General features: G+C 40.4%; 5 protein-coding genes, 1 long non-coding RNA gene and 4 other non-coding genes across 10 annotated transcripts; 2 read left to right on the top strand and 8 right to left on the bottom strand.

The window, feature by feature from the left end:
* The first annotated feature begins 10,866 nt into the window (after nt 1–10,866).
* Nucleotides 10,867–11,848, top strand: STPG3 (sperm-tail PG-rich repeat containing 3). The gene is made up of 4 exons (XM_053456952.1): nt 10,867–10,997; nt 11,115–11,164; nt 11,241–11,327; nt 11,581–11,848. Exons 1-4 carry the CDS (start codon nt 10,879–10,881, stop codon nt 11,712–11,714), a joined length of 390 nt encoding a protein of 129 aa, XP_053312927.1. The 5' UTR covers nt 10,867–10,878; the 3' UTR covers nt 11,715–11,848.
* Nucleotides 11,849–13,800: 1,952 nt separating this feature from the next.
* Nucleotides 13,801–23,924, bottom strand: TTC5 (tetratricopeptide repeat domain 5). Its single transcript, XM_053468505.1, has 10 exons — nt 23,858–23,924; nt 22,564–22,696; nt 22,260–22,471; nt 21,908–22,058; nt 21,602–21,693; nt 21,422–21,478; nt 16,078–16,224; nt 15,554–15,741; nt 15,075–15,219; nt 13,801–14,435 (listed from the first exon to the last, which is right to left on the bottom strand). Exons 1-10 carry the CDS (start codon nt 23,906–23,908, stop codon nt 14,316–14,318), a joined length of 1,296 nt encoding a protein of 431 aa, XP_053324480.1. The 5' UTR covers nt 23,909–23,924; the 3' UTR covers nt 13,801–14,315.
* A 1,609-nt stretch (nt 23,925–25,533) lies between these two features.
* On the top strand, nt 25,534–30,949 carry CCNB1IP1 (cyclin B1 interacting protein 1). The gene is made up of 3 exons (XM_053456942.1): nt 25,534–25,851; nt 26,493–26,832; nt 30,664–30,949. The coding sequence occupies exons 1-3, from the start codon at nt 25,555–25,557 to the stop codon at nt 30,843–30,845; spliced, it is 819 nt and encodes a 272-aa protein (XP_053312917.1). The 5' UTR covers nt 25,534–25,554; the 3' UTR covers nt 30,846–30,949.
* A 673-nt stretch (nt 30,950–31,622) lies between these two features.
* LOC128474574 (uncharacterized) lies at nt 31,623–33,872 on the bottom strand. Its single transcript, XR_008346366.1, has 6 exons — nt 33,850–33,872; nt 33,139–33,177; nt 32,937–33,013; nt 32,706–32,746; nt 32,293–32,364; nt 31,623–31,783 (listed from the first exon to the last, which is right to left on the bottom strand). It is a non-coding gene; the product is annotated as an uncharacterized LOC128474574 (long non-coding RNA).
* Nucleotides 32,435–32,582, bottom strand: LOC128468581 (small nucleolar RNA SNORA79). Its single transcript, XR_008345872.1, has one exon. It is a non-coding gene; the product is annotated as a small nucleolar RNA SNORA79 (small nucleolar RNA).
* Nucleotides 33,873–36,584: 2,712 nt separating the features above from the next.
* Nucleotides 36,585–36,656, bottom strand: TRNAP-UGG (transfer RNA proline (anticodon UGG)). The gene has a single exon. It is a non-coding gene; the product is annotated as a tRNA-Pro (tRNA).
* A 272-nt stretch (nt 36,657–36,928) lies between these two features.
* On the bottom strand, nt 36,929–37,000 carry TRNAP-UGG (transfer RNA proline (anticodon UGG)). The gene has a single exon. It is a non-coding gene; the product is annotated as a tRNA-Pro (tRNA).
* A 499-nt stretch (nt 37,001–37,499) lies between these two features.
* TRNAP-AGG (transfer RNA proline (anticodon AGG)) lies at nt 37,500–37,571 on the bottom strand. Its single transcript has one exon. It is a non-coding gene; the product is annotated as a tRNA-Pro (tRNA).
* A 511-nt stretch (nt 37,572–38,082) lies between these two features.
* On the bottom strand, nt 38,083–42,463 carry LOC128474566 (dnaJ homolog subfamily A member 4-like). Its single transcript, XM_053456922.1, has 8 exons — nt 42,432–42,463; nt 41,566–41,702; nt 41,136–41,316; nt 40,808–40,912; nt 40,469–40,696; nt 39,957–40,187; nt 38,770–38,870; nt 38,083–38,533 (listed from the first exon to the last, which is right to left on the bottom strand). Exons 2-8 carry the CDS (start codon nt 41,695–41,697, stop codon nt 38,321–38,323), a joined length of 1,191 nt encoding a protein of 396 aa, XP_053312897.1. The 5' UTR covers nt 41,698–41,702; nt 42,432–42,463; the 3' UTR covers nt 38,083–38,320.
* Nucleotides 42,464–58,249: 15,786 nt separating this feature from the next.
* On the bottom strand, nt 58,250–59,200 carry LOC128462949 (olfactory receptor 5V1-like). Its single transcript, XM_053447987.1, has one exon. It carries the CDS (start codon nt 59,198–59,200, stop codon nt 58,250–58,252), a length of 951 nt encoding a protein of 316 aa, XP_053303962.1.
* Between the last annotated feature and the right edge of the window lie 242 nt (nt 59,201–59,442).

Here is a 59,442-nt window from a genome sequence, read left to right as displayed (position 1 = left end):
CAAGCCTATTGAAGCCACATCTACACAGGCTGTTGTGCACTAATATAACCAGAAATAGTTACAGAATCCACTGTAAAAAAATATATACACACAATGGCCGTTTACAGGCACTTTGTATGATCAACATTGGTGACAGACCCGGTTTGGCCATCTGACGCACTAGGCAAAGCTCCGCTACATGAGCAGGGAAACGTAGCATGCGGCTGCACATATGCAGCTACCGGCTGCACTTGTGTCATCGAAAAGCTGCTAGCCTTAAGGTGCCAGGGTCGCCTAGTCATCTCCAGTCTGACCCTGATGGGTGGCGTTGAGGAATTATATAGGTAGTGTGTAATGTTGTACAATGTAGTGTACCATAATGCTGTGACCAGACCCAGACTGGCCATCTGGCAAACGCCTGGTAGACCAGAGGATGTCCCTTCAGTGTGCCCTTGCTCTCTGGATACACACACATGCATGAGGACATAGCATGCAGCCGCACGTACCCAGCAGGCAGCCATACTTACATTTTTCATCCTCTAGTGCACAATGAAGTAGTGATTATTAGATAATAAATAATAATTTAGTTCTAGCCTTCTGTGCTAAACACTGCAGAGCTACTTGGCCTCTCAACCTTCCATGAACTGGTATGCTAGTCCAACAGATTAGATTGCCTGTAGCATTGACTGGTTTCAGCTGGATTCAGTCCGATAGAAAAGTCTCAAATGAGTTAAGTGACATACGTTTTATTGTAGAAGGAGACTTAAAATGCTAAAAAAGCTCCAGGGGATAGATACCATCATGTGAAGTCACATTGGCTTGGCAAGTATTTGTACCTGGAAGCCTTTATCAATGAAGCATTCAGTCTAGCTACAGGCTCACTAACTGTCCTCAAACTGTTCTCTACAGTGTCATGTAGCATTTAAAAAAAGGTCCCAGACAATGTATCAAATTGCGAAGTTTTCTACATTCAAATTAAAGAAACGTAACTTATTTGGATTTCAAGACATTTTTAGGTAACCTTGGACACCACACTCCTTTTGGACAATTTAACAGTGACTTTTAACTAAATTTCAGAGTTAAATAATGGGAGACAAGCTCATGAAAACTCGACACAACTCAAGTTTCGCTATTTTTTATTCCCAGTGGGTACTTCCCAGGAACCCTAATTGGAGAAGCTATCCAGAATCAAAAAGGACTCTTAGTAACAAGAGACATGGCAACAGATTGAAGCGTAGAAATGCTACATGTATCTCCAAGTCAGACCCCTTCAAGTGTTCTGCAAAGCTGCCCCTAATCAATATGGTGATAACGTCATGCCACTATTATATTTTATCTCATTCTATGTATCATAGCAAAGGTTGGACATTTTTTAACGGCTATCAGAGATCTTCTTCAAGTTCAGGATGAATCTAGATAAAATTTAGACACTTAATATTGGCAACAAACTTTTTTATTGTATAATAAACTTGTTTAAACTTGTTTATTGTAAAATGTAATTAATTAACAGTGGTACAAAAAGGATGCTCCCCAGGTATAAGGAGATAAAATGGTAAAAAAAAATAATATGTTACAATGCCTTGATTTCAAGCTTAAGCATATTTCACAGCACCATAAAAATAATGGCAATATGGTGGATTATTTGGATATCCAGTTATTCCATTTAATTACTGTTATTCAGAAAAAGCATATATGATATCACCAGTGAGCCTAGCCTCATTGACACCAGCGTGCAGCATTTTTTGGGGTATTTACCGGTATATCTACATGTCACACACTTTACTGCTTTCTAAGCCCTTCATATCCAAGGGTTTTTCATATCCTAATGACCAGAACTTAGACGCCCCTAATCAATACGATAATAATGACATGCCATAGGTATTTGCATATTTTATGTGATTCCATGTACCATAGTAAAAGTGGACGATTTTGGGAGGCTATCAGAGATCTTCCTCAAGTTCAGGATGAATATAGATATAATTATACATACAGTTAGTCACATAATATTGACAACAAACGTGTTTATTGTAACATTTTTAATTAACGGTGGTACAAAAAGTATGCTTCTGAAGCATAAAAAAATAAAACGATAAAAAATGTACTATTATGAATGTTTAAATCCCTTGATTTCAAGCTTTAGTGTATTTCGCAGCACCATCAAAATAAAAAAAAATGTCTACACAGTGGATTATTTGTAAATTCAGTGTACCACATAATTCCATTATGTGTACAGAAAAAATTGAATGTGGCTCTATGCCATTTGCCAAATGATTTCTGTTCCCAGCCTCTGGCATCAGTCACACCTCCGAGCCAGCTGAGGTCAAATTTGTTTAGTGCCAATATTTACAATGCACCTGTTATCATACAAATGTCCACCATAACCTGGAAGAGCTCTCCAGTCCTGCTCGTTTTAGGAGGTAGGAACGGGGTTGGCTGTTATATGGGGCAAGGTTAGCCTTGGTAAGAACTTTGAAGGTGTAGGAGGAACTCGGAAAGGGATTGGGCATGAAGGCTGCCATTGTTGTGAGTCATGTGATATTTTGGTGGACTTTCCGTGCTTAAGCACCACGCTAAGCCAGTTCTTTAAGGCAATGCTAAACCAAAACATGCTTGTACAATGAAATCCTTTCATTATTCAGACTGGGTGAAAAGGATGTGTTATACAAAAATTTGAGCTGTTGCAAGCATGCGTGCTCGTGCCCACAAGCCTCTGTGCAGAAACATAGTGAGTCAGGGCCAAATGACTAAATCTTGTGAATAACACATGGTTTGGGTTCAGTGAACTTTCTACAATGAAATTCTCAGGTGTATGATCTATTCTACGACCACTAAAAAGTTTACAATTAAAGCTAATGGAAACATCTGCACTCGTTTGTGTTTTTCTAAGGATCAATCTACAGCGTTGTATCATGTTAGCCATAGAAAGAAAAAGTGAATTTAGTAAAGAGGATACCTTTATTGGCAAACTGAAGTATGATGAATTAGAGGGTTTAGATACTATCTAGGTCTCTTCGTCGGGCATATTATATATGTATTATCTGCCCGAAGAGACCTAGATGGTCCTAGATAGCCTCAAAAGCTCCCAATCCATCATACTTTAGTTAGCCAACAAAGGTACAATCTTTACTAAATCTACATACCAAAGTGGTCTGTAGAAATGAATTAAATTGGTCAGAGGTTCTATACAATAAAAAATCCTGTTGTGAAACATATATAGACCTGTCTTAACTAATTTAATATGTTACAAAGTGCAACTAACACCCTGCACGATGTTTTGATATTAAAGTATCCATAAGGTCATGTGAGGTTGTGAAATGGATTAAAAAAAAACAAAAAAACATTTTTTTCTGCACCTTTTTGCAAGAAACTTTTAAGCAAAGTTAGTAATAACTTCAAAGGAAGCCCACATCACAATTATTTCTAAGGAGATGTTTGCACTAGGCATTTAGCTGAAGACTATAAAAAGGATGGCGCATGAATAGCACCAGTAACATATAAACCTCTCAGCGAATTAATTATTGTTCAGACAAGTAGGAGCGTCATTTAAAGTGATATTAATACATACCACCCAAAATTAATTATTGTAGAGGGCCACAATCATTGCATACTAGCCTTTATCCGCATCCTCCGTTAAGTACTACCCTTTTTGTATGGGGGTACATTTTTCTTTCTTTTAAATATTTGATTTTTTGTATTGAATCCTAACATGGGGATTTCTCTTATTATCTTGGGACCCCAATGATGTCATAACGACACAGCTTGAACTCTACACTGGCACAAAAAACACAGGATATACTATTACAACCCAAATTATTCTGATGGATGGAGTAATATGTCCATAGGAGCCCTGAAGGTGTTATCTAATCTCTAATGGTTTTTTCATGTTAACCCACGTGAATGTGTTTACCTCCTAACATAGGACAATGGGATTATTCTGGGCAGCCTAGTGTTGGTTTGAGCCTCTGTCAGCACAGCTGTGTATGTCCACTAATCTTGTGCTGAATGCTCATAAGACATTATATCTTGGTGCTCAGTATTAGAAGGTGTCAGGAAGCGTTAGAGAGGAGGAGTATACAAGCATTCTTGCCAAGGGACAGTTTGAGGTAGAGCTTTGATTTTGCCAACTGACCCATGGAAGAGGAAAACTGTCCCCTGGCCTGCTCTACTCTGACCATTCTGGGTCACTACCAAAAGCTTTTTTGTGTTCTACTTGAAATTTCTTATGTATGTCTTACATAACCTGCATTTTAATTGTTTCCTTTCTGTACTCCTGATCAATGCCCAACCTTCTGAGGTGAAGCATTGGATGAGATACTGTGCACAGGAGACACACAGCACATAGAAAAGAAGGTACAGCCGGAGGTTTGCTGTGTGTTTCTGTGGATATTGTTTGTCCTCTTGTTCCAAATTTCTAACATATTTCTCCCAAAAGGTTGGATGATATTGGAATAAAAAAAACAAACGTAACTACCTAAAGTCATATTAGTTGTCACCAAGTTTACATGTTGGGCATCACTTGGAACCCGAGTGAAAATGTGTCTTTAGAGTAGGTTCTTCAGTAAAAATAAAAGGATAATCATCCTGCCGCAAGGAAGCCACAATGCTGAAGAACTTGGCACTGACTGGAACTTGACAAAATGCACAGGTAACTGTTTTTCACAGGTGATGTGTATAATGCCGTTGTCACTTTTTTGATCATATGCACACTGAGGCAGATTCGGGGAGCTTCTCTGAATTATGCAGTCAGTCAGTTTAAAGGATTCCTTGCTTATTACAACCGTAGAAGCTTGAAACCCATTGCACAACTCCCTAACACGTTTACCATTGGAATCATGGATGAACGTGTTGTGTCTTCTACATGTGTTTTGCGTTTTGAGGTTCCTTTGTTTTATAATGACATTACAACTGATATTTGCATCATCTTTTACAATGTGCTTTTCCATAAAGAAATTGTAGTTTTGACACCGGGACACAATGGAGAAGCTGAAGAGGAGCCCAAAGAACAGGATAAAACATGAAGCTGAAGACATCTTGGTTGACACAATCTGAAAAGAGAAATAAACATTGACTAGGTTAAATGGACTCAGTTGTGTGAAATATGTTTTGTCTCAAAGCAGTAATATACCTACTAATCCAATTAATAATCCAATTAATTAAATTTAGTAAATCCATGTTGTCTCTCTCTCCTTACAAATACATGTGGCCTCTTTAAGCAGGCATGCCAACCCAAATGAACCAGAAATAATCACTGGAGTGAATTCATCACAAGTAATTGAATAGCAATCCTCTCAGAAATTATTAGTAGTGAAGTAAGGGAGCTGAAACCGTAGAATAGATATGGTCATTATAGTCCAAGAGAAAGCATAGTCTATAACCTTTGATACCTTTCATTGGGCCAATGTAGAAAAATATGCAGAATAACCATTTGGGACTCTAATGAAGAGACATCTGACATCTGGAAGCTTATGTGACTTTATTCTTCCACAGTTCAGCGGTAACCAAATGGAACAATATTTGTTGCCGAATATTCAGGAACCCTCTTAAATAATAACTGTACAGAATTCATACAGCTAAAAATGTTGGCTAAAATGTTTTCTATATATCTGCCATCCCTGTGTCCTAAAGAATCTGAAAATGTCCGCCTGTTTCCAAAAATAGCCAAATATTTGTCAGGCTGTAACATAAACCTCTCATTCACACTAGCTGGGTCACATTGAAGGGTCACAGAGAAGACTGGTGGACCAGGAACCACAGTTTGAAAAAACAAATCATGCTTTCAATAATCAAACATTATGCCTTTCGCTTTTATAATGAAACATGACCACTTTTCCATAAACAATGCATATATTGTATTCAATCACAAACCTCAGGTATAAAATGCAAATATATTACTGTTACAGAAATTAGGACTTAAATATATGAGATCTATGTTATTCTTAACCATAGTGGAGAGTAAGGAAGACAAAAATGAATAATATTTTGGAAAGAAAATTATCCGGACCAACATATTGTTATTTATAGATCAACCCATAGCTCGGGATTTATTTTTGTTTCGCATTTACAATGGCAGGACATGATTCCCAGGTTGTAAATTCCATAAACATATTATTGTATCTATACCATCAAGTCTAAATTGCAGGAAGGAATTTTATTAAAAATTCATATAGCCGTATGTCAGACGAGTCCCATATCTGGAGCTTTGTTCTTGCAATCTGATTCATATTGGTAAAATCAACAGGAAATACAAACGGAGACTTGGAAAATGTGAAATATATATAGATATATATCTATATATATAGATTATATATATATATATATATATATAGTTCAAAAGAACAATTTCAAAGCATTGAGAAACAACTTATTTGTTCTTACATTAAGCTGACTTTTTTCCTGCGGCAAGTGTAAATTAGCAAGGGGCCACATGCATTAATTTAGGCCCTATGGGAGCCATGTTTGTGATTACCCCCCCCCATCGAACTACTATACCAAACCGCTCTGCTCTTTTTTTCCCTATTTAGAGGAACAGTTAGGCAGGTGGATAGGTAGATAATATACTGATTTAAGAATGTGTTTTCATAGCGATAATTAACTCATTATTGGGATTCACATTTTGGCAGTAGTAATGTGATTACTAATAATATAATTTTATAACCATGAACTAAAACATATAATTTACCAATATGCCTTGAACGGGATATATTTGATTTTTTTATTTATTTTTTCTTTTTGTGGCTGCTATTATTGCTATCTGTTAATTATATTATTATATATTATCTTAGAAGAAGAAAAAAGCTCAATAAACATACACTGTAGTACCAAGAATTAAAAGAAAGTTCTCTACGGCAGCAGTCACACAAAATTAACAGCATATTTTCTAGTTTGATAATATGATCTTATATGACTATACCTAAACAATATATGCTTCTTGTATTTTCTTGGTCTTCTTTGTCGTACCTATCCTTTGAGGTTGTTGTTCCACTTCCCCCACCGAATGTAAAACTTTCCTAACTAAATGCAGCATTTTTTGCTTTTTTTATTATTTTTTAGGTAATAGTCGCATGTCTTTTTTACGAATCAGTAAATAGTTTTGTGTTTTTTAGAAGAAGAGTCCATATAACTCAAAAATCAACCCTAGCGAGACTTGATGAACCGGTTTTCCTTTTTCTGTTTCGGGGCGTATAAAATCAGTGCTTGAATACCCAAACACTCCCCACAGATAATTATTTAATCATATAAGTTTTTGTCTCATTCGCAATTTATGCTGGGAACACTTAATAGTCATGTGACACGCACGCTTCTTAAACGTTTCTGTGTTGTTTATGCAATTAAGCATTCGGAGGAGAGGACAACATGACGGACCGGCTAAAGTTTGTGTTTGCAGCTAATGAGTATTTGGTAGGCGTGCTCAGAGCTCTTAACTCACTTGAAGGTTTCCTTTTCAGCTTCAATGGATCTCTGGTAATCCCTCTGTCAAAAGCAGCAGAACTCTGTAGATTTTGTAGATGGGGCAAGGCTTATCTAAATGGGGCTTTTCGTGGCACACTGTAAATCACCAAACATGGCTGCTAGGAAGTCTTTCCTCCGTATGGCTTTCGTGTTGAAGTCTTCCCAGAATCCTAAGCTATATATATAAGAGTACGCCGGAAAACCCTTCCCCTATACTCAGATCTCATTTTCCCTCTTGTGGCCGCCATGAGTAAGTGCTTATGAAAGTCAACGAAATAGTCAAAAGCATGCAGTATTTTTTAAACATTTCCCACTAAGGACCAGTAGCAACAACTTTCCCAATCAGGTAACCATGATATCTCATCCTGCAGGCCTGTAGCCGCTTGGACCTTGACAACGGACTGTTCGCCTTATCGTCCCCCGTATAGAGGTTGCCTAAGTCTGAATGACAAATTTGTATCTTTATATTGATACAAACATACCGCTTAAACACAGCTCTTTAGGCAGGACAGTCTCACCTTTGGGACCCCTGATCCCTCTGCCTCTTATTCATCTGGTTTTATGTCATGCTTCTGGGAACTCGTTAGGTACATAAATAGCTATCAATAGGTCATTTGCCCCTTAGCCAGCCTTAAAACCACATCAAACCAATACAAATATGCCTCTCAATGGCATAACTGGGTAACATAATAATTAAGGTTGAAAAAGCATAGAGAAACATGAAAAAAACCTAAAATCACGTGTGATGTGTTAAGGTAAATAAATAATGAAAGTGAAAACAAGTGGTAAGAATAAAACGAATATTATTTCCCAAATAGGACCGCAGCTACCCAAAAAAGAAACACTTTTCCTAAAAGTGTAGAAATACAAACCAACCAAAAAAGTATGGGGCGCAGATACATATAAGGGAAAAACAACTAAGTAAAATATAGTAATATCTTTAATAATCGATGTGTGAATATAAAGAAACAAACTAAAAAAGTGCAATATTTGGGTAAAGAGTCAATTTAACCAGTAAAATGCACTCACATTTAGTCCATGCACCCAAAGTGCATAATGCGTGTGTATGGAAAAAACCACCGATTGTGGAATATAAACAAATTCAAATAAAACTTTCCAGATCCTTTTGGAAACGCGTTTGGAAGGATGTGGAAGGATTTATTTGAATTTGTTTATATTCCACAATTGCACTTTGGGTGTCCTGCCCCCTCAAAAGAGGCAGAGTTCTGGGTAGCCTACCCTGGAACGTTCCCAGGTATGGATGTAACATAGTGATGTCTTTTTATCTGTACCAATATAGCAAAACTGAGCAGGATCCCTTTCTCCTGCTGTATTAGTTTGTCATAATGTGTGTTAAGTCAATTAATAATCTTCATGATTATTCCTCCCCATCGAGTGATCTCTCCCCTGCTGTTCCTGATTGTCGCTGATTCGGTAATTGATAGAGGACACGGAGCGTGAAGGCAGCAGGATAAGGCATGCCTCCTATGGCAGATAACATGCCTGAGATAAATACCCCGTTAACATTGATATTTGATGGCGGATTATTGTATTGGGATTATCAGCAGATAACGACCAAGTGGAGTCTCAAACCAGACTAAGATACATAAAATGAATATTACAGTTACCCCCTCTATCAATGCACACCCAACCTCTAAAAGGAAGGCATAGTTGCCCCACTCCCACAATACCAATGCACAGTTGACCCAAACCTGATATCATTGTGCAGCTACCACCCTGGTGGTGAAGTGTCACCTACACGTCCTGCTGGATGGTTACAAACATTTAACAGATGAAAACTTGCCGAGTCCGTCCATTAATCCTCTTCACATCCAATATAATGGATATTTACAATAAACCCGTAAATAGTTAACTAATTAACTGCCATGTCATACATTGATTTTGCACTTTAATAACAATGCCTATCCGTCTCTATGTATGTCAAAAACTACCCCCAAGAGTTAGTTGCCCCAGCAGATGAAATTAGTTCAAATAAAGGAATCATAGAAACCCAGAACCCGACGGCAGGTCGTTCCCATTTGGTCCCCATCTAGTCGCCTGTTTCTTCTTTTGTAAAGACTCAAACCTTAACCAGGCGTTGGTCTTGTCTTAGATTCAGGAGCCATATGCCTATCCCATGCATGTTTAGTATGTATTACCCTCTAGCACCTCTGCTGGGAGCCAGTTCCACTTATCTACCACCCTCTCCCAAAATGGACTCTACCAATAAACTGATGTTCAGGTTTAATCCATATCTAACACATAATTACAAACAAATATATAACAGAGGGCTGCTTTATCACATTTATCCCTGGGTCTTTGGGCAGGGAAGTCGTGTTTGGTCACGCCCATTCCCCGCCCTCTCCCTGCCTATTCCCCTCCTACATCCCACCCACTAACTGCTGTCTGAGGCCAACCCCACCCCTAAAAGTGACTGACACTGACAAAAGGCTGGTTGTAGAACCTGGAAAAGGTTAAAATACCAGCATCTGAAATACCCTGGGGTGTCTAGTTTTCAAAAATATACGGTTTGATAAATTGCATTGGCCATCCTAAGAGATAGAGCGAAAAAGTGCTTTTTTTCAATTTTGTTATACTATTAGATGATGCAATCAAAATATTGGTATATAAAGAAAGCCTTTCTTGTTCTGAAAAAAATATATAATTTGTGTGGGTTCAACTAATGACAGAAGAAAATTACAGCTAAACATGAGCAGCACAGAAACAGCCTCGGTCACGGAGGGTACAAAAAGAAAAAAACAGCCCAGTCTTTAAGGGGTTAATGATAAAGCGGAACGACTTTGGACCTGCGTGATCACTCAAGGATCGGACACAGTTTGTTGGGTGATGAGGCAGACGAGGGGAGCATCAGGGAGCATATGATCATCTTCCATTTAACCCTTTAGACAGGTGACATACCCCCGGGGGGGGCAACTGGAAATAACAGAACATTATTCCAGTTGGGGGCAGTTGAGGACAACACAATAACTCACAGCATCTAAAATATCTCACGGAGCTTTTCAACGTGAATCCTGATAGCTAATGCCTGCTAAATATAATATTTTTATTATTATTATTATAGAACCCAACTCCCATTATTATTATTAATGAAACCATCACTTCCCTTATTATTATTATTATTACTACCCTCACTTCCCTTATTATTATTAATAATAATAATGATGATCATAAAAAAAAATTGAAAAGGTTTGCATTCTGGGTAAGGTTACAAATTTATTTTTTAGTGTCATATGTGAAGAGGAGCAGCTTTCAGCTTCATTATATGACTTTATTAAACTCAGACTTTGCATTTTCAGTGTAACTCTTTCAGACACGCTGTGTGTCGCACATGGAGGGAGCTTGTGATGTAACAGACTGTGATTTTGACATCAAACAGGCAGGTAAACATTCTGTGACTCTGCGCTCTGTAAGGCATTTGGTGTTGTCATCATGGAGGTTAAAGGACAAAGTCGTTTCCCGAGAATACTGCATCGGCCACGTATGGAAAAGCCGCTCCTGCACGTGGCTCAGCAAAACATTAAGTTTGAAGAATGTATCAGGCTGGAGAGGTGGGTGGCCAGTTTCAGGTTTTTTTTTATTGTTTCGGCATCTTCATTGCTGATTGGCCAGAAGTTGTTGGCCTCTAAATAAATGTCATCTAATCCAGAATATTTGTTCCCTTTCAGGACACATCGGGTCCAGCTCCCGCCTGTCAAGGGTCCGCACATGGTCTATGGTAAGTACCTACTCTGTCACCCCTCTATAGGGTAACATTACAAACCCTGGTGTTTTACATCTGATGTGTTTTCCAGACTGTACAGATCCTACGGGGCCTCTCTACCATGCCAAGAAGACCCAGGCTAAGGGCCAGGCTTCAAGGACATCTTGGATGAAGATAGGTAATTGTCTGTTTTTTTTCCCTCACCATTTTTCAATTTATGATACGTACGTTTGCCTTGTGCGATGTCACAGAGTGAATGCACAGGGGAGAACATCCTGCGAGGTCTCTGCGGCTTGCAAAATAACAGTTTAACTGCCTATCGGATAAAAAAATGCTGTCAGCTGATTGGTAGGCCTTGTCTGTAAATGTAAATGGGAGGAGCTATCTATAACCTCTATAACCACTGCTAAATGTATTATCTTCTCTTATAGTCAATACCCCCGGACCCGGCCTGTACAACATTGAGCGGGGCTTCAAGCACACCGTTTCACGTGCCCCAATGTTCCCAATCATTGGGGTAAGAAGACCAAAGAGGCACGACCTGGGACCCTTTACCACCCTTTAGGGTGTTATCCTGTGTGGGGAGTCTCATCGCAGCCATGGCTGTAAACTGGTCTTCCCAGCAACTCCCAGTTCAGTTTGTTGCCGTTCCGATTCTGACTTCTGTATCGACCCTCAGGACCGAGAGTGTAAATCTACATATAAATAAATAAATTTTAAAAAAAAACCACCCTGATCTTTCATCAATTGTATTTATTCCATCCAACGAGTTAATTAAAGAATTAAAAGCAGTAATTATATATTGAATGATAATTGATGCAAAATAAAGTGTAGGAGACATAACTGGGGCCGCTGTCACCTGGGGGGTACAACCATCAACTGTCCTTGGGGGCCTGGGTGTTGTGGGGGACACACTAGGAGACAAAGTCTCACGATGCAGCAGATCCATTAATTACAGCGGCTGGAGGAGGGGCCCTCAGCAGTGGACACCTCGTGGGGGCACTAGATGGCGTTGGCCCGCTGGGACCGGATCTGGGGACGTGAAGAACAGTAGGGACAAAGCAACCATGTGCATTACGTTTAACTGCTTTTTCTTGGGGCTTTAACATCCAACTGCTTAGGAACACCAGACATCTCAAGTTTTAGGAGCTAGTCACTAGATTGAGGCATCTGCCACCGGTCCTAATTTGCCCCCAGATGCGCCCCCTGACATGATTAGTTCTTAGATCTTTGAAGCTGGCCGATTCAATTTTCCCCGTCTAATCATATATTTTTGAAAAATATACACCCCTGGGAATTTCAAATGCTGGTATTTTAACTTTCTCCATGCCCTAATGTGTGTTCAGCAACATCTCCTGAGCACAGTGATACCACCCATGCATGGGTTATTTGGGAGGTAAAAGGCCACCTTTGTGAGGGTTGCATTTCTCAAACACACACACACACAAACATTTGGAGTTTATTTGGTGACATCAGTAGGTAATTATTTTTAGTTAATTTTTTTTATTTTACATTTTACAAATTATTGTGATTAGTGAGCTGGACTCTATTGACTTGCATGGTTGAATAAAGTACCTGTTTTCCACTTGCAGGGGACTGGATAGACCCTCTGATTGGTGTGTCAGTTGGCCCCGCCATCTTGTGAGTGGTAGCAATGTCACTCACTGATGGCGCTTGTGGTTGCTCCTTTAGAGGGGCCCTCATAATGTTTTTGCAAGGAACTTTGTATGGAAGTAAAACAAGGTTAGACGGCAAGCTCTTGGGCAGGGTCCTCTACTCCTGTTTTGTCTGTACGTGTAAATTTGTTAACCACTCAATCTCTAAATTGTACAGTGCTGATGTTTCTTCTCTGCAGGAGGATTTATAGCACAGGAAGCAAGGCAGGAGAGTGGCAAAGGAGATTCAATACTGAAAAATGTAAAGCTAGGCATTAGGGAAAAATTAAAAACAATGCAACATACTGTACGCTTTAAATTGTATACCCCTGGGAAAAACTACTAAGGGGAGGATTCAGGAATAGGCAGCAGACTTACCAATAGTATGCAAAGCCAGTCAGCAGCTGCAAAGGCCACTAAGAAATTGGCACGTATAAAATAGGGTATTGATTCATGGAACGGTAAGACCTCACCTTGAATATGCGATGCAAATCTGGGTGCATTATAGGACTAGAAAAAGTTCAAAGGACGGCTACAAAATGAATAAGGGGATTGAAAGATCTTAGTTATATAGAGAGACTAAAAAAGTTGCACACTAGAAAAATGGCATCTTAAAAGGGATATTAGAACACTGTATAAATATGCATTTAAAGAGCTCTCAAGTGGCTTGTTCATTAACAGAAATGTACAAAGAACAAGAGACCATCTTTAGAGATCGCAAGAGTGAAGATTTCATACTCAACAAAGGAAGGGATTCTTTACAGTAAGAGCAATAATGGGGTGGAATCCACTGCCAAGAGGGAGCGGTGCTATTAAATACAATAGACGTCTTCAAAAAGGGTCTGGGTGTGTTTTTGTAAACACATAACATACAGGGCTATAAATAATATAATAAACATGAATATTAACTTTAGTTACTATGACTAACCCTATGCCAACTAATTTTCTGTTCGGTCATGTCTGGTTACCCTTAAATGAATGAAATTACAATTACACTTAACTAGCAAACAAATGTAATTTTATTCTTTACAAAAGAGTTACAATCTTCCTCTTAACATGAGGGGAACAAAAAACAGATACGGCTGAAAATAAATTATTATAATAATCTTAAATTTGCGTTATAAATACAGCTACAGCATGGTCTTAAAACAACAAAACATAGTACAAGTAGCCAGGACAGAGAAGGCTGAAGATGAGACACACAGATGAAGCTGCCAAGTATGCGGATAGTGACAGGTGATAACTAACCCCTACGGTGTAATGTAGGTTTGCAGCAGACTAGTTTTTAGTTTTCTAAAAACAAATAATAAAAAAAAAAAAGATAACAGCAGTGAATAATGTAAGTAATAATATATAAATCAGAGAGAGTTAAGTGCTATTTTACCAGGCAATTGTGGTGTATAATTCTCTCTTTTTTTACATATCCTTCAAGGCTGCAATATTCAGAGCAGACATGAGATGCTGCCTTAACATTCACATTATTCACAGTAGAGCCCCTGCTGTCCTGTAAATCACTCGCTCTGGGGTCTGTATGCAACTGTTGCGCTTGCCTGGGTACTGGGTCCTTGAGGCTTGCCATTCACCAACAACCGGACAGGAGAATCAACTCGTATGCTTTGGAATACAAATGTCTGTTCAAAGAAACAAAAAGTATTATCTATTCCCATGTACCAATTTATGCATAGACAGACCGACAGGGATCATTATTATTAATATTAAGAATCAATTCAGTAAGTAGTATAGTTATAACACCCACATATAACTGCAACAGTCTATTCATGACAATATAAAAGTCTGCAACAGGTTAGGCATTCCTGGTGGAATAAGCCGAATGGCTAATGATTGAAGTCAATTACCAGAATGGTCAATAGTGTGGCAGCTGCTTAATGTTAATGATAATAAAGGCAAAATAACGCATCTGTGACATAAAAATCAAATTGCAAAATATAGCACTGAGTGCACTGTTCTGCCAACAACCACAGAATAGGGGGATTAAGGAGTACGTACGTCTGAGGAATTAAAAGGACGGATTGCACATGACAGTCGACACAGACATAACATCCCTTAAATGGCCAGCTGACTGTACAACTAAAACTCGCAACTGCCTTCATGGTGTTGAAAACAGGCAAAGGGTGATGGAAACCTCTAAATTGCTCATATTTCAAAAATTTACAGAAGCAAGGGTTTGGAGAGCAACAAAATACCAAAATAAAGAGCTATTAAGCATTACCTACTGTGTCCAGGTCCCATACACAATCACCACATCTTACCTGTCCCTTGTGCTGTATATTGTGCTGCTTCATGTGTGGCTCAGGAATGGTCACAGAGTCTCCAATAAGAACGCCCCAGCTGTCTACCATATTATAAACCATTATGGCATAGCAGGAACCCTCTGTATCTACAAGACCAAATGTACTGTTGGGAAAAAGTGAATAAATAATACATAGTGGTTAACACCTAAACATATTGAGTATTTTCAAAAGTAACCCCTTTTTATCCCACTACACACGAAGTTCCGCTTGTAGGCAATTCTCTCTCTGTCTTTGTACTTATACACTTGTGCACCTACCAACATACCAAAAGCAAAATTGCTGATTCAAGTATTTTTTTTTTTTTAATTAAGTCAATCAAAGCATATCAGCATCCTGCAAAAGCACATAATAAGTACATAGTTTTAGGAAATTGTTTTATACTGTATGATCTATTACATGCTACGGATTATTACAATATATACTATTAGCTCACTCACAAGGGCACTCGTTCTTCCGGCATCAAACTAAACACCACTCTCCCCAGCACGACACAGCCAGGGTTTCTTCCAGGCTGCAAAGAGCTGAGAGGCTTCAGCTGGGGCCCCCCAGAGCCTCCATAGTGACCAAGGAGCACAGGACTCAGGCTACTGAGCATGTTTTGAAGACGTTTGCCCCGTACCTTTCCCTGTAGAGACATTTAAACATATGACAGGGGAAAAAAACAGGTAGCCTTCTAGCTGAGAATAATGGGAGTCGTACTTCAGCCGAATATCTGTTGATTATCTGTTGAGAACCAAATAACACTTTTAATTCTATTTCTAGACTAGCGTTGCTTTGGCTGCTTGGAACAGTCTTCCAACAGAGATGGTAAATATGTGGAAGCCATTGGATATTTAAAATAGGAAATTACATTTTATCAAGCTAATGTTTCTATTTTGCATTGTGGCATTTCAGAAAAAAATACAAAAGTTATAGGAAAAGTATAAAATGTTTATATTCATGAAGTACATGGAGGACGTACCTTGTTGCTTAGAAGATCACAAAGTCTGCCAAGGTAGTCAAGCAGCTGCTGCTCCCTCATTACAGGCTCTGACCACGACGGTTCAAGAGCAGCCGCTCGAGAAAAGCCATCCAGAGCGCCTTGATACTTCTCTTCGTACTTACAGAGCTGGGCAAAAGAACAACAGATCCACTATGAAAATACATACTAAAATACCCCAATTTTCTTAAGTCCTATGTAATCATTGCTGTGGGTACACTAAACATTTAAAAGGGGGGGGGATCAAGGCTGGAAAAACAGTAATTTTACTCACCGTAAATTCTCTTTTCCCAAGTATAGTGGCAGTACCGTTGAGTTTGCTCTCTTCCCCGGGACAAACACTAAAAAAGATAGAAGGGGTTAAGCTCCACCCCCCCCTTACCCTATAACTGCACATACCGGCGACCAGCAGTCAGTTAATAACAAGAGGACCAAAGGATGGAAAAACATTATCTTATAACGAAATTAGGGAGGGAAACCTGTACTGCCACTATACTTGGGAAAAGAGAATTTACGGTGAGTAAAATTACTGTTTTTCCCGGCGTATAGTGGCAGTACCGTTGGGATATAGCAAGATCCCCCCCAAAAAGGGAGGGAGTTAGATCTGAACAGCGTGCAGGACTTGACGTCCAAACTCAGCTGCCGAAGCAGAGGAAATGTCCAGTCTGTAATGTTTAATGAAAGTGTTCCATGAGGATCACGCTGCTGCTTCACAAATCTTCTCCGGAGAGACTGAAGACCTGGAGGCCCAAGAGACAGAGAAGGATCGTGTGGAGTGAGCCTTAATCGGAGGAGGAATAGTCGCACCACAGGAGTCATATGCCAGCCGGATGGCATGGAAGCCATCTGGCCAGGGTAGATTTAGATACAGCTTGACCTGAAGATCTTACATGGAACTAAAGGAACAGATGGGCAGATGAGCGAAATGGAAGCGGTACGCCCCAAGTATATGGTAAGAGCTCTCTTAACATCTAGACAGTGCCAGTCACTTTCTTCTGGTGTCATAGGGTTTGGAGAAAACGTTGGCAGGACTATAGGTTGGCTAATAGTAGCTTGAGATAAGACTTTAGGCAGGAATGACGGCCTAGGATACATAAGTACGTTGTCCTGATGAAAGATGAGAAAAAACCTTTTGAGGCTGAGAGAGCCTGGAGTTCCTCAATCCGTCGTACCGATGTGACAGCTACTAAAAATGCTGTCTTCAGGGAGAGGAATATAAGTGAAACCTCTTGGAGAAGCTCAAACGGAGTCGAGCATAGAGCCTTGAGTAGAACGGTAAGATCTCACGGTGGAAAAAGCGATGTAACAGGAGGTCTCTAATCGTGATGGCCTTAAAAAAAAAATCTCCGAATGAAATGATCCGACGCCAGATTGAGTAGCAGAAAATGACGAACAGCAGACATCTGCCCTTTTAAATGTTGCAACCTTGAGGCCCGCTTTAAATCCCACATGTAAAACACGCAGAATGACCGGAATGGGTGGAGGAGAAGACTGCAGGCCTTGAGACTGACACCATTCAAGAAATTTCCTCCAGGTTCTTAGATAAAATCTTGATGTAGAGAGATTTACTGACCCCAAGAGGAGAGTAGTCATAACTGGGTCTATACCTTGATATTTCATGATCAGCCTTGCAGCAACCAAGCCGTCAATCTGAACATTTGAAGGATGTGGAGTGGAATTCCCTTTGTCTCCAAAACGTCTGCGGACAACGGAAGGTCCCCATATGTTACCGAAAGCTGGCAAAGGTGGGAAAACCAGCTCCGGTTTGGCCAGAACGGGATAACTGCCAGTACTCTTTCCTTGTCCATCTTGACTTTGAGCAAGACTCGAGGAATCATAGACACCGGAGGAAAGATGTATGCCAGGTTGAATCGCCACTTGATCTCCAGACCATCCAAAAAAAGGAGGGAAAACCATTCTGTATAGAGAGGCAAAAAGAGGGACTTTCCGATTCAGTCTTGTCGCCATGAGATCCACTTCCGGCAGGTCTACTATTGCCACCAACCCTTGAAAAATAGGCGGATGAAGGGACCAATCTGCTTGAGAACATCTGTTTCTGCCAGTACATTGTTCTGACTTCTGATGTGGACCGCCGAGATAGCTTCTAGATTTTCATGTGCCCATAGCATGATTTTTGTGCATAAACTTTGGAGACTGGTTACTCTCATACCTCCTTGTCTGTTAATATAGGCTAGCGTTGTGGCGTTGTCGGATTGAATCTTCACTGGGATGCTCAATATCCACGGTTTGAAGAGTACTTAAGCCTTGAAGACGGCATTTAGTTCCCTGAAGTTTGTCGATTGACTCGCTTCCTGCACTGACCACTTCCCTTGTGCTGTGTGAAATTGGAAATGAGCTCCCCAACCAGTCTGGGATGCGTCCATGGTAACTATCAGCCACTGCTTGGGCTGGAAGGACAGTCCGCTTGTCAAATTTCTTTTGACCTTCCACCACTCTAGTCGTTGAAGTACAACCTGAGATATCAGAATGTACTTGTCTAGATCCTCGTCGGTCCCGGACCAGTGTGACAGAACGTGCCATAGCAGAGGCCTCATTCTTGCCTGTGCCCAGGCTATCGCCGGCATGGTGGAAGTCATAACTCCCAAGCTGCTCATTACCCTTCTGATAGAGCAGAGAGGATACGCTTGTAGCTCGGCGACACTTAGCCGAATGCGTATGGCCTTGACTATTGGAAGATAGAGGCGTAGAGATCTTGAGTTTACCTGAAACCCCAGAAACTTGATCTCTGTGGTCGGGTTAAGCGTGAATTGGCTACATTCAGAAGCCAGCCGTGTTCATTGAGAAGAGTGATCATCACTTGAAGAGCTGTTAAAAGTTGTGCAGCGGATGAAGCTTTTATCAGCCAGTCGTCCAGATATGGAACCACAGCCATTCCCCTCAATCTCAGTTCTGTCGCCAACGGAGTGAGAATCTTGGTGAAGACTCTTGGAGCAATTGATAGGCCGAAGGGTAGCGCCTTGAACCGAAAATGATGGAAACCTTTGCTTGTCTTCACTGCAAATCTCAGAAATCTCCTTGACTCTACTGCTATTGGAACCTGCAGGTAAGCGTCCTGTAGGTCTATGGAAGCCACATAATCTTCTCTCTGAATCATTTGAGTAACCGAAGAGATGGTTTCCACACGGAAGTGTTGACATGGAATATATTTGTTGATGGACTTCAGATCCGGTACAGGATGAAGAGTGCCCCGGCTATGGGACCAGGAACCTGTATCTTTGAAACGTTTTCTATAACTCCCTGCTCGAGGAGTGTAGATGCTGCTATAATAAACGCTGCATACTTGTTCAACGCTGGGTAAGAGGATACTAGGAAACAATTGCATGGAGACCTGCAAAATTTTATGGTGTAGCCTTCTGATATAATCTGACGGATCCATGGGTTGCTGGTAGTCTGAAGGCGACCTCCCACTTTGACAGAACCGTCTTGCCCTATCTTGTCTAGCTGTTAAGGGTAAAATCTGGAATCGTTATGTTTCTGAAAGAAAGATCTATCCTACGGTGAGGATCACGCTGCCGTGGAATATCTCTGCCTATAATAGGGATACCTGCGGTTCCATGTAGGCTAGACATCAAGAATTCATTACAAAGCTTCAAATTCTCCAAAAGTTGTGAAAAAGATCCTTATCTGCATCCTCCAGAATGTGGCTTCCAATTTCTGGAGCCATAAGCCTTGAGCTCTCGCTACTGCTACTCCAGCTGATGTTGCTTTGCTTTGATGACCTTAGAAGATTCTGCTATTAGCGGTCTCTGCTCCTATGTCCATGGTATCTTTTAGGCCGGAAACCTCTCCGATCGGCAACGTAGTTTTCTTAGACAACTGAGCAATCTGGACATCACCCTTAGGAAGCTCTCCCCACATGATGTCATCTTAAAGCTTGAAAATATGTTTAAAAGTGTCTAGAAACAAACACACATCACTTGGATGTTTCCACTCACGCTGTGCAAATTCCATTAGGTGAGGCAAAATTGGAAAACCCTTTTTCTTAGCTTCTGGATTCAACCATATCTGGTTTACTCCTGTAACAAATTTCCCCAGTTTTTGCGAAGGAAAACCGGATTCCGACTCTGAACCTTCAGAACTGGACACAACTATAAATGAACGCGAACATTCCCCAGACGACAACTCTGATGTGGATGAACTTCGCTTGTCGTGCACCCTTGGTTTGGCAGCCTCCTAAATGCTTGAAATGTTTGAGACAAATTATCCTGGAACCAGGATAGAAAGGACAGCATATCCTTCTGTTTCTCTTTTGCCCGGATATCTGCTAAACACTGCCGGCACATCTCCTCCTGTAGCCGTTTGGGAGAGGAGGTACATTCAAGGCAAGCCAACTGTTTAGACATGCATGAAGCCTTTCAGGGAGGAGCCGAAGGCATTTAATCCTTCTCTGGAGATGAAGGTTAACATATTTTTTGGCGTATCAAAAAGATCACCAAAAACCGTGTGGGGGGTTCAGACAACACGGAAACCTGTCCTGACACACACTCTTGTGGTCAGACAGGTTTGCACAGCATAAAATAGGCAGCCAATTTTGAATTTGGCGCCAAAATCGGATGATCCGAGCCGCGCATGCGCTGTAGCACGGCCGGATCATCAGTGGAACGCATAGCCACCCGGGCGTGCGTTCCACCGTACTGCGCATGCTCCTCCCCTGCTTGAAACAAATCACCGCTACAGATTCACTCTGTAACGCGGTGCTGCAAAGATAAGCCGAGCTCCCACCCGGGGAGCGAACGGACTTGCAGGAACCCCCTTTCGCCGGACACAACCCGTGTGCCGGCCGATCCGGATCCAAGCTGCTGAGGCAGAAGAATGGAGCAGAATCCCCAGTGCTCGTCCCTGCGGGACAAAAAAGAACTGACTGCTGGTCGCCGGTATGTGCAGTTATAGGGTAAGGGGGGGGGGTGGAGCTTAACCCCTTCTATCTTTTTTAGTGTTTGTCCCGGGGAAGAGAGCAAACCCAACGGTACTGCCACTATACGCCGGGAAAAGATATGGCAAAAAGCTCCTGTCACTTAGGGAAGTAAAACACTTGGTTACAATATCACTGAGTTAGAAAGTTTCAAACATCTGCTTAATGTTAACACCTTTGTTGTATCTATATCAAACTTGTGTAGATTTTAAACAGCAGTGTCTACACGTCTTCCTATGACAGCTTAACCTATACAATAGTATTTTCCTTATCCTTCAATCCCATACTCACATGCATCCAACCTGCTTTATTGCTGATTATTTACTTTCTACACAACATCAAAGTGCGCTAGAAATACCCAAGAGTACAGAATACTGTAAGTAAAACGCTTACAGTTGCTCTGTTCAGATGCAGATCTGGATTACTGGAGGCAGTCTTGTCAACTCTTTCCTAAAACAGAAAAAGCTCGTCAGAATAAGAAGGTGTTTTAGAAAGGATGGAGGATGATGATGATGATGATGATGATGATGGCTAATCATACCAACGTGGCACCGGAACGTTTGTGACACTCACTGCTTGCACGTATGCATTTAGAGCCTGCTGAGATATTTTGGGATTCTGTCCAGTGCAGAAGAACAGCGAGAGATACGCATTGCCGAGGATGTCTACGGAAGGGAGGTGCAAATTAGTACACTGTATATAATGGCAGAGGGAAAGACTAAGACAAGAAAATGAGGCACATTGCAAAAATGGCATTATAGTTCATAATGCACTAATATAACTGATTTGCATCTGATAGGCCCAGTAAAAAAGGTATAATTAACTCTTTATACACGTAACTCAAATATATTCTCATGACTGATACACTGTCTTACTCACACCAAGAGGTCCCATCACGAGGGTCCATGTTTACAGCTTGTTTGGCTTGTTTCACGCTATCCATGATGTTCCTAGAATTTTCATCCACATCTTGAGAGCGCTGCTGCCTCATCACCATAGACAGATTGCGCAATGAGACCTTGTTCTTGCACTGCAAGATGCAAACAAACAAGATTAATTAATTGCTTTAATATCTCACCTTCTTCAGTCCTATATAGCAGAATACATACATGCCATACAAGGACACTTCTGTAACACTGCTATGTCACAGACTGAGAGGGTACAGTATTTATGTCACCATAAGTCATGCAACTTTATTCTCAATGTTGCTTAGACGTCCTCTGTCCCTTACGTGGTTCAGCGCGCCTAAGAAGCATGTCTTGGCAGATGTAACATCCATTTTCTTCCAATACACTTCTCCTAGCTGGTTCCAACCTTCAACTAGACTTGGATCCAGTTTGACAGCCTTAGAGAGGACCTCCTCAGCCTCCTGGTTGTAATTTGGTGTTACGTTCAAAACCTTTCCTTTTAGCATTAGGAAGAAAGCCCTGTTCTTCCAGCCATCTTAAAAAAATAAATAAAAAACAAACATTATTCTAATTGCTAATATGTACCCAACCCTACTGACAAGAAAACACCCTGAGGTATTCAGTTACCATCCATCTCCTCTATCTGATAAATGGTTTTCTCCATTTCTTGCTCCACATCATATTGCTTCCGTGCTGCATCTTCCACACTGTGCGTTTCAAAGTAGTGGTCCCGAAAATGATAGAGTTTGTCAACCAGCTCCTAAAAACCCAAGAAAACATAAAAAAAAATGTTTCATAGAAGCTATGTGTTCGCTTTAAAACAAGAAAGAAAACGGGAAGTGATCTGCAAAAACCGGCAACAGTAGAAACCCATTTTATTACATAGCTCTCGTCAACCTACATAATAGATGTATGCACACATGATATGCTTCAAACGTATATAACAGACTCCTAGATTTCCTCCTTTATTTTACGTGTAGTATATCACATGGTCATTTTTATTTATTTTTCTTACATTCCACAAAATACTAAATAGGAAGTTGGAGCCTGTTGTATTACCACTGTTGGTAACATAGGGAATAAATATATTGCTATATAACCAACATACAGAACAAAATGCCTTCCATAGCGTATTTATTGTAAATCCACAAATGTTAGCAAAAAAAAAAAAAAAAAACACACACACACAATAGAAAAATACTATTCTCAAATTTCTCCCTAGTTATAAGTTAATATAGCGGCATCATATTCTGCAGTGCTGTACAATGCGTAAATGGAACATTAATAGTGAATTACATAACCTGGATTTTTGGAAACAAAAGGTGAAGAAATATATATGTTTTACAGAATGCTTGCTATTCCTACTTTAGCTCAAAATACACTTGCCATGCATGGATTATAAGTGAAATTAAAGCATAATATTCGTTATACCTCCATACCAAAACCGTGTGACAATCACATCAAAGCTGCATCTTGTATTTGTTGTTATGGCAACAGAAACAACAAGTGTGACAGTAACTATGATAAAATCAAGTCAAACCCTGTGGACAGCTGACCCACCAATACAATATTCTGTATATTACAAACAAACGTGTGCGTGTATGCAAATATAATAAGAAAATCTGAATATCGGTGTAATTGCTTTATGCTCGTTTTGACAGATATACAATTACAATAAGCACATGCTTTACGTTATTTTTCACACACCGTTGTGTTTTGTGTAAAGCACACAATATCAATAATAAAGCGCGGAAATGTTACTTGGAGTTTGACACCATGGTCGCGGACGGTACAGTAAATACGGATAAACACGTGTACGTATCAAAGCGCAATTAGGACACCTGCTATCTGAAAGGGTATCCGGCAGACGTCCACCCCATCTAATATCAAATATAACGACATTAAAACATGCACCTTGTACCTGCAATCTATTCTTGATCTCAGCCTCTGCATCTGCTCCCCCTTCAGCCATATCTGCAGCAGCTCCGCTCCTCCCTCTTAGTGAGTGTGTTAAAGGACCTGGCGCCTGATAAAGCGGGAGCGCTATCACAGCGACTCCTAGTGGCACGGTGGAGTTACAACAGGCAATACATACTGTTAGTGAATTCCCCCATTCACTCAATATTGCTGCAGTAGTAGCAGCTCGAATATATATATATATATATATATATATATATATATATATATATATATATATATATATATATATATATATATATATATAGGATATAATATCCTAGGTTGTTTATGTAGTTGATAGTCATAACTGAGTTTGTAAACATGCCCCCCTTTCATGACAGGACGTCAGTCAAAATAGTGTTACTATGATCTATGATGTTACTGTGGTAACAAGAAGCTTTCCTGCCTAACTAGGAAGTGAAACCACGTTCAGGACAATAGTAAATTCCGACTGTTGACTGTTAGCTGTCTGCCTAGTGAAAAGCAAACGGGGTGGGTTAAGGGGTAACCTCTTGAACATTAGGGGGGTTAAGAAGGGCCGAGTGGTCACGTGACTCTGGCAGTCGCTCCTTGTTGCTCGGCAACGCTCAGATCCAGTCACATCTTTCTGCCAAGGCTTCATGGTAACTGACACCAAGAGTTGAATGTAAGGCAAAGGGGACCAGAAAGAGGGGAAGGTGTCAAAAAAAGATAGTCTATGTTATGCCCAGTTAAGTCCAGGTGTGAGGAACCTGTGCTATTTCAACACATAATGAATTGAATAGTAATGTTACACTGTACACACCACAGCACAGATAATTAGCACTGGCCCTTACCCTCTCTCACACATTATATAGGAGAAAACAGCAAATTGCAAATGTGTATAGCTAAGAAGCACCAAATGCATGCAGGAATAAAAACACATTTCAACAGGTTAGCCTTTGGTTTGCTACAGTCACCGAGTTTTGTAAAAAAGTATACCAGCAATCCATTCGTTGGCTCCCAAAATGAATTACACACAAGGCCCTGTGTCACTAAACTGATATTTTATTGACGTGTGTGAAAAATGTCTGCTGTGGTCCAATATATTTTTCCTGACAGATGTCCCTGGTGGGCTTTCATACAGAGCCCTTTGCTGCACATGAGATAGCAAATGTGTCCTCTGGGCTTCCGTGATTTCAAAATGATGGGCCAGTAGCAGAAGTGTGTGTGTTTTTCTTTTAAAATGTATTATTATTGTCTGTTTAGTTACAGTTCCAATTTAAACCCTGACTGGACCCTTTCCTCTTATTTGTATGCCGTCCCCATGTGCTTGTGTTATGCAGGAAAATGTTTTCTCATCCAAATCAGTTTTTGTCCATCCAGCTTGGCTTGCTCGATAGTCTAAAGGTTGTCTACACTGCCTGTACACAAGAGCTAGACCATATGTCAGACAGCATTTCTCAAATACCAACATTGAACAACAGCTCCTCCCTTCAACATGCATTCCTTGCGCTGCCTTCATTTGTAGTTTGTAGATTTCGGTTAATACTCTACATATTGAGCCTGCTTTAGATTTTTACCGTACTGCCAGAAAAACATGGGTTAAGTGATAAAGCATTTTTTTTACATACCATAAAATGTAAAGTTTCAGAATCATGTTATGTCTTACAATGTCTTTCAGTGTTTTACCTGTCAGCTATGTCAGTGTGTGAGGATCTATTACTGTGTAATTACCGCAAATGCCGGGTAAAGCTGTCTGGCTACGCATGGGTTACAGCCTGTTCACACATATTTTGTGACCAGCATGGAAGTGGTGAGTTCAGTCGGTCCCCTGCTGTCTGTCCAGCATGTAACAGCACCCTTTCTGGTAAGCTGGATATTGTCCGTACAGAGCTCAGTCCCTCAGAAGAATATAAGGCCATGATGATGGCTGGATTGCGGCCTGAACTAGTTCTTGACATCTGTTCCCGAGCATTAACTTTCTGGACCTACCAGGTTAGTGGAAATTGTTACAGTTTTCTGCGGTGACTCGGTGTCGTTAGATTAACCGTCAATATTTTAAAGACATAAATAGAAGTGGGTAGTTTTCCTAATTATAAGACCCAGGTTATTCTATTAGGCGATCAGACTCCCTGGTTCATTGCTGCTCAAAGCACCAGTTGTAGAGTATCTTCCACTTGAAGTAGGTGCTCTTCTAAGAGCCAGAACATCATTTCCCAGTGCTCTGCACAAGGAGTACACACCCAGCATAGGGAACAGATGCCCTGAAAAGTAGGTCCAGGATGAGGACAGCTGGGGTTACTGCGTACATCACTGAAATCAAATTTCTAGCCTTAGATCTCTATTAAGTTGATTTTCATGGAAATAGATTTTTATTAATTAATTTAAATATAAAAAGACCCTGCTAATTTTGATGAGGATAGCTGTATAATGAACTTTGCTCTAGATCTTAGGGAGTAGAGACTTCTTAATTACTAAATTCCAGCACTGCAGTCATCAGTTGCTGATCTTTAAACATTTAAACATTTGATCTCTTAGTGTGCGCTTCTTCAGTACAGGTATATTGTGTATTTGTTACTGTCTCTGATGTGACTACATTTTTATCTTCTGTCTGTTACATATTGTTCCCTCCACAGGTATACCAGGAGCGCCTGTATCAAGAGTATACCTACAGTAAAGCAGAAGGGCACCTGAAGCAGATGGAGAAACTTTATGCTCATCAAATGCAAAGCAAAGACTCAGAGCTGACAGCCATGAAGGGGGAGATGAATTCACTAAAGAAAATGCTGGAGGAATACAAAAGGAAGTACAGCGAGCTCTCAGAAAAACTGATGGATCGCAACAGGCAATATCAGAAGCTGCAGGGGATGTATGATGCACTGAGGCTTCGCAATATTGCTGTGGCTAATCGGGAGTCATCAGCAAGTGGAGATAGAATTCAACACGATCCAATCAGTGGCTTTGGATTCCCTTTCGGTAATAGTAGAAGAATGCTTAAATCTAAAGTAAACTACCTACTTTAATGTTAATTATATAGAAAATAGGAATTCTTACCTGGGAATTCTGTTTCCTATTGCATCCGTTGGCAGCATTAACAGGAGAGACTCCGCCCCCAAAGGTAGGACAGGTAAAAAGACAAAACCTTTAAAAGGACACCTTCCCCTTTGGTACATTGTATAATTAAAGAGAAGTACCACAAAAAATGCATAAAAGTCTTTATTGGGTCAGAAAATAGTACTGCCAAGGATGTGCTAGGAAAAGGAATTTCCTAGGCATCTAAGCAGTACTAACAAGAGATATAGCAGAGATAAATGAGCGGTTAAACAACAACTTGCAAAACTAGTTTATCAAAAGTAGCATCCTTAGTAAAGGATAGATCCAACCGGTAGTTATTAGCAAAAGTATTGGTAGATTTCCAGGTATTCGCTTTGCAAATCTGTGCAGGAGAAATTCCTGCCCAAAATGTCACCATGGCTCTGGTGGAATGAGCTTTGATACCTCGTGGAGTTTCCTTACCAGCCACTAGCTTCCTTCATGGCGAAAACTATCCCTCTAGACACCGTGAATCTCTGTTCCAGTTATCCCTTCTCCGCCAAACTGTACAATTGGCACAACGCAGTTTTCCTGGCATCCTCCAAACCCAGACTCACCCATCAGACTGTCAAACAGAAAAGCGTGATTCGGCACTCCGCAGAACATGTTAACAGTGCTCCAGAGTCCAGTGGTAGCGTGCTTTACATCACTTGATCCGTCTCTTGGCATTGTACTTGATGATATGAAGCTTGCATGCAGCAGCTCGGCCATGGAAACCCATTTCATGAAGCTCCTACCGCATAGTTTCTGTCAGTGGGAGTTTGAAACTCTTCAGCTATTGACTGAGTTGCTGCTGTTCCTAAATGCTTTCACTTTCCAATAATACCGCTTACAGTTCACCTTGAAATATCTTGCAGGGATGAAATTTCACAAACTGACTTATTGCAAAAGTTGCATCATATCACGCATAGTATCACACTTGCATTCACTGAGCTCTTCAGTATGCCCCATTTTTCCCATGTTTGTAAATGCAGAATAGGTGTTTAATTTAATACACCTGTGGCAATGGGTCTGATTGAAACATCTGAATTCAATAATTAAAAGGTGTGTCCCAGTACTTTTATCCATATAGTGTATCAGGATGTGTAGAAGTTCTTGGAAGGTGATGGACAGAAGACCAGATTTACAATATCTTGCTTATGAAACGCAGAACACACCTTGGAATGAATCCCAGAGGTAAATATACATTTTTCTTATCTGGGTGGAATCGCAGAAAATGGTTGAGGAAAGACAATAATTCCCCCACTCTCCTTGCTGAGGAAAACGGTCTTAAGTGTGAAGATGAAGCATTAACTGATGGAGCACTAGGTTCAAGTCCCATGCAGGCACTCTAGGTATTATAGTAGGATGCAAGCGACAAACTGCCATAATAAGCATCTTGATCCAAGGACGGTTAGCAAGTTTGTTGTCGAAAAAAGAACTTAAAGCGGACATCTGGACTTTAGGAATAACAGGGTGCAAACCCAGGTGAAAGCTATGTGGGAAAAACTCAAGGATCTTAACGAAAGAACCAAGTGAAGGAGAAATCTGTTCCTCATGACACCAGTGTGTTCACCCCTCCTTAGCAGTCCCCTTTCTATCTCCAAACCGTCATCTGAAAAGGCCCAGATTAGGGTGATTCAGGGGGCCTTGAATTACAGGTCCTGATGTGCCAGAAGTGGAAGGCAGGATTGGAACAGACATCCTCACCAGATCTGAAAACCAAGCTTCCAGGGCCAAGCCTGGGCAATCAGAATTACTGAGGCACAGGAGAGATGGGAAAACATAGGCCAGAGGAAGGCCCCAAGATTGAATGAGCGCATCCAAAGCTGGGTCCCCAATTCGAGAGAGAGAAAAAAAATCTTGAGATCTGGATTTAGAGGTCATACCCTTGGATATACAGGACGTCTGCTCAGATAAACTGCCACATGATCGAGAGACCCTATGATACGGACATCTGCCCAAGATCATATTTTTCCTGTCTCCAGATGATGACTTCTTGTTCCTACTAAACTTGTGAATTCGTATTCGGGCTAACATGAAAACGAACACGAAAGGTGCATTTTAGTTGTTCAGCCCGAATACCGACTAAACTAGCGTGGCATCGGCAAAACGTACACGAAGACACACAACACGAAGAATCTTTGTGTTCGTCTTCGACTTTGTGAATCTACTAATCTCCCTGGTCCCTTCCCCATCTAGCCTACCTTATCTACGCTGCATCGCAGGAGTTAACGGGAGAGGAAAGCCGTAGGTTTGCGCAAGGAGTTAAAAGGTCCGTGCAGGGGCCTCCTCTGGCATCAACCAATGTGTTAATGCTAGAGGAGGCCCCTGCTGACGACCAATAGAGTCGCTCTTATGGACCTTTAACTCCTGTTCCCTCCCCAGGTCAAGTTTCAGCGTCAGCAGTTGAAGGTCGGTGCGAGCGACTCTATTGGTTACCGGCCGGGTGCTCCTCTGGCATCAACCAATGAAGGAGCTCCCTGTCGGCGACTAGTAGAGTCACTCGCACAGACCCGTAACTCCTGACTGCAGAACTTGGCCTGGGCCCGCTTCAAGAGTTAAATGTCCGTACGAATGACTCTATTGGCCGCTCGTACGGAGCTTTAACTCCTGGAGCAGGTCTCCCCAGGCCGAGGGGGGCCAATAGAATCGCTCGTACGGACCTTTAATTCCTGGAGCGGGAAGACTAGGCGGAGTTTCGCTGTCAGGGTTTAATGGTCTGTACTAACAATTCTATTGGTCGCTAATATGGACCTATAACTCCTGGAGCAGGCCCTAGTCACGTTTCGGCACCAGGATTTTAAGTCTGCACGAGGGACTCTATTGGTCGTTAGCAGGGGGCGTGTCTGACATCAACCATTGAAGAGCAGCTGTGACCAATAGAATTGCTAGTACAGACCTTTGAAATCCTGGCACCAAAGCTGCTGCGTATTAGGTTAACCCTGTATTAACCCCTTCTAAAAAAAAAAAAAACACGAAGAATGTACACGAATTTTCACCCGAACCGAACTTTGCCCCACAAAGACGAACGCGAAGAGTTGGCGTCTACTTCCTACCTGTTTGTTGATGAAGGCTACAACAGTGCAGTTGCCCGACTGGATGCAAACTGCTTTTCCCTGTGGCAACTATCTCCAATGCTGAAGACTTCTCCAGAAGTGGTTGCTTGACAGTTGCTTCTCTTTGTGAGACCAGATTCCCTGCACATGTAATCCCCAACCAAACTGACTTGCATCCGTGGGGGTCCTTATCCAACTGCGGATACTCCAAGAAAGGCCTGAATCCAGATGTCTAGGCCAGACACAGAGACAGCAGAACTACCCTGTCCAAAGATAGAGGAAAGTGGTTCCCAACAGACAGGTGAAAAGGTCTGAGGTATGCAATCACCTAAGGGACTGCATATCTGGAGGAAGTCACAAAGCCCAAGTGTCATAAGGCGAGAGACCCTCCTTTACCGGCACAATAGATAAACCAGATCCCTGAACTTCCATTTATCTTCTGGAAGACAAACATTGGCAATGGTAACGTCAAGTACACACAAAAACAGAACTTTTGAACTGGGCTTTCTAAAGTATGACCCAGCCTAGACTCTAGATGGTATCAAGGTGTAGTTGTCCATTTAAAGGTTTTGTCTTCTTGCTGCCCTACCTTCAGGGGTGTAGTCTCTTGTTAGGAAAATTAAGACTGTCCCTGATATAGAGCAGGTGTATTAAGCAAATATTCATTATTTAATAGGACATTCTACCAAGTTCCCAGCTGCAAGAACACCCCCTGCAAGATCAGGGGATGGAGACCTCCACTCAAAGACATTCTTCTGCATATCCCCCTCAGAGGAGACTGGACACACCATATTCTGTTCACCTAGAAATGAAACCGGCCAAGAGGGATCCAGGGCCTTCAAGATTTCAAGGATGTAACCAACTGTCCTGTGTTTAATGGAGGTGTGAATCGCTCCATACTGTTTTAGCACTACGGTCACGAGTGTTTCTTGTGAAATTTACATACAAAATGTTTTCACTCATGTTTTGTTCTCAGAGAGGTATAGTTCTATAGAGATTATTCTTAGCATTGTTATAGTTTTTCAATGTGTAGAGAAACACATGGATTCCTCAAATTGTATACTTTAACAGTGACATGGAGCAGGCAAATATGTAAGGCTACGCACATATTACAAGTTTATTAAAGAGGGGGCACTAAGGCTGCCATACAACTTTGGAGCCATGATAGATGCATGGTCCCTTTAAGTCTACATCTGATCTGCAGACCGAGCATTCCATGTAATGCTACCCCCCCCCCCCCACAAGGCTGTGCACAATGTGTTTAGCCTAATAAAGCACCCTGCAACTGGAACTTTCCTCCAGGTGGCTCAGAGACTAATGCAGACGTGTCTACTCAACCCCTATAAGACCTCCTATCATAAGCAGCCAGTTGCACAAAATGTCCAACTATAGGGACGACTGCTACAACTTCTAGACTAGGCATTTTATTTGGACACATCTGGATACCCAGTACTTATACTACTGTAGCTACATTGGATAAATTGACCCTTTAACTTAGCTTTGTTAATGCTTGTTTTTAGATGCTCTACTAGAATACCATGTGACTAAAGCAGGTGGTTCCAGGACTTGCGTGTAGGGAGCATTCATCAACTACAAAACCAATTATTGAACAAGAGTGACCCAGACACATTTAACATTGTAGAAAATATTTAATAAAACCATACACAAGTGTACTGTTACTGTTGATATTCAGTAGAATACATTGCGCTACAATGTTTATACGAACTGCTATACAAATAACTCAGAGCGAACTCTTGTAATGTTGATGTTCAGGAAATCGCCGCGTCAGATGAAAGCTATGGGGAAGGAAACAAAGAATTAAAAAGTGAAGTATTTTTGGCCAATCTTCATACTTTTAGTAACAAGATTACCTATGAAACCACAGAGAAGTATACAAGTTCAACTCAAGTTAAGCTTGGCAATGACAAATTATAGTAGCTAAACAAAAGTCACTGATCAGTACAAAAATTAATCTTAGGTCCCTCAAAGCAACACTTACTCCAAGGCCACCTGTTAACAGATTTACCCACAATAGGCACATGTAGTCTGTGCTACTTTGTTGGACTACTAACTAATCTGGCAAAGCCTCACCCTGTGTAGCGGCATCCGTTTTGCCAAACAGCCCTTTGAGTTAAAAATCTGCTTAGCAGGGTTCAGGAAGCAATACGATTATCATGCTTGCAACCGACACTAGAGTCCCACCGATTTGAAAGAATTAAGCCCCCTTTGTATGTGTAAACATTTAAAACCATTTCAAAATTGCAGATTTGTTTTTAAAGATGAATGCATGTGAATTGCTAGTTACCTTTAGATGGTAAAATCCAAGTGCAGCATTGTAAACGCAAGTTTGTCCTCAGGCACCATTCCTTAACGACAGCTGTGCAAGCAAACAAAATACAGATTAGTATAATGAACATAAAACACTTAAAACCTAAATACAATCAAATAAGTGTTTGACCCCGCAAAATTCAGTAAGCGTGTAGAGGCAGCCAACCCGCCAGAGCACACTCCTGAGTGAAAAAGGTCAGTTTTAATCTGCGACAGTCTAAAATCCCACAAGCCCATAACTCGGGGCAAAGAGAGGAACGACCGTCGGTTAAGTCTACATTAATTGCCAATAAGATTTCTTGCTTATAGCTACTCATTATAAGCCTAGATAATCTCAACGTAGAATATTTGTTTAAACACTTTGTAATATAGATCACAGAAGCCAATTACCTCCATCTCACTCTTCTTGCCAGGAGTCACCTACTTCATACCTAGAAGTGAAAAGGAATGCAATTAAAGTCTTGTATGGCAAGAGTCAGACTGACTAGCTGGGCACGGTACAGCTCAGAGCATGAAGCCTAATCACAGAATTCAGGTGAAACACGGACTATGCAAAACTCATCACTGTAGTACAGCCTGCCAACAGTCCCTGGCCAAGCACGCAGTGCATCCACTACTCACCTTTTACATGGCATCGATGTAAGTCACCCCTCTGGCACAAGTAAAAAGCACGATGGTGAATCTCTGTAAGCAGCCATCTAAAGAGAGGGGGTAATTGTCAATTAGCCAGCAATTAAAAAGCAGCCCTTTGTCCAATAAGCCAGGAGAATCGGTTCACATGTGTAGTCACAAGATTCTCACGTGAGAGACAAAGGATTCTTACCTTGCAAACGGCTGTTCTCAGCAGGCAGAGGGCCAATTCCTAAAGAAAAAGCAGACAGCATTGAGAACATGCAGAAGTTTTCTATTCCTACCAATCTTACAGCACATAAGCAAAAACCAAGAAATGCTAAGCTTCAGAGGTTTGTGGAGCATCAGTTTATATACATCACAGAACCTCAGCAACTCTTACTTCGAAGAGTCACAATAAACACATTTTACTATTCGGTTAAACCCCAGCTTCCAGGAACATAACTGCCTGGCCTTGAAATCAGGCCTTTCCCTCGCATGACCACGTGCAAGAGAGCAAACACGAGGTTTAATGTAAGAGGAAGGGAGCAGTAATGACTCCAACAAAGGCCATGCTGCTCGGATCCACATTCCCGGAACAAACATGGCGGCCGTGTTAACCAAACCACGTGCGTGCCCTTAACTCGTACTTAACTTGCCCTCACGGCAGATCTACCGCACTCTATACATCAAGCGTATTGACGAAACAAACACCAAACCGACTTGCTGGCGATGCGGTCTTAAGAGAGTTTAGCTCAGAGCATAACTGTAATCAGTGGAAATCAGGTGAAACACGGACTATGCAAACTCATCACAGCATTCTCATACCGCCAGCCAGACGTTACATAAACTTGCTTATCTATTCTGCCAGCAGCAACACACGATTTCCCCGGGTAATTGCAACGATAAGCAGCCACTTACTCACCAAAACCGCGGACGCCCAAGTACGTACGAGGTGCACGTTGTCCCTTTCTTATATAGCCATGAATCAGCAGGAAGCGGCCGGGCGGAAAGGGAGGTGCTATGAATCTGATTGGTTAACAAAGCACGTTTAAAAAAAAACTAAAAAAACATAACACTTTACGTAGTCATGAAAAAATAAACCCAACAAGGAACATTTAAATCATTTGATAAATAAAAGCGTAACTCGGGGATTTTGTTCCAATCTCATCCAGTCTGAAACTGGACACCTTTCTGTCCTACATGGATGTGATCATATCTCAGACTAACCAATTGGTGATTTTGCTAGAACCAGTACATTAAGGATGGTATCCCTGCTTGATCGCAGGTGACCCACGTGTATCATTAATAATATGAAGTCAAGTTTTCCGTGTATAAAAGCTCTTTGGTAGCGCGTTTGGCGAGTCGCTACGTAGAATCTTCACGGCGGGCCGTTAAAGGGTTAATATTTCAAGTGTTTCAGGGCTGCCCCGTTTAGAAAGTTCCTAGGTACGGTATAGGCATGTCCATAAAATTATATGCCAAAAAAAAACTTTTTAACTTTTTTTTTTTAAGTAGTAACATTCCTTTTAGTTTCCTTCCTCTGTTAAGAATCATTTAGAAGGGGACCACAATGTTTACCCACTAAGTGCTTGCTTATTTTAGTACCTAATATGCTTTAGGAGATAGCTTAACGCGAGTAATTACTTTGTTGCTAAACAAAGTGGAGATCTTATACAGAATCTTTAGACTAGTCAATTTATACCATCTTAAAATCACTTTTAAAGTCAGTCTTACCAAAGTGGTCATTAGTAAGATGAATGACATTTCTTTATGCTGTTTTTATTTAAATAGAATTTATATATTCCCATGTGCAGAAGAGACTTCAATTAATTTCATCAGAGACATTATTTAACAAAGCTGATATATCGGCAGCATGCAAATGCAACTTATGAGTTAATGGAGCGGCTTTGGAACATATGAAGTCGGAACATGTGTTTGCTTGTATGCAGTAAGATACCCCAAAAGACAATGTAAAATAAGGTACAACCGCACAGAAATAAACAGCAATTATTTAATGCAACAGATTTAATACAAAAGACACAATTATGTTGAAGGCTTCACGTCTAAATGTTTATTTTGAGTTGGCTATTCCCTGTATTTTTCCTTCTTTTTCTTCTGTCCCCTAATCAATTGCTAACTTTTTTTCACCATGACCCATTGTAGTAATATCATAAACACTAATGAACCTGTTCACATGCTGCTGGAAGGATACCGAACTCTTGGCCCATAGGTCATGTTGAACCAAGTGGCCTAATAATATAGCACTCAAATACTATTGTACAGTACTATGTACAGTGAAAGTCCGGGCATAATTATGTGAATAGCAGTATAGGGCCCTCACCCCAAATTTGGAGAACCTTGTCCTAGCTTAAAGTACTACTTCCTATAAGAAGGCCCTAACCCCTAGCCTAACGTTGTCCTTATCACAGTATCCCAGGTGGCCCTCTAAACAGTTGTGGACCCAGGTATGGTGGGTCTGTAGCGAGGTCAGGAATGTAAGTGTTCATTCTTATAAAATTAGTTCCAATCCATTTTTTCATAGCCTTGGGGATTTTGGTCAATAAGGGGAGAAAGCCTTGGGCATTTCTCAGATGGGGCACCTCCTTCATGGTGTAAACACATTTAATATTCCAGATTTAGAAAAAAATAATTTTTATTTGAGAGGGTGCCAAAACTATCAAAAGCTTTGAGTGCATTTTGGAAGGGATCATTGTGGCGCAGTAATTGTGAGCGCAGATTGTGGCAGGTACTGCTTCCAGACTGTGCTTCCTTAGCCTGGGATGACACCCAGGAACTCCACCAGCCAGGAAAAGCATAATCCACAGACAAATGTAGTGAAGCAGGAACAACGATTATAGCCATTAATATTATTTTCCCCCTCCCCAGTCACTAGCCAAGACTCTGCGTAAGAGAAAAGACTCTTTTATTAGGCGCACATACATATGTTTATATACAGAAAATGCAATTAACATACAATAGAACACAAAACGCAAACATTGTTCCCAATCTGGTCCAGCCCTTAACTCAGGATAGTATACAATAGTCTTTTTGTAATTCAATTAGCTCCTGGTGCCTAACTCTGGGACCCCTTGTGGATATCATGTCTGGGGAGTATTAAACACATTGCCTGGGAACTATGGTGGCCACATCAGACATATTTTCCAGGACACATATACTTTTTACATATTGCTGACCAGCCCAAATAATATGCTGGCCTGCTCCTTGTCAAATATTTGCCTCTACCATGTGAAATATATAAACCACAAACCAACATGTTCATCGCCTAGTGGCACAGCAGAATTAGCATTACTGTGTGATAATACCATAAATAATTCACAAGCCTGTGTAATACCCTACATTTGCACCAGGTGGCGATAAAGTACTAGATTGATGATCCCCTGTGAGGTAGCGTCAGACTGCAAGCCTCCAGCTGCTCTTCAACTACAAATCCCGTGATGCTTGAGTTGTAGTCCCAAACCCGGAGAGCAGTAATTGGTGATATTTCCTGGTTGAAGATTATCGCTGCCCTTTCAATTCAATAAAACATCATGTGAACAGTATTAGATTCTGTTACTTACAATAGTAAGAATATATAATGCATCTCGCATATAAAAGTCTGAAAACAAATTAGTAAAATGTTAAAGTAAAAAAAAAACAGGGCTCGTCCGGGATTTGAACCCGGGACCTCTCGCACCCAAAGCGAGAATCATACCCCTAGACCAACGAGCCGCTACATATGTGAATGTGTGAGGATTTTCCATCTATCAAATACTTCTACTCATTCCACTTGCTTTCTAAAGTAGAATTTACTATTATTTTATTTATTATTATTATTTATTGTTTTATATAGCGCTGTACAATGGGTAGACAGGACATAACAAGCTAGTTATTTTAAATGCATTTATCACATTCGTATGATTAATTTATATAAATAATCATGTAGATGTGGCCACAATAGTATTATTTGTGAAGTTTACTTAATTAAAAACAAAACAAAACTTGGGCTCGTCCGGGATTTGAACCCGGGACCTCTCGCACCCAAAGCGAGAATCATACCCCTAGACCAACGAGCCTCCAATTGTTACCTTCCTGGCTCTAGAGGCATGTGTATCAAATACATATACAACGGCAAATTTGAAGACATAATATTTCGCTTAACCCCTTCAGGACCAGCGTCCTCCTACTGCGTCTTCCCTTTAAGACAGCAGTTTTATTTAAATATTTTAATTCCTTGCTCGTGATTCGCTTCAAAGTGATCACGTGCAAGAAATTAAGGGTGGAGTGGCTGCTACGGATCGCTGGGGACACTCAGCCATAAGTAGCAGCCGCCACGCGTCATCATCGACGACGTCCGTGGGTGACACCAAACCAGTAAGTGCCAGGTACGTCACCGGTATGGAAGGGGTTAATAGAAGCTTTCCCGTTCTTTTAACCAATTTGTGAGGGATTGTTAGCGTTTGCAAGTAAGTGTACCTGTAGTAATTAGTGGGGCAGAATGATCGCATACACAGGCGATGATTTAACTAGCGTTAAATAGGCCATGTGTTTTTGAGATTTGGAGAATTAAAATTTGGGCTCGTCCGGGATTTGAACCCGGGACCTCTCGCACCCTAAGCGAGAATCATACCCCTAGACCAACGAGCCACAGCTATGGGCTACCTCCATAGAGACCTTGAACAACATTCCCCTCCCCCCCATCCCCCTTAAAAAAAAACCCACAAAGAACAGGTTTATTGCCTCGCTCAGGGACTCAGGTTCACAGACCAGCTTATAAATTTACTTTTTTTTTGTAAGTACTGAAATATACATGTTGCTTTAAAGTTGTTTTTTAGTTCTATTACCTGTACTTGCCTGTAGGTTTGCCAGAACATTGATTTGAAAGCCATTCGCCATGTAGCTGAACAGCAAAAACAGCCTTCATTATTATTTGTTTTATATAGCAACATATTCCGCAGCACTGTACAAAGATGGAATGGGTATGTTGGAGAAAACAAAAATGCCCAACTGCAAACGTAAAAATACAGAAAGAGTGGAAGGAATTTTAGCAGCTTTACACTGCATCTACAAATCATAATTTGTGTAGTTATTTCTACTTTAGTTAAGTTTTTCAAACTCCCAAAATACCTTCTGTGTTGTTTAAACATGAATTGGACACTTTTGAGGTTTCACATATTTATTAAGAACAAAGAGAATGTTTTAAATACTGTATAAACATAGCATTTACATATAAATTAAAGTGGCGATGCACTGTAAGAAAATAAACATCACTTTCCTGTTCAACAGTCCATCGGTTGGTAACCGAACAGTTTGAGGACGTAACCTGCTGGAATGCGACTTGCAGCTAACAGAACAGAGTTATAACCAGAAAACGCGTCGGGTGCTTTGTAACTAACTCAGGAGGTCTGACACTGCACCCCTCCCCTGGGTCGCCCATCTTCCTCGTATGCTTCTCCTCTGTATTGTCTGCTCTGCTCTCTAATGTCAAACTCTGTAAGTTCAACTACATCCATGTCATCCGTCACCATTTCCTCTTCCCTAGGCGGAAGCAACGCCTCCAACACAGGAAGCTTCTCCAAAGGAAGCCAGTGATTTTCAGGGAATTTAACCTAAAAACACAGAATTATATAATTAGAATTAGACACTCTTTAAACGACCCAGAAATCTAAAGAGATACAACCAAACCTTTAATAATAATAAAAAAATCTTTACAACTATACAAAACTTGTACAAATTGAAAAAAAAACAAAAACCCACATGCTATAGGTTTCTGTACAAAAACATTGGATGGAGATGGAGTAACTTCCAAGTAACAGCTCAAAACAAGGCTGTAAGAAAAACTTACCAGAAACTGGATGATCAATAGTCCTTTCTCAAAGGGGTCTCTCTGCAGCGGCATGCCCTCGTTCTGAACGCATTTCAAGTGTCCATCCTTTATTACTTCACCTGGGAGAAAAAAAATGGATTAGCTGCAAACCTTAAAATATCACTGGTTAATAAGAGCTGTAAAAACAATGACGTAGTGTTTCCATTGCTACGTATACAAACTGATTATTTAACCCCTTTGTGACCAGGGGTTTTACTTTTTACAATTTGACTTTAAAGACCTCAGTGATGTCTCTTGGAACTGGATGGCATCCACTGGTGTAACTACAGGGGTCACAGCTGCCTCTAGGGGGCCCGGTGCAACCTCTGCGACCCCCTCTTCCTGTCTCCTCAGTGTATATGTATGTAAGCATGGATATGTGTGTACTTGTGTGTGTGAACATGGAAGTGTACTTGTGTGTGTGTGAGCATGGATGTGTAAGTGTGGTGAGATGGAGTGTGTGTTAGAGAGTATGAGTAAGTGTGTGTAATTTGTGTGTTTACATATGTTGTATGTTGGAAGGGGGGCATGGGGCAAAGATGGCACACCAGTTGCATGGGGGCAATGATGGCACAGGCTAGCTGTTGCTGTGGGGGAGGGTGTTTCACTCCATGAACCCCTGGTTTCTAGTTACACCCTTGATATTTCTTAATGATGTCATGGTGACATTACTGCTGTCATCAAAAAAATTTGAACCATCTTTCAATTTACATTTTTGAAATATTGAAGTGAGAGAAACATTGTGATCACAGAGTAATCAGCAAACAGGGCTCCAATGACTGCTGATTGCAAGCAGCTAGATGAGCCATTCTATTTTTAGCACAGGCAGTATAATAAGGATTCAGGGCATTTGTCTAATAGATTAGGCTAAACAAAGCTAGAACACATTTAATCTGCAAATATGTACGGAGCAAAGCTAATACTACTAATAAACAAACAAAAACATTTTTTTTGAAAGCTTGTTTTTAATCTTGGTCCCACTTGGTGTCCAAACAAATACTTTGTCATATAAAATGAATCTAAGATGACTTACTTACTGGAATGCAATGAGACAACCCTCACATGTTCAGAAAACCGAGTATTCCACACACACATATCTGTAATCTGATTTTAAGTGCTATATATGCCATAGGGTTTAACCCTTTATTCACATTTATCACACTTACCTGGATGAGATGTGATTAAAAGAATACGGCCGTCCATAGTGTCTATTGTCTTTTTAAAGCCACATAATGCTTCTACTAGCTGGATTTCCATTTTCATAATGAGGTTGTCATCCTGTCTTTGGAATACATCATGGTCTCTCTGATCCAGGACAATAAGCACATCTCCAGGCTCTAGACCAGGCTCCTGATCCCCCTCGCCATGGAACACAATCTTCTGTCCATCCCTCATGCCTGCAGGTCAGCAAATCAAACTTTTAGAGATTTTTTAAGAGATAACAATATGGCCCTATTAAAAAGCTAAACCTAAGAAAATGTGACTACATAAATCCATTAGCAATTTAGGATCTGTGAATCATTACATTCTTTTATCTCATCACAATCTTTTTATAGACACAAAGGTCATTTATAAAGACAGTACGTAGTTTTCACACCTTATAGATTAAGAGGTACGTTTAATTAATCCTCTATTAAAACATTTATGTAGCAGTCTTTATTAAGTATTATGTTCTCACCTTTCTTAATGTGAACCTCCAGGATCTTCTTTTCACGAACAACCTTGTTGCCATTACAATGTTTGCAGCGATCTTTGGGATTTATACGCTCACCCTCCCCACGACAATCAGAACACATAGTCTGTATCTGCTGGACCATGCCTGGGGCAAGCTGCTGTACGATAATCTGGATGCCTCGTCCCTTACATGTTGCACATTTCTCCAATGCTCCCTTTTTGCCACCACGGCCTTTGGGAAGAAGGATATAAACCATATAAAACCAAATAATCAAGAAGGCCCACATAAAGTCAGGTCACCAGCACAGGTAAAACAAGAAAGGCAAGGAAAAGTGCTACCTACCTTCACACTTGTCACAAATTACATTCTTCTGCAGTGCCAGCTTCCTGCTTGCTCCATTATACAGGTCTTCTAATGATACGGAGAGCTGATGGACCACATTCTTGCCTGAAGAACAAATTGACAGTACAGCAAATGGTCAATACTTTATGCGGCCTGTTCCGGTAACATCATAATGTTACCGAGTGTTTTTCCCAGGAGAACCTGGTGTTAAGAATGATGCTTTATGGTCATGTAGTTGTTAATTAGCTTGCTGAAGTGTATGAAGTTCGCCATTTTCAGTAACCACAAATTTAAATCCTCATCACATCAGTTGTTCAGACTTTATTACCTCTCTTCTCCCTGTTCATGCGGCCACCACCCCCAAAGAACATGTCAAAAATGTCCATTGGAGAGGAGAAGTTGCTGCCACTCATTCCTCCTTCCTTAATGGCCTGTTCCCCACCCTGGTCATAGATATCTCTTTTTTTGGGGTCAGATAACACTTCATAGGCCTGGGAGATTAGCTTGAACTACAAAATAAAAAAAAAAAGCTTGTTAGTAAGATGACGGCACAAAACAAAATCCAACCAAAACACAGATGGTGCGATAATACTAACACAGAGGTACAAAAACATACAGTTAAGGTTGTGCACGTTGCAAGAACTTTATCATTTTTCATTCCACAGGCACAGATATAATTGCTGGCTTCTAATAACAGTACTCAAGTATTCACACAATAGGGTTACGGTTCATCGCAAGTCACTTAACGCCAACAATACCTTTTCTCCTTCATTGGGGTTCTTGTCAGGGTGATACTTCAGAGCCAACTTCCTGTAGGCCTTTTTAATCTCATCGGGAGTCGCATTGGGTTTCACCCCAAGGGTATCATAATAACCTGTCTCCTTCACCATCTTGCCTGTGAATAAACAAAAACAAGAGGGTAAGTGAATATTATTATACATTTTCTCCATTTGGGATCTTTCCCCAGCAATTATCACTGCCGTTAATATAAATAAGCACTGGAGATAATTTTATCCCGGTAAATTTTGTAATCTGGATTAATACCAAACTAGGAGAATGATGGAGTCCACATGGAAAAAAGCCTAAATTATTGGTTATCATGCATTAAAAACACTGTAGTTATGCCCTACATCTGGTAAACTTCTCTCCCATACAACAGCCCAGAAAACACAAGTATAGGGCAAACTTAGATAGCTAACGCATCGTTTATTTTATTCAAGTTTTCCATAACCATCCCATTAAAAATAAAATTCCCTTAACCCTTAAATGATATAGTTTGGGATAACCAGGTGGATCTTCAGACCCTCATGATGTCATAACACAAGCATATATAGCTTGTTGGAGTGTGATCCATAATTAACATTATTTCACAATAAAGTTTTCTGCCGGATTAATATACAAAGGTGATCAGATCACTTAACGTAATTTTTACAGACAGCACTAGTGACCTAGATCAACATTCTCCTCACTGAATTCACTCAATTCGCAGCTGATGAGCGATGCCCTTCCACATCCTCCTGGTACCCAGACCGACATTAAACGCTCCACAGCAGCCCCTCACATCCTCCGCTTTATCACATGATGCACCCCACCCCACCGTCCCATAGTAATCTACCACCTTTACCGTTTGTGCAGATCGGTAGACCTGAGTTACTCGGTAGACCTGAGTTATTCGGTAGATGCGCTGATTCTCGCTGTTGGAAATAGTCTGCAGGGTCCCTGATGGCCACTTACAGTCCCAGGAGAATCCCTTAATAATTATTTGCTCTGCTGGGAAAATCACTGTACAGAAACAAATTGCACCTAATTTAATGGCTCAGCCTCCGCACACAAATAACTATTCCCCTACTGTCAATTATGAGATTATCCACCGTGCGAGACTTCTTCTTATATAGATGTTTTCTATAGACACGCCCCCTTCTTGCCAGAACCTTCTGGAGCTGCCGGTTCTATATACCGCACGGGTTGCTTCGTCCGTTTTCCAGAAAACTCTTGCGTTGCCAGGAGCAACCAGAGTCAACTGCCAGTCAGAGCACCACGTGGGCGGGGCAGGAAAACGATTGAGGTGATGATTGGACGATCGGAAAATGAGGGGCGTGCTTAGAAAGTACCAGAGAAATAGAGAGCCCGTCAATCATGTTATGTGACCGGCTTGGGTGTTGTGGCGTCTTAACTGGAGTGTCTAGTTGCTGCACAGGAACTTTCACCATAAAATGAAATAGAACTATAAAGAAGTGTAATGAAAGATAAAAATATATAATGTCTGTGATTTATATTCCCTGGCTTTGTGAAATTAACCCAGGACTAGGGGTGCCAGACAACAAAACCGATGAGTTCTGCTGTGAACTAATGTAATGTTACTAATGGTTGATAAACGATGGTCAATGTGTAGTGCACATTCTTGTGTAAAGACCACTTTATTTGTAACTTGTTTATGTGTAATTTGTAGTGCAGGCTGGTCTGAGCAGAACAACAGCTTGTGTGACGCAGGTGAAAAATCAGCATTACTGGAGGTGCAAAGTGCCAGGTAACAGAACTGGTGATTGTGTTTTTGTGGCACTGTTTAAGACTTTAAGTGTAAACAAATTCCTGGCACTAGGGCCATAGGAAGGGTGAGGAGAGAGAGGCACTCGCCTCGGGGACAGCTGATCACAGCCATCCAGTGGTGACTCTAGAAACAATATATAGGGGGGGCACACAAGATACCACAGTCAAACTGGGGGGGCATTAATAATTTCCACCATTAAATCATACCGCTGAAAAAACACACACATATATATATATATATATATTGCCAAAAGTAATGTGCTATGGAATGATACTTTTGTTATTGGCCAATACAATACTTGATCATTCAACATGGGAAGCCTGAAGCCACAATTTAGTAAGACTAATCCATGAAATCCTTTAAACAACACAATACCTTAACTTTTGCACTAAATGATTTCAGGGCCTAATATTAGATCCTGCTGCTGATATATATATATATTAGCCCCTGCTGCCCAAATATATTAATATTAGCCCCAGTTGCTGATATATATATTAATATTAGTCCCTGCTGACGATATATATAAATATATATATAAATATTAGCCCCAGTTGCCGATAGCAGGTATAGATCAACACATTAACACACAAACCCAGCTTTGCATGTATAGATCAATTGAAATTCACTTGTGATCTCAGCACCGAAGGTATATATCAAATAAACAGAATCAGACATACAAATCCGATATTTGCAGGTATACAATAATAATATATGAAACGTAGCATCGCAGGTATAGATCAAATAAATACATGGAAACAGCATTGCAGGTATTAATCAACTGAACAAGACATACAAACCCTGTATTTGCAGGTATACATAAATAATGTATGGAATCTACAGATATATGGATCTACAGAAGAACACACAAAAACCCAGCTTTGCAGGTATAGATCAATTGGAATTCACATAAAAACACGGCATTAATGGTATATTTAAAACCCGCTAAATTACAGGGATAGATCACAGGTTGCACACCCCAAAGCCAGCCCTGGTGTCCACACTGCACACATAGAACCTGGCCAGCACCCAGATAACACACATCCGATTTGCCATCTTTGTCCCATATACACCCTGCCTGTGCCATCTTGGTCCCCAAGGCTCAAACATCCTGCTAGTGCCATCTTTGCCCTTCCACAATTATACATCTATGATACGCACATATCAGATTAACTCATGCTCTCCCTCATTCAGACAGTTCATCCACATATTAACTCATGCTCTCCCTCATTCAGACAATTCATCCACATATTAACTCATGCTCTCCCTCATTCAGACAATTCATCCACATATTAACGCATGCTCTCCCTCATTCAGACAATTAATCCATTTTAAGAAACTACACCCCTTGGAGCTTCAAATGAGGGGCTACATGTATTTCTAGGACAAAAGTTGAGTGCACAAATAATGATGGAATATGTCGCTTTGGCTAGAAAATATGTTTTTTCTAACCATAGCGACATGTTCATTTGTGTCTTGCGCACTCCAGGTTTGTACTAGAAACACATGCAGCCCCTCATTTGATGCGCCAAGGGATGTCGTTTTTGCAAATGTGTACTTTTTGTGCCATAATTTAACTTCCTACGTGAGCAGTAATGCCACGTCAAGGCTTCAACCCTAATTACTGACCATTCACACGCCTTTCATATCTCCATTCACTCGCAGAAGCACACACTATACTTTCCATACATTCACTCACAGAAGCACACACCATTCTTTCCCCTTACAATCCCAAAGAAATGATGGTAAAGGGAGAAAAAAAAATCACTTTTACAGCAAAAATAAGTTTTGCAGTAAAAATGCAAGGCGCTCCAGGGATGAGATGGTTACTCACGTACCACACAGGATAAATGGCTGATTTTAGGATTTCATCAGGAATTCAAAAATTGCCTCCCTCTACCGTTGGCTAAATTTAACCCCATGATCAAAGGGATCATAGGATTAAAAATTAGTATTGGCCATTTTTAAAAACGGAATGTGACTTTTTATAGCTATATGATCGCTGTGGTAACATTGGCTACCACAGTGATCATTTAGCTAGAATACTTAAACTTGTTTTTTTTTTTTTTAAGTTAAACTACTTTATGTTTAAATAATTTAATTTGGGAGTCTCTAGGCAATTTTGATCTTTTTTATCTGCCTTTAGAGACCCCCAAATCATTTTTTTTACATTTTTATTTTTTTAACTTAATATTTTTTATTATTTTACAATCTATATACCGTTGGAAAGGCGAGGCGATTACCTTTCCAACGGTATATGTTGGGGGTAAGTAGCTGCTTAGATGCCTGAGATACAGGCATCTAGGCAGCATGCCCCCATACCTCTTTAACTGACAATTGTCAGTTGTTAATAAAGTTGCGCGGTGACGTCATCGCGTCATTACGCGAGACGTCACCGGGCAGATCGGGTGGCCCCGGTGATGCCCTTCAGTTTGAGGGGCAGCTCGCCGGGGTAGGTGGTGATGGAGGTCCACAGACCTCCATCAAGGTAAGGTAGTGCTAGTGACGGCATGGTGCCGTCGTTAGCACCTGATTGGGACTGCTAGCGGCGGCACCATGCCGTCGTTAGCAGTCAAGAGGTTACAAATTCGGCGGGGGGGGCAACAGGGGGGGCAAGGAATAACCTAGGGGGGGGAATTGCCCCCCTGTAGCGACGCCACTGCAGCCATCTGATCAGCAGCTGCAGCCTGCAGAGCTGGTTGGAGAGATCACAATCCCCCTTTAACCGGCCCAACATTAGGGAGTGCAAGGTCTGTCACTTTGACCTCGGCTTCTGTGCTCCCTAATCAGTATGCACCTGCAAATGATGCCAAACGCCGGGGTATGACGTCTTACCCCTGTGTTCTGCATCAATAGTGGGTGCATAGTGATGAGGCAGCACTAAAGCAGAGGTCTGAAATGACAGACCCGTGCTCCCACGACAGGATGGAGGATGGAAGATGGGAAATGGAAGAGATGGGTAGAAAATGGTGTAAGGGCAGTGTATGTGTATATATGTGTGTGTGTTTGTAAGCTTGTATGTGTGTATGGGCAGGTGTGTGTAAGAACAATGTAGGTATTTGTGTGTTTGTAAGCTGGTGTGTATATATGCATATGTGTGTAGGGGGCAGTGTATGTGTATATGTGTGTTTATGGTCAGGTGTGTGTAAAGACAGCATGTATGGGCAGTCGGTGTAAGGCAGTATATGTGTATATGTGTGTTTATGGGCAGGTGTGTGTAAAGGCAGCGTGTTTGGGCAGTCAAGTTCCTAGACTTAACTAGTTATGTCTGGTTCATTTTCAACCAATTCTTTTCAATGATCCGGGTGAATCATTTCAGTAGACTGAACGACTCATTTGTAACAGTTCAGTCTGTGAATCATGAACTGCAGTTGTAACATGATCCTAGAGTGAGTCATCTGCACAGCACACAGACAGACTCTGGGATTAGGTTACAGCTCATCAATTCACAGACTCGTTCAGAGACTCATTCAGAGAATCATTCACAGACTCGTTCACAGCACACTGACACAATACTTTTATAAATAAATACAGGATTAATCTTCACTGCCCCCAGGATTTAGATTCCCCAGTAACCATAACTGCCCCTAATTTAACCCCATTAACCATAAGTGTCCCTAAATTAACCCTAAACACCCGATTAACCATAACTGGTGTGGACGTTAAAAGCAAATGGGTGAGGCCAATCATCAGTGTGACCGGGGGGGGGGGATTGGGAAGCAGAAAGGGGCGCGGTCATTCATCAGAGTGACTGCAGGGAGGTAATGGGAAGTAGTAACTGCTTTGAGTGACATTGAACCGAAGAATTGGATCCGAACTTCATCGCACAGACACCCCCCACCAGCTGATATAGAGGAGGATCCGGGTCCCCTGCAGCTCTGCGGGGGATCTGGATCTTAGTGTTATGGATCTATAGAGCATTTGCTAGGAAAAAACCCTCATCTTATAATTGCAAAAATCGATTCAACTAATTGATAATGAAATTTGTTTGCAACGATTTTCATTATCGATTACTATCGATTTTATCGATTAGTTGTTGCAGCCCTAATATATATATATATATATATATATATACATACACACACACACGGCAGCTAAAATGCTGATATCAGAACCTGCTATAAATGGATATGACCACATGATGTCACTAAAGCCAATAAGATATGCAACAATAATAGCAGAACACAGACATGAATTTTTTTTTACCGTATTTGCTAGTTTATAAGACGACCCCACAAAAGTTGAATATTAATTTAGAAAAAAAAACATGAATATCTGCCCCACTGCTTGCTACTCTGCCCCCAGATATGCCTTATACCCCCCTATATGCCACTTTGCCTGCCAGATATGCCACTCTGCCCCCCTGATATGCCTTATACCCCCTATTTACCACTCTGCCCCCACTCATATGCCTTATACCCCCTATTTGCCGTTCTGCCCCCCTGATATGCCTTATACCCCCTATATGCCTGCCTCGACTTACCGATGCATGCCTAGACTTATCCCCCATGCTCCAGACCTTGTGTCAAGTAGCGACAGCCAGTGGATGTCTGCGTGCAAACGCCGCTGCTACCCGACACTTTTATGACTGAGCTCCTGAAGGCATGTCACACCAGTGCTCCTTTATAGACGCCCTGGCGGAAGTGTCGGCTAGCAGTGGAGGTTGTCTGCGTGCATCGCACAGATGTCCACCGGCTGTCAGAGAGGAAGTTACAGGTCCCCTGCAGTGCTGTGGGGGATCCTCCTCTCTGGTAGCCGGTAAACGTCTGCGCAATGCGTGTAGACAACCTCCGCTGGAAAAATAACAGGAAAAAAATACGTTCAATTGTTTCAGAATATGAAAAGGTAGTTTTGCAACTTAGTTACTGTAAGTTTATGAATCTGTAGTTTGTGTTTTTCCCTGCTTGTATTTCTCTATATATTTGTGGATACCTTAGCTTTAAGTTCTTTTTGCAGGTAAACATAAGCTCGAAGCCTACATTATATTATGTCAGGCAAACAACGTACAAGGAGGGTATCACTTTTTTTATTCCCTTTGTACTACAACTCAATACGACTTTATAATAGATTTATTTACCATATGCACCTCCACATCATGTCCTTCATGACATTACATGCTGGTATTAAAATGTGTGCCTAGAAGCCTATCATGACGGCCTAGAACATCATGAGCGCTACAGATCAGTTAGACAGCAGTCAGCATCCTCAGAAGCAATTCAAAAAAATTTAAAATGCCCCCCCCAGCTTTGGCTCTTAATGAGAGAAAAAAGAAAAGGCCTGAAGAATGTTCTTGCCTCTTCTTGTTCTTCTGTTGTTTTTCTTTGCTCTTTCGGCTCCATTATCCAGGTTCTTCCTTTTCTTATAATGACACAAAAATCATGGCACCATTGGTATTTGCCTAGACTGCATAAAGGGAAGCAAAGTCCTGCATACTTAATAAGTATAGTGCAAGTGATAATATCTGTGCCAAAATCACTTTAATGCAGTTGTTTTAAAAACACATTTCTTAGTGTTCATCACATGTTAACAGCAAACCTATATATAACACCGAAAGGGAATTCAATTGTCAGTAAAACATTGCTAAATAAAACTAATATAAAAGGAACAGTTTGGTAAAGTATAATAGAAGCTATCTATCTATTAACAAAGCAAATTCTGCAAAACAATGCTATGATAAAGTAAAATAATTTTCACATGTTAACAGCAAACCTATATTTAATATACGGTATATAACAAGGAAAAGAAAATTCAGTTGTCAGTAAAAGATTTCAAAAAAAAATCTAATAAAACTAATTTAATAAGAACAGTTCAGTAAAGAATAATAGAAGCCATCTGTCTATTAACAAAGCAAAATCTGCAAAATAATGCTATGATAAAGTAAGATAATTGTCACACGTTAACAGCAAACCTATATTTAATATATATATATATATATATATATATATATATATATAACAAGGAAAGGGAGTTCAATTGTCAGTAAAATTTGCTAAATAAATATAATAAAATAATTTTAACAGTCAGTTCGGTCTATCTACTAACAAAGCAAATTCTACAAAATAATGTTATGATAAAGTAAGATAATCATACAGTGTTAGTTCAGCCACAGTTAAAACAGTAATACTACCGTAATAAAAAAGTAAGAAACAATGTTCTAATTACATTATCCAGCTTGATTATTAGAATGACTGAAGCTTGATGGGGTTATTGCCTTTACACTCTCGCTTGGAAATGTGTTCTTTTTACAGACAAAAAATCTTAAGAACTTTATCATTGTGCTCTTAAGTTTTGGGCTGCCAAGAATCAATATAATAGACTGAATAGGAGAGTATGCATAAATAACAACCAAACATATAGAAAACCAGAGATTGTTAGGATCAAAGACACCCATGATTAGTAATATTTGGGAAACGTAAAAGCTGATATATAGGAGTAGGAGGGAGGTGACAGTCCAGGCTGCTGATACACTTGCCTCCACACTTTGTACACTCATTCTTCCTGAGCTTTTTCCAAGACGGTTGGCATGGATGCAGAGAGATTTTATAATTAGAATATTGGCAATTGCAACTAAGATGAGTGGGATGCAGCAACCAATTATACTGGTGACCAGCAGGTATCTGAGACTCATGTGAGGTGTGCTGAATTCTGTAGTGAAATTGTTGGTAATATTTCCATCTAAAAATCCAGAATAAGTTGTCGGGTGTTCTATGGTATCATTATTGAAGAGATTTGCTCCTAATAAACCAGAAACGATGTTGTGTTCTATGCCATTGTTAATGGTGAAAGTTTCATTTAATACAGCATGCTCATCTTTTACAATGTTCCATGTGACTGGTACACTTATGGTTAGAGACAGAAGAACAGAAAATGTGAGCATCCAAGGGACAACACGAGCAATGTCTAGCTTTAGTTGCATAAAGGCTTTTCGTTTGAAAGTATTGAGCATTATGTAATAAAAACCACATAGGCAGAAGGTAAACCAGAAGCTGGAGAAGATTGGAAAAAGCAGAAGGACTGAGAAGATGGCATAGACGTTGTCCGAGAAATAAACATCACTCCAGAGAAAGAGAACCGTGTCATTGGCAGCCATACTGCATTGGTAGAATATATTAAAGAGTCCCAGAGTAAACAGGATCAGTTCTCTTGGGTTAATATTCTTGCCTTTAGCTCTGTCCATGCCGTGGACCACAATGATAAATGAATTGGTTAGAAAGCCCAGCAAAGTGCTGATAGACATAGCAACAAAAGAGACGATAACATAGTAGGCAAGCATTGTGTGTCTGGTCGTCTGATTAGGCCCTCCTTCCTTACTCCAACACTTGAACAAAGGTGATACCCTGGCAGATGCACGTATCTGTCAGACAGTAAATAAAACATCATGGTTTACTTATAGTCAAGTGGTTTACTGTGTAAGCTGATGCGCTGGACATACTGACACTGTATCAACGTATGATTGTAAATTCATAAGAGTAGGACAATCTTCTACATTTGTAGCAGTATGCCTTATGTTTGTTAATGTTATTGATAGCTTCCTTTCCCTATTTGTAATAGCCCCATAAAATCTAATGTTAAACTTTGTGAAATGTAATAATAATACTAATACTTAACCAGCAGCCACCAAAAGAAAAGCAACACCTTCACAGAACTTTTTCCACCTTAATTGTGACCTATAACATGAAAAATTCAATTGCAAAACAAACTGAAATCTTTGAGGGTAAAAAAAACCCCCAAAACCTTACAATAACCTGGTTGCATAAGTGTGCACACCCTTAAACAAATACTTTGTTGAAGCACCTTTTGATTTTATTACAGCAATCAGTATTTTTGGGTAGGAGTCTATTAGCATGGCACATCTTGACGTGGCAATATTTTCTCGCTCCAAATCTGTCAGATTGCGAGGACATCTCCTGTGCACAGCCCTCTTCAGATCACTCCACAGATGTTCAATTGGATTGAGGTCTGGGGTCTGGCTGGGCCATTCCAAAACATTAATCTTCTTCTGGTGAAACCATGCTTTTGTGGATTTGGATGTGTGCTTTTGGTCGTTGACGTGCTGAAAAGTGAACTTCATCTTCAGCTTCCTAACGGACGCCTGAAGGTTTTGTGCCAAAATTGCCTGGTATTTGAAACTGTTAATTATTCCCTCCACCCTGACTAAGGCCCCGTTCCAGCTGAAGAAAAACAGCCCAAAGCATGATGCTGCCACCACCATGCTTCACTGTGGGTATGGTGTTCTTTGGGTGATGTGCAGTGTTGTTTTCACGCCAAACATACCTTTTGGAATTATGGCCAAAAAGATCAACCTTGGTTTCACCAGACCATAACACATTTTCCCACGTGCTTTTGGGGGACTTGATGTTTGTTTTTGCAAACTTCAGTCAGGCTTGGATGTTTTTCTTTGTAAGAAAAGGCTTCCGTCTTGCCACCCTACCTTGTAGCCCATTCATTTGAAGAATACGGGAGATTGTTGATACATGTAGCACACAGCCAGTACTTGTCAGAAATTCCTGCAGTTCCTTTAATGTTGCAGTAGGCCTCTGGTAAGCTTTCCTGACCAGTTTTCTTCTCGTCTTTTCATCAATTTTGGAGGGACGTCCAGTTCTTGGTAATGTCTCTGTTGTGCCGTATTTTCTCCACTTGATGATTCACTGTGGTCCATGGTATAAATAATTTTGTACCCTTCTCCTGACTGATATCGTTCAACAATGATATCCCTCTGATGCTTTGGAAGCTCTCTGTGGACCATGGCTTTTGCTCTGAGATGCAACTAAGCAAATGTCAGGTAAAACAGCTGAACTTTATTTGTGATTAATCACTTTGATGATGGCAGGTGTGTAATGACTTCTATTTAACGTGAGTTTCAATGTGATTGGTTAATTCTGAGCACAGCCACAACCCCAGTTATAAGAGGGTGTGCACACTTATGCAACCAGGTTATTGTGAGTTTTTTCCCCTCAAAGATTTCAGCTTGTTTTGCAATTGAATTGTTCACGGTATAGGTCACATTAAAGGTGGAAAAAATTTTAACATCACAAGAACCTGGCATTTTAACAGGGGTATATATGTCACAGTTATCAAAGGGCAATTATGAAGACACTTTCTCCGATATCCCTAATCAGAGCTCAACATAGAAGTGTGCAGCTTGTGCGTAACTACTGTTAGGCAGAAGCAGGCAGGGAAGGAGGAAAAGTTACTGTTTAATACTGGCTTAGAAGTCCTTGGCAGTTTTTTTCCACTTCTTCCAAACTCTGAAATTAACTGTAATCAAGCTACCATATTCTGTGCAACACATCATTACATTTATTCCAGGGAGAGACAGAAGAGACAATGGTTAAAGGACACAGATGGCAATTGATCCAAATAATATTCCAGCTGGGGTCTCTGTGGTCTTTGCCACATGGTCCCAAAACGGATAGCAGGGCACTTTTCATTTTCAACTATTCTCTCCCATTGTAACTGTTATACTTTTAATCAATGAGAATCAAGTTTGTGATACTCACGTGATGGTATATGTACAGCCATACAATAATTGTAGTCAGACAGGGCACATTTTTAATCACATCCACAAAGGTCAACCCAGCCCGACAATGCAATCCATGGTTAACTAAATCTGGCTTCAGTTCTGTTTGCTGAAATCCAGTTACCCAATGATGATGGTGTAAAGCCTTCTGTTTGACCAAAGAACCAGAGAGCTGTGAGCCATAGGCTGTTTGGAGTGTGATGGTCAATTTTAGTCGATGTTTTAGAACATGGATAGAATACAGATATAATGACCTGTAATAATATAGCGTTGTTGAAGAACACACAATTTAAAAAAACATAAATGTTTAGTATTGTGTAATTTATATTTCACAGCCTTTACTTATTTCATGTAATATATTTTCAATAAAAACTTTTATACAGTGATGTACACAGGTTAAAATAAGTCATCTGATCATCAAGCTCACTCAGTCCAACCTGTATGTTGCGATGCAAAGTAAGGCATAAAATCAATGTTGGCAATATTACCATTTTTTGGTAAAAATCCTTTCACCTCCAAAGAATATTTGTTTTTTCCCCGGGTCAACAAATTGCTTGTTTTTAGTTTAATTACTATAGACTTTTATACCCCCCTCTAGAAAATGTACCATATCTTTAGAAGAATCAATTCAAACTAAGAAAATATGAAGACAAATAATAACATAAATGCATTTAACCTGCTTTTTAATAATGTCTTCTATGAATAGAAACAGTTGGAGAAATATAATATCACCAACCACAAAGCATGGTAGTAGTGAACTCTGGATACTTTAACAAACTGCTTGAAATATAACTATGTTTTAAATATCTTAAATATCTGTTGTAATCAGATTAATGTTTTGCTTCGGTCTATTATTTGGCAGCATTCAAAAGTTTGCAGATAAGTTGTTTCTTTTGACCAACTGTCCTTTTTAATGCTATAATTTTTTTTTTATTTTTTATTGCATTTAATATTTATTACAAATTATTTATAGTGGATATATTTCTCCTGATTTGCATTTTCTATGCACTACATCTCTCACTGCCTGTTTTTCGAGTCCAGTAAGCTACTGTATAGCGAGATATACTACGCCTCTTGCTTTGATTAACTAAAAGCCTTAGGTTAATTTAAATTATAAAATTAAGAACAAAAATATATATCACACTTACTGTTGTAAGTGAACGTCTAGTTCACAACTCCTCTTCTCTCCATCCCAATGACAGATAGACCTCCCAACAAGCAACACTGTGTCATCTGATATCAAGATCAGATTTTTTTGTGGTGCAATGTCTTGCCTGTCCTTTTCGATAGGGTTGCTAAAAATAAGATGTGCGGACAGAACCAGTACCATCCACTTTCTATAAGAACTGTTTACAAGACATGAAACTCTAAAAGATATCATTCTTCTTTCCACACATAAAATCAGATGTGTTCAAATAAACTGTTTTTGTTAAGCGTAACGCTGCAAATAAACAAACATGTGGATTTATTTAATTCAGTAAAATTATTCTAGTACATATTGAGAAGTCTAGTACACTTGAGGTGCCCACCTCTCCGATCAAGACATCAGTTTGTTGGGGTTGGTTCAAAAAACATGTTATTGGTTTCATTAGTATCTCTACATGGGAAAGATGTTTCTCCAGCATCTTAACTGCTGGTGTATGTCAGTAGACTAATAACAGCAAAGCCTCTTTTTTTTAAGGCACTTCCAGAAATTTTAAAGTACAGTCTCAACCGTTCACAACTCTGGAATCCTTAGGCATTGGGTTCAGAGACTAATTTATTAAAGGACCCCCACTATTAACACAATGTAAATTAACGGTTGATTAATTTCACAAAATTTGAAAGTGACTCCTCTTTGGGCTGAGCGTCATAACATCAATAGAAGGCCAACAGTCAAAAATGGGGGCATGATGCCAGGTACAGGATGCTTTAAAGAGGTACGCATTTGAACTGATTTAATACAGTACTGTCCCTGTGTTCTATTGCATTTTGCATCCCAACTATCTGTGCAGTGTTTAGGAAAACGAAACAATATGAAGGTGTTAAGATTTAAAAACAAAAAGTTAAAATCTTTTACTATGGGCTTCTTGCCTACATGATAAATCAGAATGTAGAAGTGGTATTCTAATACGCAGCATGGCTTACCATAAATCAATCAGATACCTTGAGGCAGCATCTGCCCATACAGATTACCAGCAGACATCACACACGTGTTTCCGTCCTGTCCATGGCATTAGTGTGTGCAATGCAACTGCATTTCTCAATATAAAGAAAGCTCGGTCATTTCACATCTGTAATTAAGGGGGAAGATTCAGGTGTTTAATTGTTTTTTCATTCCCAGTGCGTATAAAAATACCGGGTCTTGTAAATAACAATGGTTAGCATGGCCATTAATGCTACAGATGGATGGAAAAGGCCATAAGAAACCCCAGTGGGATAGTTTTTAATTAAAGTGGATTATATTTAGTGATGGTGAGGAGGTGTTAAAAACATTCAACAGATTTCATGTTTTGTGAATAGATAATACATTTTATAATGAGATTACACACTACATTAATTTGATCAGGTTCAATAATGAATGGGCATGTTAATAATGAGAATCACATATACCTGTCCTACTTGAGGCCATAGTCACTACTGTATGACTGTGAATGTTGCAAACTATGTGTTGCTAAATACTTGCTGTTTTCATATGATATATTTTTTCAGACTAGACAAGCTGGCTATACTCCTTGTGTACTCTTAGACCACCGGAGGACATGCTCTGCTTATACTCCACACCAATGACTGAAGCACCCTTGATTTCTGGGCCAGGCCCCCACCCTTTTTCCCTTAACCTAATAATGACGACACCAGAAAAATTGGTTAAAAAGGCCACAGCCAATTTAATTTATTAACCATATCATTGCCACGCAACCTTAGGCCCGACAGCTCATTGTGTTAACAGGGCAAAAACTACCAAACTGAATGCATAAATATAATAAATACCATCAATAAACATAAATAATTATACATATGAATAAACAAAGACCCATAAAGCATACCACCACCACACAGGGACAGACATACCAAGATGCCCAAACCCAAACCTTAGGCTCCCAGTACCAACTACCAGGAACCTCCCATCAAATGCTCTCCCCCAGAGCATTCACACCCCCATAGATGCCTGGTTAGCTACCAACCTGGCAATTAACAGGGAGGGAGGGCGGGACAAACAACACAGGGTAAGGTGACTACAAAAATGTCCGTCAGTCTCGTGTCACAACCCCTTAATTAAGGACTCCTTAAGCCCCTCCCCAACTTACCAAAGATTGGAGCCAAAGCCTAGCCCTACTCAGGATCCCAGTCAGGGCCCACTCTGGCCATGCTGCCCCCTGAGGGTATTATTATATAATGCAGGCCCCCTTGGGACAGGGAACACTTTAGTCATATTACTCCATGCAAGCAAGCTTACAATATCAGTGTCACGTCCCATCCAGGCTGCGGAGCTGCATATCTCTGAATTTCCCAGTCTCGCTAGAGTTCCCCTTTGCTGTAATCCATTCCTGGATTTCCTTATGCTCCGTATTGTGCTTCTGATTTCTTGATTCCAGTTCTGCTCTTTGCTTCAGCTCTGTTCCCTTTATAAGGTGTGCCCCACCCGTTATGTTTGTTTCAGTCTGCAGTCTACAGGTATGTCTTTCTGATATGTTCAGTTTATTAGTACTTCAGTAGGCAGGGATCCACCGAATATTGGAGTACTTTGGCTTAGTGGTGGGCTAAGCGCTATGGCCATATTATGTGATGGAATCTAATTGTTATCTTATAGTCCTAGGCTAGTCCTGTTTGGTCCTCTGGTTTCTTTGTAGCCTTGTCATGTGTAGCCTGGGTGGGGCGTGACAATCAGTGCCTTATTTTCTTTGCAAAATGGGCTCCTTGTGATGTTTGTATTTGTTCTATGCTGTAACCCCACATATGTAAGTACACTTTCGCACATACGGAAAAGCATGTTCCTGGAAACAAATATTTGTATTCATAATAAGATATACAGTATACTTTAATAGGGTGGCCTTCAGTAGAGCTTGCAGGGGTGTTCCGGCATTTTGTGTCCCTTATATTTCCTTGCCCCTGGATACACCTCATAGAGTCAGTATCGGAACTTCCCATCATTTTTATCATAGAAGTTGTTTTTTCTTATGCTTGGCTGAGTTGCTTGGCTTCCAACATGCTATGGCCCAGGTCAAGTAGTCATTTAATGCAATGTGCTTATCTTTATCTGACATAACTTTAATTTACTGACCTAGTACTGTACACTTTGAAATAATTACAATGAAAACATGTGCACATACATTTTATTAAAGAAAAGATCAAGTTGACATCGACAGTTAAGAGTGACAGACCTTGGAGAAAAAGCAAACTTTGGATACGCTTCCAAATGTCTACAATAATTAAAGGTAGCAACATTTATATACAACAAAGTTCTGTGGGCATGTTATATTACAGCTATGTACATCATTCCAGTATCTAGATGTGGCCAGACTACACGTTACAAGGTGCTTGCCGCCTTTGCATTCTTTTTCCTTGTTCTGTGCGCACTGTACTAAAGGTAAATAAATATGGCATTTATGAGACATATGTCGGCTATGTCTTTATTTGGAGACAGTTGTGATGTGTATTTCATTCTGAGCCACCACATTTCTGAAGAGGTAAAAGAGGAATAGAAAAGTCCAACGGACATTAAATACTTTTCACAAATTAATTAAAAAGATTCCTTTCTTTTAATTAACTAATGAAAAAGTTGTGGCTGTTTTAAAATTACAATTGTATATGTCAATCAAGTTGCCCATTTTTCTGTGCTGTCTATGTTAGAACTGATCTATCATATCTACTTCATGCTACATTTTACAGTTCTGCCTGGCCAATAAATCTATATAAAGTGTACAGGACAACAAAAAAGTAAAAAAGGCCCTGGTACTTTAAGGCCAGCACCCTATAAACTATGTACATGTGGCTGTATTATCTCCCACAAGTGAAATGAATAGGTGTCTGTCAGCCCTTGTTTGTACAATGTGAAAATTGTTCCTAAGTATCACATTTTGAGATATGACTACTTTAGTATTGTACATATAACAAAGCAAGAGATCAGCGCACATCCAGCAAATACTAGTTAAAAGCGCCAATCTGAGGCATAAATAGTGGGATTAAGTCACAATATATGGACATTTATAGCTTAGCCCGCCACTACTTCAAAGTACCCCAATTTCAGAGAGACCTATTGTTACATGGCAATATGGCTTTAAAACCCTCTCTGGTTACCATTAATGAGGCACCTATGTGCAAGTGGGGTGCTCAAAAGTGAGACTATGGTTGTCTCTGTTGGAGGGCTTGCCTGAGATGTGTATAATCTAAAATAGCTTCATCTCTTCCTGGAGAATTGGTATCTCCTGAGTACATCTCTCAGAGACCTCTTCACCTCACTGTTCCTCAGACTGTAAATGATGGGGTTTAACATAGGAGTGATTACATTATAAACCACAGAAGCCAGTTTGTCACGCTCCAGGGAGTAACTTGACTTGGGTCTCACATAGTTGAAGCTCCCAGTTCCATAAAAAGTAGTCACTATGATTAGATGTGCAGCACAGGTAGAGAATACTTTGCGTCTTGCTACATCAGATGTCATTTCAAAGATAGCAGAAACTACCTGCACGTAGGAGATAAGGATGAATAAAAGTGGACCAAGTCCTACAAACACTCCACTGACTGCAAAAAGTACTGTCTCGTTTAGATAAGTGTCTATGCACGAGAGTTTCAGCAGAGGTGGAATGTCACAAAACAAATGGTTGATCCCATTATCGCAGAAGGGCAAACGGACAATCAACAAAGTGTGGAGTAGTGAGTGAAGAGCACCCCAGAGCACTGCCAACAAAACCAATTTATAACAGACTCCCCTATCCATTATAATGGCATAGTATAAGGGCTTGCAGATAGCTGCATAGCGGTCGTAAGCCATTATAGCTAAAAGAATGCATTCTGCACCCTCTAGAAAAATCACAAAAAATAGCTGGGCCATACAACCTACAAAGGAAATACTTGTGTCATTTGAAGCCAGAGTCATTAACATATGTGGTACAGTTACCGAAATATAACAAATATCGATTAAAGACAAGTTACCTAAAAGGATGTACATTGGATTTTGTAGACTGGAATCAAGCTTAGTTATAATGATTATGAGCAGATTTCCTGATAAAGTTATAACATAAATGCCCAAAAGCAAGGTAAATAGTACGATGCGCTTCTCCAGCGTGTCAGGAAATCCCAAAATATTAAAATGTAAAACTTCGGTTACATTTCCCCTCGCCGTTGACATTTTCCCTTTTCATTTGTGTTATCTGGAAAGCAAAGTCTTACATTTATATTTTAATTCTAAAACAGAACATGCTCAAGACACTTGTAAACGTCACAGAACGTGAACTACAAAGGCAATGCCGGTAGCTCAATTACTGATCCATTTGTACCTTGTGTATTAGGAAACCGTTTCACCGAATCACTGGGATATAATGCTGCTCATAAATATTTAACAGTTTTTTGTTTAACAAAAATTATAAAAAT

Source organism: Spea bombifrons, chromosome 1 (assembly GCF_027358695.1).
Source record: "Spea bombifrons isolate aSpeBom1 chromosome 1, aSpeBom1.2.pri, whole genome shotgun sequence".
Taxonomy (NCBI): Eukaryota; Metazoa; Chordata; class Amphibia; order Anura; family Pelobatidae; genus Spea; species Spea bombifrons.
The sequence above is the reverse complement of the archived record's forward strand: the minus strand, read 5'-3'. Positions and strand labels throughout refer to the sequence as shown.

Excerpts from the sequence above, each read along its gene's own strand:
- STPG3 (XM_053456952.1), top strand. The coding sequence starts at position 10,879 with ATGGAGGTTAAAGGACAAAGTCGTTTCCCGAGAATACTGCATCGGCCA. Across the intron at positions 10,998-11,114 it reads GAATGTATCAGGCTGGAGAG|GACACATCGGGTCCAGCTCC; the intron begins GTGGGTGGCCAG and ends GTTCCCTTTCAG. Across the intron at positions 11,328-11,580 it reads GACATCTTGGATGAAGATAG|TCAATACCCCCGGACCCGGC; the intron begins GTAATTGTCTGT and ends CTTCTCTTATAG.
- TTC5 (XM_053468505.1), bottom strand. The coding sequence starts at position 23,908 with ATGGCTGAAGGGGGAGCAGATGCAGAGGCTGAGATCAAGAATAGATTG. Across the intron at positions 21,479-21,601 it reads TAAATGCATACGTGCAAGCA|GAAAGAGTTGACAAGACTGC; the intron begins GTGAGTGTCACA and ends TTTCTGTTTTAG. Across the intron at positions 14,436-15,074 it reads ATATACAGCACAAGGGACAG|ACATTTGTATTCCAAAGCAT; the intron begins GTAAGATGTGGT and ends TTCTTTGAACAG.
- CCNB1IP1 (XM_053456942.1), top strand. The coding sequence starts at position 25,555 with ATGTCAGTGTGTGAGGATCTATTACTGTGTAATTACCGCAAATGCCGG. Across the intron at positions 25,852-26,492 it reads TAACTTTCTGGACCTACCAG|GTATACCAGGAGCGCCTGTA; the intron begins GTTAGTGGAAAT and ends TTCCCTCCACAG. Across the intron at positions 26,833-30,663 it reads TGGCTTTGGATTCCCTTTCG|GACATTCTACCAAGTTCCCA; the intron begins GTAATAGTAGAA and ends ATTATTTAATAG.
- LOC128474566 (XM_053456922.1), bottom strand. The coding sequence starts at position 41,697 with ATGGTGAAGGAGACAGGTTATTATGATACCCTTGGGGTGAAACCCAAT. Across the intron at positions 40,913-41,135 it reads CATGAACAGGGAGAAGAGAG|GCAAGAATGTGGTCCATCAG; the intron begins GTAATAAAGTCT and ends TTTGTTCTTCAG. Across the intron at positions 40,697-40,807 it reads AATTTGTGACAAGTGTGAAG|GCCGTGGTGGCAAAAAGGGA; the intron begins GTAGGTAGCACT and ends TTCTTCCCAAAG.
- LOC128462949 (XM_053447987.1), bottom strand. The coding sequence starts at position 59,200 with ATGTCAACGGCGAGGGGAAATGTAACCGAAGTTTTACATTTTAATATT.